At 39.3% G+C, this 60,948-nt stretch overlaps 3 protein-coding genes across 3 annotated transcripts; all 3 read left to right on the top strand.

Annotated features, from left to right (window-relative positions):
- Nucleotides 1-4,928: 4,928 nt before the first annotated feature.
- LOC140243396 (galanin receptor 2a-like) lies at nt 4,929-6,038 on the top strand. Its single transcript, XM_072323077.1, has one exon. It carries the CDS (start codon nt 4,929-4,931, stop codon nt 6,036-6,038), a length of 1,110 nt encoding a protein of 369 aa, XP_072179178.1.
- Nucleotides 6,039-18,137: 12,099 nt separating this feature from the next.
- On the top strand, nt 18,138-19,208 carry LOC140243397 (galanin receptor 2b-like). The gene has a single exon (XM_072323078.1). It carries the CDS (start codon nt 18,138-18,140, stop codon nt 19,206-19,208), a length of 1,071 nt encoding a protein of 356 aa, XP_072179179.1.
- Nucleotides 19,209-23,142: 3,934 nt separating this feature from the next.
- Nucleotides 23,143-53,965, top strand: LOC140243848 (nuclease EXOG, mitochondrial-like). Its single transcript, XM_072323519.1, has 5 exons — nt 23,143-23,352; nt 39,687-39,845; nt 41,682-41,821; nt 51,161-51,352; nt 53,528-53,965. The coding sequence occupies exons 1-5, from the start codon at nt 23,181-23,183 to the stop codon at nt 53,963-53,965; spliced, it is 1,101 nt and encodes a 366-aa protein (XP_072179620.1). The 5' UTR covers nt 23,143-23,180.
- The last annotated feature ends 6,983 nt before the right edge of the window (nt 53,966-60,948 follow it).

Here is a 60,948-nt window from a genome sequence, read left to right on the forward strand (position 1 = left end):
TAGTAGCCCCCCCCCCCCCTCCAAAAAAAAGAAACAAAAAGAAAAACAAAAATAAACATGCAGACAATAAATGTGGTTTCTTTATGTTAAAAGCTTGTTCAGAGAGTGAAGGAGATGATGATATGGTCTCCATTCGCGACGTTTACTTTGAGGCTATACACAACTTCCCCATCACGTCTCAAAAACTGCATATATTAGCAGTTTTTGTGTTATATTTTTTTAATAGGAATTATCACTTTTCATATAACATTACTCATGCTTCACTAGTTATTTAGGTATTTGGCTGATACCCCTTTTCGGATTGAAACGCCTTTGAATAAACGCCAATAATGAGAATCAGCAAACCTCAGAACATGACTGATTTCGTGTCATTTTATTGGAAATTACCGATATACGCTCGCTGCGTCTCATGAACCCTGCCTAATAGTAAGACAGACACATGTTTGTTTGTTTTCTCCTTACTATCAGTTTTTACTCCGAAAGATGTGCGGAAAAGGTGGAAATGAGAATACAAATCATAATTAATTACCTAAAACTTATATACCTTTCTCGTTAAAAGTACCTGCATTTCGCTAATGAACATGTCTGAGCGGTGATATAAGACTGATATCAGAAGATCAAAACAAGGAAGAATGTTTACAATGCTTTTTTAACACATTTGACATAGACCACAAGCATCAATAAAATGAAATGATGAATGTCCATGTGTAGTAAAGTACAAGGTCATGATAGACCGTGTCTGTAATTTATTCAATTTATGGCTGTTTCTTTTCCTATAGCCCAGTAGCCAAACATTTCATTTACCTGCTCCTTTCCATGAAGTTCCATGTGTAAGAAGTTGGCTAATTGTAGCTTTAGGTATATAGGGTAAACCTCCGGCAGTTTTGTGGTTGTTCCAAGGGTAACTGTCATGAACAAAGCATTGCATAAAATCTGAATACTTTACAGAACCTGTATACCGTTTGCAACAACGTCTACGTGTGTCTCTAAAGGTGTTTGAAATGGCTGTTTAACGTATAGCTGTATTACCACCTGAGACGACGCTGTTACTACAAAATCCATCAATTTTCCTGTTATTACTTCCTGAAATACTGTATGAGCTATCTTGAAAGAACTCTGAACAGTCTCAACTCACTTCCTTCTAATGCAATCATTAGGCTGCGTTCACATAGAAGTATTCGGTATTCGCTATTCGCTATTCGCTATTCGGGCACCGAGTACACCATCACCCGCACCGTCAACTCACCATCCATGCAGTGAGGATTTCTTCCTCCTACATCCCAGCAAATCTTATTAACAATTTCTAAACTGCATCAGAATGTCAGTCTACATGCTTATTTTGCTAAAGGGCAAATCCAGACCAAAATTGTCATTATTTCATAAACGAGAGACGGTATACGCTGCAAGAAAATCGAACAAGCTCGATTCCCACTTTGCTATACTATTCGCAGCTATTCGGTACTTTCGAGTAGTGCCCTCTTATGTGAACCGGTGTGAGGAAATCCTATCGTTCGATTCAAGCTATTCGCGTGCCCTCGAAAACGAGCCCCGAATACCCGAATAGTATACTTCTATGTGAACGCAGCCTTAGGCGTGTTTTGCTCACTCTGAACGTTTATACTAGTTGTTACAAAAAAAAAAAAAAAAATCCCATTTTTATCCTTAATTTCCTATACATCAGCTAAAACTGTCATTGATAAGAGTAATAGCTAAATAGTGTACGATTTAGTTGGAGGTGATTTGAATATGAAAGCCATATTAGTTTCATGAAATCAATGATTTATTTAAATGTTAGGTTCCAGATTTTGAGCAAATTTTAACCCTTTGTACAAAAATAGAGGAATCAATGATGTGTATGTGAGTGTGTGTTTACAATGACCCTGAACAATGGACATGGCTACCACCTGTTCAGAACTCTGCTGGAAGGCACATGAATGCTTTATTAATCATCTTAAATTCATGTGGATTGCCCTGAGCACTGCTAGTCTGATTCATGACATAGGGTGAAATGCATGCACATGAAAAAAGTGAGCACATGTTTCCATGTGCTTGCATACACCTCATTACAGAATGAATAAAGACTAGCTGTGATAGTGGAATTCCTCATAAATGTGTAATAGAGCATTCCAATCCTGGCCGTTGTCCAGGACCATGACCATTGTCTGGTTATCAACAATACACTCCTATACACACCAATACCCCCCTGTGCAAAGTTGATGTTTGTACAGATGGTTGAAAATAGAGCAAAATCTGCAACCTAACTGAAAATTAATGTTGAATTTAACTAAACTGAATCATGCTTTCATTTTCAAATTACCTCCAACAGAATTGTGCACTATTAAGCTATTGCTTATATCAATGTTAGTGTTATCTGATATATAGTTTTTGATTTATAAAGGAACAAAAGTAGGAAATGTTTTTGTTACACCTTGTACAATATCAAACCCTAAAAACAGTTAAGTCATTCTGTATAAACCTATAGGGCCTACAGTCTGAATATCTTTTGATATATTCTGCATAATCACCAACCATGCATGGCATTGCAAAACATGTTCCTCTTGATTTACACGATTTGATATTTATCGACCGCGGAATTATTACTCTCGAATCGATGCCTGTTCTACTAATGCCAGTACATTTAAATCTTAATGTGGGTGGTATTCAACATGGGTCATCATGTTGACGATTGCAGCATGTCATTCCGAAGGTTCGTTAATCCGAAACCGATGTAAGGTTCGTAAATGCGAATAAGGTTCGTTCAAGGGAAGGTATTACATTTTCGGATTGACGATTCTTATGACATTTAGAATTAACAACCTTCCGAATAACAAATCTTCGGAATGATAATGATAACGATAATAATAATAATGATAATAGTGGCTACTGGAATAGCTAAGCAAAAAAAAAAAAAAACATTAATTAATCTATATAGGTATACGGATTTAGTGTGTTTCGAAATAATGAACGTTATTTTATTTGCGAATAAATAGATCCCTCAGAAATAACGAATATCACTCGTGTTCACATACTATAATAAAATTGTAAGTTTATGGTCATCAAGGTGATAAGTATAGAGCGTGTACTACGTCACTTTTCAGCTGCAGTTTATGCAAGCTAAGTAAACATTCCGCTTTTTCAGGAAAAAATAATAACAGAAGTTTCGATGCATTATTTTCCATCGTTTCCTGATTCAGAGCTACAACCGATCAAAGCAATAACACGCAAAGGAACGACGAAACCAGGAAAGAATCAAAGCAGGGAAATTCGGAAATTTTGTGGCTTAGGAAAGAACCACTCGAGGTCAAGCATGGGTTTTGGTTGTGGACATCGGATTCAAACAATTTTTTTTTTTTTTGTGGTAAAGATTCTTTAGAATTAACTCAAAGCATAAAAGTTATGAAACTTACAAAGTTTACATGCTTATTTGATGCAACAGTATCGATTACTTTCAATGTGTGAATCGGAAGAGAATAAAATGATAGTGAGATCAATAATATTCTGGATATATCTCTCACTTTGGTCAGTACATCCACACACACACACACACTCACACACACACACAAACACACACACTCATACATATATATATATATATATATATATATATATATGTATATATATATGATATATATACATGACAATGCACATATAAATCATTTGCATAATTCAAATCGCTTTTGTCTATGATTTAGGGCAACGCTTCTCAACTTTTCTTTATCAGCATGACCAGAGGCCCATTTTGGCTCCTACAAAGTTGCTGTTGTTGTCGTTGTTTTAGGTCCAGCCAATAGACAGTTACATGTGTAGATCGAATACAATTTTTTAAGACATGGCGACCCACCTGCGAGAGCTAAACAGCATACTGGTTGAGAAACACTGATTTGGATAATTCTATAGCCCCTGTTATCAAGAAAAAAAAATGTCGTTGCGAAGCTAACGCGAATCTATTATTACACTAATTTATTATTATTTTTTTTTACAAACTTTAGTGGAGATGTGGTTTCTGGTGAAAGAGGAACTTTCAGGGCAAAGATCATTAGCACCATATCTTGGCATATCTGATTGTGGCCAAATGCTAGTTAACTTCATTTTTGTTAATTTGAGATATTTGCGATCGTGAAACGACTAAAACAAAAAACAAAAAAAAATAGTCAACATAATGAGAAAATATGGGATATGTATGGGATATATTTTAAAATCATAACTTCAAGAATATTCCTTCTTATGTAACCAGTAAGAAGGGCTCATTGGAATGCTATCATTTTGCTCTATCTGAAGAGGGACTTACTTCAAAAGGTTTAATATGGCACTTACGCTGTTTTTTTGACGCTCAAACTCTTCACTTTCTTACCTAATGCCAATTTTTACGAGGTGAACGTGGAGTGACATTTCACTTTGTGTTAAGAGGAAATCCTACTACCCACTACTTCCCACAAATGATGACGATACTGTTTAACCCGAAAACAAACAGATCTAGATTTTGGTAGCCAAGGTCTGACACACCACAGGTGCTTAAAAGAAGAAGCTGACTTCTCGCTTCTGTAAACTTTCCTACGTATCAGATCAGACAGTGTGTGTTCTACGCTCGTTCCTCTGAATGATGATAAAAACAATGGACTCCAGCTTTAATCTTAAGGTGTGCATAAGGAAAATCTGAGTGTGATTTCGTTTAAGCTGAGCAGGCTGAACTGAACAAAACTGAACACCAACGGTGTAAGTCATAAAATTTTTATATATCATAAATATTATCGTCATCTATCAAGATTATATGTCGGTATCCATTTCTAATATTTCTAATATATGTCTCGTTTTTGTGTTTTGTTTCTTTCAGGTCTATAGCAGTCATATCCCAAGGATCAGGGACCAACTAAAGTTGATCACTTCACACTAAGATACAATCAGCTGAAAGCAATCTTCTATTGTTAGGAATGTCTTCTGCCGATCTCTCCACCTTCGCACCGGTCCAAACCACGACCAGCGGCGTTCACGAAGCCATGAATGGTTCCGACAACGATTGGGTGCGGACCCCCATGAATTGGCAGTGGTGGCGGATCATCACGCTTCTACTCTCATTGGTCGGGATAGTGGGAAACCTTCTAGTGATGCTGGTTCTCTTTCGTCCAAGACGCTCTCGCTCTTCCACAGATACCCTGATCGCCGGGCTGGCCGTCGCTGACTTCTTCACATCCATCTTCATCTTCCCGCTACCAGAATTCGAGAGGGTACCGAGTACGTTCGGCGCCCAGTTCTACTGTCGCATCATCTTCTCCCATGTCTTCATGTGGACTTCCATCTGCGCTTCCATATTCACCCTCACGACCATCTCTGTCGAAAGGCTGCTGGCAGTGCGCTTTCCCTTCACCTTCAAACGCCTCTTTACGGACCAGCGCACCAAACTGACCCTTGTCCTTATCTGGCTCTTCGCAGCACTCATCAACACTCAGAGCACCTACGTCACTTTCATCCGTGACAACAAATGCGTTGTGGAACCTCCGACGCCGCAATTTCAGCAGTTCATCGGCGTCTTCTTCTTCTTGGTTGAGTACCTACTCCCAGTAGTGGCCATGATAACCGCGCACGTTCTCACCATACGCAGCCTGAACAACCGCGCGCAGGCATTGACTACGACCAAAAATCGCAGGAAGCCAGATCTCAAGCTACTCGAGGCGCGTCGCCGCGTGGTGGAAATGCTATTCCTCGTGCTCGTCACGTTCATCATCTGCTGGACTCCCGACCAATTTGGCTTCCTTGCCTTAAGTGTGGGCATCGTAGACTTTTCTCATCTTAACAGTCCCCTCTATCGCACGTTAGTGGTGCTGGCCTTCGTCAATTCCTGCGCGAATCCGGTTATTTACGCGGCGAGGAATATGAACTTCCGGACTGCGCTCAAGGAGCTCTTTAGATTATCAGGTCAAGACGGGATCAAATCCAAAGCAGTGTTTGCCGTGCCTGATGACAGCAGCAAAGCATCTACTGACATGTTAGACAAGTCGGACACTGGAGCCAGCAGCCTGGATGAGCTGGATGACCCCGCTTAATTATCAAAGAAGATCAGTTCACTTTGGTCCAGAACACGTCCGTGAAACAGTGACAAATCATGTTCAGAGATGCTCCGAACAATTTTGAATCTCGAAAAGAAGATTATAATAGATATCAGGCAGCGCAGATGGTGCGCGCACCTATACGAATAGCGTGGAATACAAAATGGTGTAAAATGCGATTTCCCTGACAACCGAAATAAAGATTCACCTATTTGTATAAAAACTACAAATTTGCAAAGTGTTGCAAAGTTGATTACAAGAATAGTGTAGATGAAATGTTTGCCTTGATTTCGTATACAATATTTAGAATATTTTGAAAATAATGTAATATACTGAATCAACTTTTTGATATTTCATTTAGCTTGATTTCGTGTACATAATACAAGTAATATCTATTAAAACTATGTTAATGTAATAAACTGATTCAAGAGATTTTTTCACAATACTGCATATATATACAAAAATCAAATTGATCCGACTTTACCTCCACAGTAGGCCTATATAGGCATTCTCGCATCATTATGTGCCTAATTATTACGTATACATACATGCACGTGTTTGTAAATGTTTCACAGGATATCTTTTCAGCGAGTCATATAGATTACACTGTTCATGTATATGAATAACATAAATGGATAAATAAATGAATATGTAGGTATGAAAATAAACACAGCACATATTGTACAGTTTTCTTGTGATTCATCGTTTGTTTTTGTTTTTTAATGTAGCTATTAACCTCCTTTCAATATAACTAAAACATATGAACGACAGTAATAGTGCAGTGTTTTGAAAGCGTGTGATTTGCTTATGAATTTGGCTACTGTATTGCGTGCCTGTTACTTTGAACAAACTATCATAATTATTTTCTGTCGAAGCCCCTCTCGACGAGAATGTGTGTATTGTGCTCGTAAATGCTGGTACTTTCTATAGGATGTGATCCTTACTGTTGGAATCTTATCCCCCCCCCCCCCCCAAAAAAAAAAAAAAAAAAATAAATAAATAAATAAATAAATAAATAAAATAAAATAAAATAAAATTAAAAAAATTAAAAAAATAAAAAAATTAGGAGGATCCGGTACACGGGAGAAGGGTATATTTGTATACGGGTAGTGAAATTATTTCCATCGACCATGTAAATTCAGTGATCAGGAGTTCAACCCTGGGTTACATGCAGCAACATGTGGTATGTAGGCCTACTGGCTGGTTTCATTTGCTTCTTGAATCATCACTTCTGCTGGACCACTAATGCCAACACATTTGAGAGGGGATCAGAACCAGCTTGTAACATACACCAACACCTAATCACGTTGTTTGTTACGTTTTGGGTATCCAATCTGATCTATAGGTACGTGCTTACGCTATGTGTGGTACATGGTATACATGTCATAATGAATTTTGTTTGGTCTAGGGCAATTACTCCCTTGGCAATTATTACCCCGGACCCTTCCCCTGGTCCTAATCCTAATCCTAATCCTGAATCTAATCCTAACCCTAACCCAAACTCCTAACCCTCAACCTAACCCTAATCCTAATCTTTACTCTAACCTTACCACTAACCAGTATTTAGCCAAGGAGTAATTGCCCCCTGGAGGTAACTGCCCGGATACGCATTTTGTTAAAGAATACGAATAAATTGAATCCATGGATGTTAAAAAAGCAGACGTTATCATAATAACTGTGAAGAATCCATAACATTAGTCAGATCACTGCTCCAAATGTTAAATAGAGCCTTTACCAAGCAGATCCCTGAAAACGTTTATTGTTGTTGTTGTTGTTGTTGTTGTTGTTGTTGTTGTTGTTGTTGTTGTTGCTGTTTTTGTTTTTACAGGGGTGCTGAACCCCTGAGCCACTCGACAGGTTGCCGGACAATAAGCGGCGTGTCACAATAAGAGGATTATTTCAACAAATTCCGACGTTCTCACCGTTAACGCTGATATTTAGCACTAGCACTCTCAAGCAGAATGAATGTTTGAATAAAATAGGAGAGTTGCTAAATAGATACAAAAACCCAATGAATCAAGCAATGTGCCTTTAAAGGACAAGTTCACATTCATAGACACGTGGAATGAGTGAAAACAGCAATATTAGTAGTGCACATCAGTGAGAGTTTTAGGGAAATCGGACAATATCTGTTCAAAAATTATGAATCTTTCAAGTTTCTGCTCAGTCACTGCTGGATGAGAAGACTATACAGCCTGTGATATCACATGTGTACAACGATATTAAACAAAATATAAAGAAAATTCAACATATTTTCACTTTCACACATGATAAAAAACACTTAATTGACTCACCGCTTTCAGAAGACGGGGGGGGGGGGGCAATATTACCCGGTAATATATACGTCAGTGACAAGTCAAGGAAATGTGCACTTTTTTCAAAAAGTAAAATTTTGTAAAATTCTCTTATATATTCCTTATATATTTCTTATATTTTCCTTATATCGTTCTAAGCATATAACATCACTTACCATAGTATAGTCTTCTCATTCAACAGTGACTGTGCAAACAGCTGGCAAATTCTTTAAAAATTGATAACTTTTGAACAGGGTGGTGGGGAAGGCTGTACCCGACGGTTCAACAGCCCTTGCAGACACACCTCAACACACACACGCAGTTTTAGTTACTCCCAGCACAAAAACTGACGAGATTCGACTTTGATGAATATTGCATTTCTGCATTATTATGAGAGAAATGGTCGTCATGTTCAATATCATCTTGATTTTTTTTTTTTTTTTTTTTGATGTCTCAAAAGCGAACTGTGTCTCTGTTCATCAAAGCGATGCACCAGTCAGCATTATGCGCGCGGTAAACACATGCGCTTATTATAACCACAGAGATTTAGTATGCGATCTCTTTGGGTTATAACCCAAAGATACAATGCATCTGCAGATACGTCTTTCTGCTATACCCATTACACAGCATAAGTCTGGAAACTTGACTTTGATGAATTATATTTCTGTCATACTAGAATGACAGTCGTCATGTTTGGTATCCATCTAAAGCTTGAACAATTCTTAAAATAGGAATGATCCTTAAAGGAAAAGCTCGACCTAGATTGATTATGTTTCTGTAATATGAGAATAACAGTCGTCATGGCTGGTATCATATTAACGGTTGACACGGTTGAACGGATGGTATATATGGAAACTCAATCATTATTCTGTAATATTAGAATACTATTCGTCATGTATGATATATTGTCATCTTAAAGTTTGAACAATGCTCATTATGTAAGGTAGAGAACACTCGACTTCAATCAATCAGGCCTATATTTCTGTAATATTAGAACAACAGTCGTCATGTTTGGTATCATCCTCAAGATTACTGACTCCACTACCGTTATATGGTACGAGCTATTTATATGCACATCGTGTCTCCGTGACGTCATTGTGTTCTTGCAAGCATTGTTACATTCATACTCGTTGTTCCTTCAACTCTCAAGAAAATTACTCGTACGTTTTCCCAGTCAATTTCGTCAGATTTGCATTTGAATCAATAAAAAGGCGTTCAAATTCAAGCGATTTTGGTCACTGCTCTATTATCACGGTTCATTTTGATTCTTTGAGCATTCAATTTCGTTTCATGTCATTGTTTTTTAATTTCTATTTTATTCAATTTAGAGAGAAGTTCATTTGATTTAACGACTCAAGTTGACAGTCAATTTCGCGCCAGCTGGATAGACGTTCAATTCCGTCCCGAATACCAATTTCAATTTCAGTTATAGGAAAACAACTTTGCACTTTGAACATTCGAATTCAATCAACATAAGAAAGTTCCCACGATTTTTACGTGTCTTTTTTCACTGTGATATTCTTGGATTGTATAATTTCATTTTCATTTCAAAGTTTCATTAATTCAATTCAGTCTATTTGTATAGTGTGCACTCTTGCCTGTAGACCTTTACATTTTTTCATTCTACATCAAGTCATAAGTTGCCACAAGCGGCTCAGCTGTAGACCAGTTTAACCCAAGGGTATTGCCAATGACATTGTCTTGCTGGTTTTCAATTCTTCGCCCACCAATTCTATCAGTAGGGCCTATCCGAGATATTAATGTGTACTATTCTCTAGCTGCCTTAAAGTCGTGTATGAAGAAATGTACATGCATAATGTGTTTTAAAGTGGAGTTATACGAGCTAGATTAGCTATCATAAGGCAGAAGTCTCATTTCACCTTACATAATCTTATTTATCCGTCAGGAACGCACCCTTGAGAATAATTTCAATTGATTTTGTGCTATGTAAATACTTTTTGTATAATTATACTGAACTTATACTTACGTGTCACTTTACATTGTCATTGATGGATGTTGTAAACACAACACTGTATGATTTTTGTGGAAACCTGATAAATGAAAAGAAATGAAATGAAATTAGCTTTGCATATTGTTCAAATAGTTGAGTAATTGTAAAGAATACATCAATTAAAAAAACAACGAAAAACGCTGTCCATATGTTATGCTTGCCTTATTGTGAATTTGAATTCCTTAATGTTCTTCACGGCAATGCTGATGTGAATTTGAACTCGCTGAGCGTGCATTTTTAATTTGAACGCCCCTTTTCCACGTTTATTTGAGAAACTTATGAAAACGCATGCTGATGAATGAATGAACTAGTTACCATTATGATACTCATTATCACAATATTATCACAAGCTAGCTTACTGTAAGTACGTTCCATTAGCATTCACGTTTAGATTCAAACTTTCATAGATTGACCACCATGTTCTATCTTTGTGTTAGCAACATTTTCTTGTGCATCCTAGATGGATATCATGTATTATTTCATTTTGTTATATATTTGATGTATTTTTTCACTGGGAAATATGAAAATGAATTGAAACTGACATTAGCAAAGAAATTGAACGTCGCAACTGAAATACAAAGTGAAATCTCCCTGTATCAGGCATAATAATAGTAACTCTCAGTGATACTAGTGAGATTGTCCTGGACGAGGTAAACAACGTCTGTCGGGCATTTCGAAGAAACAACAGAAGCTCTGCCAAGAGATACAACAGCCAACAATGAAAGTGATGATCTGGCACAGAGATACGACACCCAACAATGGAAGTGATTTGTTTTTCTGTTTTTTTCTGTGAAGGGACGACACTTTTCGTAGCAGTTCAATAGTATTCGGCAGTGGTATTCGGAAGTGCAGAGCCGGGGTGCGAAAGTGAAAGTGAGATGTTTTTTCCACAACTATACCCCACCATAAATATAAATCATGATCGCTATAGCTGTTTGCAGAGTCTGTTTAGAAGTATGATAATGTTATGTCATATAATATATGTGGTGCACTTTCAAGATGCAATTTAGACGCCCGATTAAAGCTCTTCATAAGGCGATGAGATGGAAAAAGGAGAATGATCCAGCCTATTCAGTTACAGGACACTTGCAAGTAACTATACACAGCCCTGTCGCTGTACACAAGTGTAAGTCGCGACAGGGCTGTACGGTGTGGACACTCCGTAATCTTTGTATTCCGGGGCGCCGACGCGATTTTGAATTTACTGCACCATATTTGTTACTAAGGCTACATAAGGTGAAAACTTTATCTATTTAGCTACCGTTTTCAGCTATTGATATTGATATACTCATTTTATAACTTACCAAAAATTGCACCTTTTTTAATCCTGTATGCCGCAGAAATCGTAGAAATTGCAGAAATGATTCGAAATGTCGGCGCAGCACTGGGCAAAGAGGGCGCTGTCGACTTCGCGGGCGTACAAACTCTAGCAGCGCAATTTGCATTGTTTGCATCGTTCAAAGCTGGGAAAGGTTTATTTTGAATGGCCCCACGATGATCACAGCATTCCGGGTTAAGATTGGACTTTTGCTCAGTGTATGTTGCGTGAGGGCTCACTATGGACTGAAATACCATGCTCATAGTCCAAGTATCTCAATTCACGTGAGTGATTCGTAAAATTTGTGAAAAGAATGTAGAAATTTTCAATAGTTTTGTTGTTGTGTGGCCTTGTTCGAGGGGTTTAGTAGATATGTGTATAAAGTTCCGTAGATATGTGTATCACACACCGTCAGACCCCGTGCTAGCTTAGCGCACGGGGTCTGGTCGGGCTAACTTGCAAGTAGATATTATACCGTCTAGTATGTTATACCGGCCGTGCATTGTTTTCTGTGTGGTTTCTTCTGTCATATCCTCTTTACTTTTTTTTTTTTTTTTACTTCCCTCGTCAGGTTTCCTTCTTCCGCAAGCCTTAAAATATTATGCTGGTCTATCGCATCTTGTCTAAAAATTTGCTTTATTACGATACCACACGCGATTCACACTACAATGATAAACTCATCCAAAAAATTTGGGTGCACGTCACAAGACCGACACTCACGAGTCATACAGCCCATTAGTTCAACACTAATAAGCTAACAAGGCCCACGAGACCGACACATTAAGCCCCGTGTTTAACAAGTCTTTTATCGGGTGCTGTTCGTTATTTCGAAGATTCGTTATTCCGAAGGTTCGTTAGTCCGAAAATGAAATAGGGTTCGCTATTCCGAGGGCTCGAGCTTTGTGTCATTTTCGGATTAACGAACCTTCGGAATAACGAATCTTATTTCATTTTCGAATTAATGAACCTTCGGAATAACAAACCTTTCACGTCCCATGTAATTGCTGTCGATTTTTGTTATAATTTTACCCTGCTGAATTGTACCGTAATTGCAGTCCACATTAATGTTTATATCCCTGGGAATGCAGGAATGATTCCCCAATGAATTCACCTATAGTATAGTCACTTGATCTTCATACTACGATTTTTTTCTTCTTTTTATTCTGAAATGATTACGTTTCGTCACCTTTTTTGTTCCTTTCGTATATGTCATTGCTATTCCCTCCTACAGGGAAGCTCTAGTCTGCAACTTTTTTGCGGTCAACCATCACTTCAAACGGAAATTCAAGTGACTCATATCATACACCAGGATCTCAGCCATGCCGGTGCCAGTCCGACGAGTGGTTGAAGCAATGCCAGAACTATTAAAGTGAGCTGCATCGCCATGTTCTTGATAATTTTATTGAAATTCACATAGGCCTACACACATTATACACAATATCACAAATAAATAAATAAATAGATAAATGAATGAATAAATCAATCAATCAATCAATCAATAAATCAATCAATCAATCAATCAATCAATCAATCAATCAATAAATGAATGCATACATATATATATATATATATATATATATAGATAGATAGATTGTAGTTGCTCCGCGTATTGGCAGTACTAGAAATAACAATAATAATGTCACAACACAGGAATGCATTAAATGCCAATCTTGATTTTAATTAAAGATCCGAATTTTCGGGGGTCCTCCCCCTTCGTCAGGGATGACAGTGCGAAACTGTTTCAGTTCAAAGGCAAACATCCGACCTTTTTTGGTGGCCCGATCAAGCCACCAAATTCTACATTCTGAAATTTTGGTGGCCCGACGTGCGTTTTTGGTGGCCCCGGGCCATCGGACCACCGTTAGTGTCGAGCCCTGATATATATATATATATATATATATATATATATATATATATATATATATATATATATATATATATATATATATATATATATATAGAACAGAACTCAAGCTCATGCTGTCATTGCCAACAGTTTATTTTTTGACACACAAAGTTTCTGACTCCTCGCTCTTTATCAAGTGTTCTTAATTCTTGATAAAGGGCGAGGAGACCGAAAATTTGTCTGTCCAAAAATAAATTGCTGGTATTGACAGCATGAGCTTGAGTTTTGTTTTATTTTTGATATTATTGTACCGACACGTGGACTACAGTATATATATATATATATATATATATATATATATATATATATATATATATATATATATATATATACATATATATATATATATATATATATATATATATATATATATATATATATATATATTGAGTAGGTTGTCCACGTGCACGATAATGTCATCAAAAACAAAACTGAAACAAAGCTAAAGGACAAGTCCACCTTCATAAGGATTGAGAGAATGCAGCAATATTAGTAGAACACATCAGTGAAAGTTTGAGGAAAATCAGACAATCCGTTCAAAAGTTATGAATTTTTGAAGTATCTGCGCAGTCTGCTGGATGAGAAGATTACTACAGCGTATCAGGGCAGTTACCCCGGGAGGACAATTACCCCCCGGCTAAATACTGCTTAGTGGTAAGATTAGAGTAAAGATTAGGGTTAGGTTTAGGTTTAGAGTTTAGAGTTTGGGTTAGGGTTAGGATTAGGTTTAGGTTTAGGATTAGGGTTAGGGTCCGGGGAAGGGTGTGGGGTAATTGCCCAGGGGGTAATTGCCCTAGACCCTACTACAGTGTATGATGTCACATGCGTACAACGATATAAGGAAAATAAAAAGAGAAGTTCACAAAACTTTACTTTCTGAATAAAGTGCACATTTCTTCGACTTGTTACTGACGTATATTAAGGGTATTATTCCCCCTGCCTTCTGAAAGAGAGAAGTTGATTGTTCTTTCGTTATGCGAGAAAAATGGAAATATGTTGAATTTTCTTTATTCTTTCTTTATATCGTTGTACTCATGTGACATCACGAGCCATAGTAGTTTTCTCATCCAGTCGTGACTAAGCAGAAACTTCAAAAATTCATAACTTTTGAACGAATTGTCCGATTTTCCTCAAACTCTCACCGATGTATTCTACTAATATTGCTGCATTCACTAAACCCACATGTCTATGAAGGTGAACTTGTCCTTTAATGCTGTATTCACCAACAGTTTATTTCGGCACACACATTTTCGAGCGATTCGCTCTTTCTCAAGTGTTGAGTATGATGATACACACACACACACACACACACACACACACACACACACACACACACACACACAAACACACACACACACACACACACGCACACATGTATACATATATATTTGTTTGTTTAATAGATACTTTATTTTCTGCAAATCAACAAATCAATCAGCAAATCAATATACATAAGGCACATGATCATGAACATGTGGGAAATATACAAAATAAATTCAAAACAGAGTCGTTTGACTTGCGTAAACAAAGATATAAAAGGTAATTAATGATACAATATACAGTATGCATGTCTATGCAGCGGGGATCCAATTCAATTCAATTCAATTCAATAGTTTACAACAATTATAATTATGGACCGATAATGCAGAGGGCCGCCATTGTAAGCATAGCTTGAAAAGATGGCCGGCCAGAGGAAAAAGTAGGGACGTATACTAGTTTCGTAATAATACAATACAATACAATACAAATTCTGCTGCGAAGATAGCAGGGGAAAATAAACGTGATGGTGGTGGATGTGCGTGCAAGTGCTAGAAAGTGCAGAAGGGCAGATATGCTGGAATGTAGAATAATCGAATTGGTTTGCTGGAAGAGGGAACGATATGCGATGTTGCTATTTGGGAGACCAACATTAATCATATGAATTATTTGTTTTTAATTTGTATTTGAAGTATACTGTAATAAAATGTGCTTCTTTAAGTTTGCTTTAAATGAAAACAAGGGGGCACACTGTTTCAACTCCTCAGGAAGAGTGTTCCATGTATCCGGACCGTGATGTCTAATCGATTTTTGAGCAAGTAAAAACTTTGGATTACAGTACTTAAATGAAAATCATGGGAACGACGGGTTGGGTATGAATGAATATGGTCATTGGTTACTAAGGCATTATGAAAAAATGGTAATAAATTTCGAGTGTGTTTATACATAAATATAGCAGTTAGATATATATGTATGTCATGGGCTTTTAAAGTTTTTAGGCGATATATATATATATATATATATATATATATATATATATATATATATCAAAGACACACTCACCGAAAAGAATATCTTTGATATAGGTCTTCAAGACCTATATCAAAGATATTCTTTACGGTGTGTGTGTCTTTGATAAAGGTTTTTGACCGACAACTGACCGATACGTCAGTCTAAATTTTTGGCTCCTGATGTATTCCCTTAACTCCTTCTCCGATATCTATTTATTACGTACCGATGCATAATATTCAATCTTTGTTCAACATGTTTACTATATATATGATATATATCGTGCATATGCGAAACTTTTTTTGTAGAAATCACTTTTAAGTGTCATTTACAAGAAAGAGCAGCTAGCAGAGACGAGAGTAGGAGTTCTTATAGATATTAAGGTATTTGCTGTCGTTGGGGGCGCACTAATGAACATCGTAAATCGGTGATACATTAATGCTCAAAGGACTTTGGGGGTTACGGTTATGGAGTTGTGACAGGGTTTTACGTTTAGCTTGATGTGAGGATTAGGATTAGGGTTAGGGTAATGTTTGTGGGTGTGAGAATCTATGTTTGGCTTAGCGTGCGGATAATTCATAGGGAGGAGCAAATGGCACGGAACCTTGTAAATCACAAGTGACGTAATTTCAATAAGCAAAGTCAGTTAAAGGGAGAATGGGGGAAAGGGAACGTTCCTTTTGTGACAACTTGAGTGGGTAATGTAACTGTAACCAATCTTATCCTATTTCTTTCAACCATGTTTCAATAAGATGAAGACTTAGTTTTAACAAACATGGTTGTGCATGTGGAATCAGCGACTGTAAAGAGAATAGTGAAACGCATCTGTTTGAAGAAAATCGGAAAAAGTTCATTAAAATTTTTTGACTTAATACAGTTTTAGTTACCCTAAGCTCCACCAGAATCAGAATCGTGCAACCGGTTGCTATGTCGCAATGTGTGATCTTAAAGGCATTGTTTGCCATTTGCAGATGAAACAAAATCCCAGCTTTAGTACTTCAAAATAGTTCTCAAATGTGAATAAGGAATAGAAACAACCCGTGTAAAAAACAGGTTAATCATCAATAATCAGAGTTAAGTTTTGTTAGATTTACCAAATGTGAACAACAATTATTATAAAATTATTTTTCGACTAAACTGTCTACAGTTATGGTAGGATGGTAGGATGGATGGTAGGATGTTTTGTGATACAACTGACCTACAAATAAGCATCAAATGTGATAACTCGAACATTTTTTAAATCATTGCTCCCAATGGTAAATAATACCTTTAAGAATATGAAGACATTTTTTTTTTTCGTTTGAAAGAAGAAAAAAAGATGCATTGCCTCTACTTGTACATGAGATATTTATGTTAATTCTATTTTTATCCATGTCTGCTGAAGGAGCCAAAAAGAGAGCTCTCTTTCGATGTTACTGAAGGCTGGAATTTTTTTTTCCTCTTCCCTCTTTAACGAGAGGAAATCAATGTAATGTTCCGTTTATCACCTATAGGTTAGGTCTTTGGAAGGAAGTGCAACTAGGAGACACACAAAAGGGGAGAAAATATGAAACTCCAGTTTCATCTTGTTTTGCTTCCATCACAAGGCGATATGAGGTGAGTAACTTTTTTTTTCTTTTTCTTTTTTATTGGGAAGGACGCCGTGAGAAAGGAAGCCAATTGTCTGGCTTGGAAGTTTGAAACTCGGCAGTCCACTTCTATGATGCCTTCAGTTTTGGTTTTATAGCTTGGCTGCTGTGACATTTTGTCTTTTTTTTTTAGATTGAATAAGAAGTATAAGAAGGAAAGTGATTGAAGTGCTCATTGGTAGGCGTAACATTCAAGTGTATGTCTACTATAAAATCTCATGCATCTGACTCCACGCCCACACAGACGTCGCATATCCGTTGTGTCTCCTGCACGGGCATGGTGTACATGCGGGTGTCATTGGATAGGATATAAAATCATGAGCAGCAGGCATCAGATATTCCGTTGTGTGATTGGTGCTTCGACTCTGTCCTTTTTGACTGTCATTCGGAGCTCAAACAATTGGATGATTTTTCTACAGATGGACGATATCATCATTTTAATGGCGGGAAATACCCAGGAGAGGTACTCACCGCTGTCGCATAATGAACTCGAACTTTAGAGGAGCGTGCCAAGAGGAAATCCGAACATAGTCACATATACTCCAACATGAGTTGTATAAATAAAAAATAGCACGATTAAAAGCCTTTGCATGCCGATGTACACGACAGTGTGAGAGACTTAGCAGTGCCGAAGAGAACTCATCTACGCTTGGAGTCCAATCTGAGTCCCTAAAATGTTGGCGGAGGGTAACGTCAGCTTGTCTGCGTCTTGGACGTGGTCACCGGTATCTTGGAACTGGGCGAATGTGTTTCAGCTGATTCTGTCCGTGGTGGGCATTGCGGGGAACTTCATCGTCATGCTGGTCTTGCTGCGGCCGAAGCGCCAGCGCTGCTCGACCGACACCTTGATCGCTGCCTTGGCCGTGGCCGATTTTCTCACGTCGATCTTCTTAATCCCTCATGCCAGGGTCAATACTCTGCCGGACTCGATCGGCTCTCAACTCTTCTGTCGGATCGTCCATTCGTCTCTTTTCATGTGGATATCTATTTGCTCGTCCATCTTCACGCTGACCACGCTTTCTCTGGAGAAATTCGTGGCTGTGAAGTATCCCTACGCCTTCCAGAGGATATTCTCCCCCGAGAAAAGTGTGAGATACGTAATCTGCATCTGGGTTACATCTGTCATCATCAATGCGCCGGTTCCATTTGTCGTTTTCTTCCGCGACAACAAGTGTGTCTTCGGTTATCCAAACATGGGTATCCAGATACTGGTGGGAACTCTGGTGTTTTTGCTTGAGTACGTCATACCGGTCGTTGTGATGACATTTGCTCACATCACCACCATCATAGCCCTCAACCGGCTCCAGAAGTGCGTCCAGCCCGGCGTGGCGAAGCATCATTGCCCAACCGCTTCGCAGCCGACTCAGGCCCAACTGCGCCGTGCGAGGTCTCGCCGAAAGCTCATCAACATGTTCGCCATAGTCGTGATCACCTTCGTCGTGTGCTGGACGCCCGATCAGATCTGCTACTTCGCGCTCAACGTCGGCTGGATAGCTCCTTCATTCCTCTACAGTCCGCTCTATCGGTCTTTCGTTCTCCTCGCCTTCGTGAACTCGTGCGCGAACCCATTCATCTACGCGGCCAGGAATGCGAACTTCAGGAAAGCTGTGCGGGAAATGTTCGCGTCGATCCCGAGGCGCAGTCTCAGGACCGTATTCGACTCCGTATCAGACACCCCCGGTGGCACTCAACCCACGAATCAGACTCCTCTTGAGTCCATGGAGACACCCTCCTCAACTGTTTAATCCTAGACCTTCCCATACTAAGGTGACCGTGACAAATAGTCCATGGACTCAGTGGTTACACTGCATGTGCCAAAATGTTTCTGCTTCAGTTATTGCAGCAGATTGCAAGAACTGTGCTGTTGTTTTTATTCTCGTGTTTCTTTACCAGTGTGCTTTCTCTCTAATTTTATTTGAATATTTCCATTCATTTGTTCACTTGGGTGGAAATAATTGATATGTTCTTTTCTCTATATTCAGGCCTAATTTGTTTCGTTACAATTTTGTGATTCTATACACCCCACCTGTTCTCTGTCATAAATTCATTTACCGGGTTTATGATATTGTGTTTCATTATCGTAAGATATAATTCTCATTGTGATTTGTTTGAAAGTTTGCATGGTGGTGTAAATGAGGAAGAGCGATTTGTGATAACACCATAGTTGTTGTATGAATAGATAAGTGTACAGTGTTACCGCATCCTCTCTACCTTAGATTTTGGTTGTTGTCGTTCCAACATTTTTGCTAAGGAAATATTGCATAGAACAAACAGGAGCACTCTGAGAGAGCAGACCTCCGCCGGGCAGCCATGATTAAAATATCTCCATTGCATCTTCAACACAAACATAGAGGTATAGGGACATCTACACAACACGTGTAATTGGTGAATATAATGATCATTCATTGTTGAGTTATCTGAAGAGTAAGTTATGTCTATTATGACCCTATGATCTTCGATCTCTGACCTCATGACCTCAAATTTAACTGTCTCGTTCTCACTCCACTATGAACACATTCTGCAAGTTTGGTGAAAATCCGACCGTCCGTTCTTGAGTTATTGAGAGATTACGCATATTTTATATCCTTTATGACCCCTATGACCTCTGACCTTTGACTTCCTGACGCCCAAATTTAATCCTTTCTTTTTTAACATATCCTGCAAGTTTGGTGAAACAGTGAATCCGATTGTCCGTTCTTTTATTGGGAGATTACGCTTATTCTATATCCTTTCTGACCCTCAGACCCCCAAATCAAATCTCTTCTTTCTTACTTCATTGTTAACACACCCTGCAAATTGTGTAAAGATTCGTTCATCCCTCCTGGAGTTATATTGTACAGAAACAGACAGAGAGACAGACAGACAGACAGACAGAAGAAAAGACAGACAGGCAGACAAACAAACATATATCATTGTATATGGAGCCGAAAACGTAACTCCGCTGGTCGTGGGTTTCACCTGCTGGCGGAGATGAATAGCATAGAAATAGATACAAGGAAAACGTTACAATCACAAGGTTGCTAGAAATTCAGATGAAGGAGAAAGATCAGGTACAGGTAGTCATTATGTTGTTATTTATTATTATTTCGGTTTTATTTCCACACGTGTTTTCTTTGTTGACACGTCTTGGTTGAATTCAACATGATCATATTCAACGCCTTCACAACTGCGTAATTATGCTCTGAATAATCAGAATATACCTTCAATATTATTCACGCTTGCTTCCGCAATTCTTTCGATATGACAGTTTCGCATATTCATAGGTAATCAATTCAACATAGCATTAAGATTACCCCATTATTGTAATATGATATAGGCCGTGACAATAGTTGATGATATGAACATACTAACGAAAGCACTTGTTGCCACAAAACCGATGTTTATATCATTAAGTTTTGTAGCAAGATCTACGTGTGGAATGATCTCAACGGAGAAACCAAGAGTTCGATTGATAGACTATCGCAAGCTTAATGAACCGGAGGGATGATCCTTGCTTCGGAGAAATTGCACTTCCGCTATATACGTGATTAAGACATGTATTTTCGAAGGCCGAAGTTGAAAGGATTCCGAGAGTTTCTTCCCCATGCAGCTCTGCTCCGGACGCATGACACGCACGTAGTGTCCTTAACTCTCTCCGTGCCATCATGACTGTGACACGCCATATAGACCCTGCATGCGTTCAGATTATCGATAGCAATAAGAAGTGCTGCATGATTAATTTTATGCAGATTTTGTCTGTGTTGTGGTCATACTGTCATCTATATAAACCCGTCAATGAGTAAAGTCATTTTTTTTCCTTCACAATAAATCTAGAATAGGCATGTTGAGAGAAGCCTTTTTGGTGAATATTCTACACACCCATTTGACGCGATTATATCGGCTTTCCACCAGTGTAACCATGATAACCATGACAATGTATAATAATGCACAGTATATAGCTCAATAAACTGCAACAGGAAAAACACACCTCAATGTGTTTTATCACTTCTCGATACGAAACCAAAAATGTATTTCATTTCGTCTTTCAAAAAGTTATCAAAAAGTGAAATCATATTGAGAATGAAGAGGATGATGAATGTGATGTACGATTGTCAATTTTGGTTGAAATGGATACATTCCGATGACTGACGGTGAGAATCGATAATCATGAAGATAATAACAAACATCGCGCATGATTTTATATTAAGAAGGACGGGAAAAAAATTGCACAATACGAGTGATGGATCAAACGAGATCAGCGTCGATGTCTTCGTTTTTAGTGTTCTCATTCTATCTTGTTCCAAAGCTTACATTGTCATCTTTTATCTCATTCGCTCTGATTTTAGATCTATTTCAGAGTCAACCACAAAAGTATAAAAAAAGGAAAATTACGGACCAGTGTGCATGCAAGTGGCGGAGGAACTGAAAGAGAAACCAAAGTTGAATTGAGAGAAAAGAAGTAAAGAATGCAAAAAGGAATAAATTATATTGCAACACGCAGTCACACATTAATTTGATGAAACACTGTATGATGTCGCAAATCTGAACGTGTATTATGCTCTCTCAGCATGATTATTGAAAACATGTACTAATCTTAAAGAACAATACACGGGTAAACAGAAAAAAAAAAATCTATAACAACAGTCACAAGAGGACAGAAAAAAAAAACACACACACACACAAACACACACACACACACACACACAAACACACACACACACACACACAAACACACACACACACACACACATACACACACATAAGCAGAGATGCCAAGTTTCTCAAATAGTGGGAGTGAGCAGATATACTGGGGGGGGGGGGGGTTATCCCTTCTCAAGGTGGGAAGCGTTTTCATTTTGGGATATTAAAGAAATTGCGGAGTTTGGTGCATACCTACAATACAAAGTTACTTACATGATTCTTATCTTCTTGTTATGGCTGATGGTCTTAAAAAGATATATCATTCTAAGCCAGCTTTTGCCCAAATTTTGAACAAGATGCTTAGTCTAGAATTGTATGACTGACATGACATTGTAGTTGGCACGATTTTTAAAGACCTTTTTGGGTTATTTCTTTCGAATAGTAAATAGTTGTCATTTGTGAGATCATAACCATGTAGGTATACTAGCGGGGGAAAAAAGAGAATAAGAAGTATTTAACCTCACTCAGTTCAGCATCAGCTTGCTTTCCATCCGATGTTCAAAAGTGTTGTTTTGCTTTGTTTTGTGGTTATGTTTTGGTTTTGGTTTTTTCCTGGGAGGCGTGAGAAAATCATTGCTGGGCGAGTGGGCTTGAGATTGGTCGCTAGGGAGTGAGACTCACGCGGTAGGCGTGATACTTGGTAGGTCTACCTCCCTGGTCGAACAGTTGATCACAGTGCCCATTGATCATAATATGGTAGTTCCACATTAATTGGTCAGCACGATCTTTGGTGTCGTGGGGCGGTATCGATAGGCAGGGCCAGGGAAGGGGAATCCCCAGCCATACACGTGACTGCCTGTGAAAACCCCCTCAACGGACATTCTGACACAGTGTGTACACCTTCAACATAGGATCAGGACACGGCATGTTTCCCCGTGCGGACAGACAGCTAGCCCCAAAATATTTATGACGTAGGCCTAGTAGGGGGTAAAGTCTATTCATTTAATCATTTCTAGAGCCAACCAAATGAACACCTGCGACAAGATGATGTATTCATTTGTCTTCCCGACAAGCTGACAAGCCGTGCAGCCTATAACATGAACACGTTTACCAGAGGTTTTGCTAGTGGCGCTGCTGCTTCTGTTGCTGTGTACGCACTGTACGCAGCCCTGATCAACCACAATCAGGGGCATGCTGTCTTCAAACGCTCCCTGACCCTGACGTCGCAGCCCGCGCCCGAGGGCGAGGCCGAGGTTCATGAAGATGCTGGTAAGGCCAGATAAGGGTCAAAATTGTCTGTCGTTTGTCTCAGGATAATCTAAGAAAAAAAAAGAAGAAAAGGTGGAATGCCAAAGGTTTATTGCCACTTGGTTTAATATCAGATTGTCTACTTCCCTGTTCGTCTATTTATGGCTAAAAACTCAATTAGACCCTATTTTGATCTTGTTACTAAGATCAAGCGTTCAAACCGTCTGGTCTAGAAAATCTAGAAACTTTACCAGTCTACTGGATAGTATTAACTATTAATGTAATAATATGGCGTATTAATTTAGCACAACTAGGTCTAGGCCTACTATCAATTTCTTTAATGCCCGTTTAGGAGGCGTTTGTTTGGTCTAATCCTCACTTGGTTTAATCAATGTCCAGTTTCACTAATCATTTCGTCTAATCATGACCAGATGTGGTCTAATTTTGATTTTTTTGACTCCTAGGATTTTTTTTTTCCAGTTTGTCAAATAAACTGGGTATTAGACAAAATGGGCATAGCCCATGTGGAAATTCGACCAACTTGCAATGAGGCTAAGTCACAAGTGGCAATTGGACTAAGTAAAAAAATGGTCGTTTAATAGACGAACTACAGTCAAACCTGTCTATAGCGGCCACCCAAGGGAAACGAAAAAAGTGGCCGTTATAGACAGGTGGCCGCTATAGACGGGTTATCCAACTATATGTGTGAATTGCCTATGTAATAATACATGTACACGTATACATGTATCATCGTTGTATACATCTGTAGGTACTTAGTGTACATGTACATATGCGTACGTATGCACACGTTTGTTTCATGCATTAATGCCCGTGTTTATGAAATTGTTGCACAGTAGCATGTTGTACAGTCGTGAAGAAAGCTTAACAATAGCGTATTATTATGACTGAATAAGTGATGAATGCAGCGGTGGCGATCACTTAACGTTGCCCATGAATGACTGGCACGGCCACAAATCAGAAAAACACGCCAAATTACCAGCTCTGTGGCCGCTATAGACAGGTTAAAATCTACCGCGGGAAACAAAATTTGTGGCCGCTGGCCGCGTTAGACAGGTGGCCGCTATACACAGGGTCTTTAACAGGGCTTTTCTCTCGGGGGGATTTTTCAGTGGCCGCTATAGACAGGTGGCCGCTATAGACAGGTGGCCGCTAAGGCAGGTTTGACTGTAGTTGTAGCCAGACAGAACGGGATTAGACCATGTGGGTTGAAACTAAATGGCAGCTATTGTGCACTTTGCGGCCCTATATTATCGGTACCTCATTCATCGTACGCCAAGGTGATATCCCATGAACCACTGGGCACTGAGCAGCTGGCAAGCTTCTCTTGCTGTATGGAACACCGTTTGACAAGTAATGTCACTAAAAGCCCGCCTCACCCACTCACTGCACTTCTCGTAGCTGCATAGCTGACGACACATCGAACACTGTATGATTGCGACACAGCGTGCCTTTGCTCTCCACTGCAGGATTATTGAGCTTTACACTTATAATGTTACATCACAGAAAATTGCCATGATCATGGCACAAAATGTGAGAAAGTTGGCAGCAAGTCTGTGATGCAGTAGCTAGTAGCTTCCATTTCTGAACGCGAAATCTCACACACATGCGCTCAGCACAGTACAGAAAGACATGCTGTCGAATCCACAATGCCTGATAGGTACTCAATTTCGCACGCACTGCTCGATTAGGGTAAAATCTCGCACCGATAATATAGGGCCGTAAAGTGCACAATTGCCTAAATGGCCATAAGACGAAGAGGGAGTAGACCAAGTGATAGCTCACCAACTTGAGGCGGTGTTGGATGCAGACTGTAGTGTAGCGGAGGTTTTTTTTTGTCTTTGTATGTTTTATTGATTTTCTTGATTACAAACAATACAGATTACGCAATAATTATGAACATCTGGAACAAAAAAAAATATAGTGTAGCGGAGTTAGGGATGCAGGATGTATTTAGGCTGTGAGTGAGTTTGGCGGCATCATCACCTTTTTGCCAATTTGTGGGAGATGTCCAGACCTACAACTTCTGTAGAACTACAATTGTAACAGCTGATTCTGAAAGAGATGGTCAAAACGTGAGGATCTCAAACTGTTTTGGGGAAAGACTTGCTTATTTCCACCCCCACTATAAATTTTCCATGCCATCCTATACTACTACTAGCCTATGGTACCTTTGCTTGCTAGTTAAATATGCACAGATGCACGCATTTACACCCCCCCCCCCCCACACACACACACACACATTTGGCAAGCAAGTGATGGGGTATCAGTAGGGTGGACATTAAGGAAGTTTTCCCCATTTTTGTCTTTGATCTACAAAGTAGTGCCATGACTGGCACTGGAAGGAGTCATCAAGATAATTAACCCGTTCCGTACGGGAACCTGGTATACCAGGTACCCAAAATGCAGCCAGGAGTGCCTGCATTTGTCGCCTAAATCTATGTTGATTTGTGTTATGCTGCCCACAAAAAAATTGTTTTAATAGAAGGGTTAGAGTTTCTTCTATCAATATCTGTTTTCTTTCTGTATGAAAATTGTGTCCATCACAGCATTATTTGCATTTTGTCCAGTGAAGCGTGTGCTTCTTTCGCTGTAAAACTCATATAAAGATGTACATAGCAGTCAAGGATAAGCCCAGTAGATATTTGACTTCGCTGACCCCATTTAGGTGCGTCTTTTGCGTATAACAATAGAGTTACTGCGCACATCAGCGCACGCTCTATTGTACCTTGGGCCCGATCAATATATAATTCTATTGTTCGATGGTACATGTAGTTGACCATGGAAAGGGGGTACATGTACCGCACGCTTGACTGCTTTCGCAGAGGTGGATTACCAACCTGTCCGTTCTCTGTTGCCCAGAAAAAAAGAATCTCGTTTTAGGGCATTGAAGGCGCTCGGAAAATTGCAGGAGGAACGGGTTAAGAGTATACAGACCCAATTATTATCAGGCTTTACTTTCACCAGCATGTACATGTATCAAGCTGAAGCAGCATGGTCTACCAACTTTTTATGATACTACACACATATCATATTCATTTCATCTGTCGTGAAACATTTTGATTTACTGTGACTCCTTTTTCGTGAACATGGGTTGAGATGAAACCACTCATATATGTGAGACACAATTGACATTAACCCGTTGAGGATGAGTCCCAAGTACACTCAGGCAGGGGTCTATGGGAAATGCGTTTTGTAGCAAAATCAGTCCGTCCTCAATGGGTTAAAGACCCAGTAGTGTTGGGATTCATTGAGTGGAGAGGCTGGGCAGGCTCGGGTTTATAAAATATTCGAGAATCCCAGTAACAAATTGTGTTAGAACTTTGTCACCGATTCCTATACATAGATTGTCAATACATCTCAAGGATAGCCAAAGAATCTTAAATGGAATCGACCATTACTGATAGCATATATGCTTCAATGTGCATATTCACTGATGGGAGCTATTCAAACTGTAACTACAAGTATATATGATGACATAAATGGTACCCTGGGGTACCAGAAAAAAATCGGCCATTTTGTTGAATTATTATTTTTTTTTTTAGGGCTGTACCCTGGGTTACCAAAAAGTGGGAAATTAATTTTTTTGTGTGTGATTAATTCTTCAACATTCAATTATGGCCATTGTTCTTGTAAAAAAAAACCCTCTTCATCCTGTAGTTTTCTCAATTAATCCCTGAGCCAGCAGGGTCATAATAATGCCAATAATTATATCATATATATATATTTTTTTTTTAATTCACTCTGTTTATGCAACCAATAAAGTCAATTCAATTGGACCACCCATATTTCCCCATGCAAAAGGATTCTGAAAAGGTTGCAGACATTGTGTAGGCGCTACTCGTAAAGTTTTAGTCATACAGTGAATATAAAGATGACAGTGGCTTCACTGACAAAATTACCCTTATTCAGTAGTTCTGGAAGGCAACAAAGGTCACTACTGTACAGCTGTAGTGTTCTGTGTCCCACACTGCTCTACACAGTCATTGTTCTCTCTCTCCCTCTTCCAAACTACAGTATGTAAATGATCTTCCTGAGAAAGCTTCATCACTTTTAGAAATTAAAAATGATTTTGTCATATAATTTCCAAACTTTTGATACTGGTTATACCCCCATTCCACAGAGATTTTCTTCTTCTCATTGGTCACTGGTCGGAAGCAGACTTTGCTGCTTCCGGCCACCCACCAAAGTGTATCGGGTTGCAGCCTGATGAATCCGATTTGTGTTGGTCTGCTATCAGGTAAGTGTCAGACATTACGCACATGATTCTCATCGGACGATCTTGCCTGATTGAATCATCGCCCGACAATCGTGACATGCCTGAGACTGAGCTGATAGTTGACCAACACAAGTCGGATTCATCAGTTCTATCTTTCATGATTGAGTGATTGAGTATCTCTCCCTCACAGTCTTGGGTGGAAAAAATGGTTACAATCATCACAATACCTCTTACAGCATTATGAATCTAGTGATATTTTAACGTCGCTATCTTTTCAAATGTTCTCAAGTGGTCTTTATACAATGCTGCACACTGGCACTGGACTGACAGTCCCTGACCAGTAAAAATCACTGTTGGACCGGTAACTTTTCCAGAAATAGACCAGTAAAACATGGAAAAACTGGGTACCTACTGGTCTGACAGACAGGTCGGACCAGTAGAAAAAAAATGGGTTAGTGTGCAGCCCTGCATTATATCTAAAAGATTGTCAGGAATGTCGTAAACCAAGAGCTTCTAAATATAGGCCCAACATAGTACATGTATGAAATATGAAGTGTACCCATGTCTTTAAAGGACAAGTTCACCTTCACTAACATAAGGATTGAGAGAATGCAGCAATATTAGTAGAACACATCATTGAAAGTTTGAGGAAAATCGGACAATCCGTTCAAAAGTTATGAATTTTTGAAGTTTTTGTGCAGTCACCGCTGGATGAGAAGACTACTGCAGTGTATGATGTCACATGCATACAACAATATAAGGAAAATATAAAGAGAATTTCACAAAATTTCATCTTTTGAAAAAAGTACACATTCCCTTGACTCGTTACTGACATGTGTTATGGGTAATATTATTGTCCCCGCCGAACGAGTTCAAGCAGGGGACTATGAAACGGGCTCCGTACGTGTGTGTGTCCGTGTGTCCGTCCGTCTGTCTGTCCGTCCGTCTGTCTGTCTGTCTGTGCGTCCGTGTGTGATCAAAATGTTCAATTTGCTACTTCTCTGTCATTTATGAGCCAATTTTGATTCTGTTTGCTTTATATGATAGCACTACGTGGGAGCTTTGAAACTTCTACACAGAATTTCAGGGGGTGTTTCATGAAGGAACTTGTCGGATAAAATGTCCGACAAGTCAATTATATCCGACAAGTTCAGAGAAATCAGCCAATCAGACTAAAGAATTTCTCAAAACTTGTCGGATATAATTGACTTGTCAGATATTTTATCCGACAAGTTCTTTCATGAAATGCCCCCCTGTTGTGAACTTGGACCTTGACCTTTGACCTATATTGTACATTTTGCTTCAAAATGCTACTCCTTCGCCATTTCTAACCCGATTTCGATTCCGTTTGCTTTATGTGATGGCACTAGGTGAGGGCTTCAAAACTTCTACACAGAATTTTGACCTTTGACTTCTTTGACCTTTGACCTTGATTTTTGACCTATATTGTACATTGGCTACAAAATGCTACTCCTTCGCCATTTCTAACCCGATTTCGATTCCGTTTGCTTTATGTGATGGCACTAGGTGAGGGCTTCAAAACTTCTACACAGAATTTTGACCTTTGACTTATTTGACCTTTGACCTTGATTTTTGACCTATATTGTACATTTTGCTACAAAATGCTACTCCTTCGCCATTTCTAACCCGATTTCGATTCCGTGTGCTTGATGTGATGTTTCTAGGTGAGGGCTTCAAAACTTCTACACAGAATTTTGACCTTTGACTTCTTTGACCTTTGACCTTGATTTTTGACCTGCCTTGTACATTTTGCTACAAAATGCTACTCCTTTGCCATTTCTAACCCAAATTAGAAATGGCACTACAGTCTGTAGGTGAGGGCTTCAAAACTTCTACACAGAATTTTGACCCTGGACTTCTTTGACCTTTGACCTCGATTTTTGACCTATATTGTACATTGGCTACAAAATGCTCCTCCTTTGCCATTTCTAACCCGATTTCGATTCCGTTTTCTTTATGTGATGGCACTAGATGAGGGCTTCAAAACTTCTACACAGAATTTTGACCTTTGACTTCTTTGACCTTTGACCTTGATTTTTGACCTATATTGTACATTGGCTACAAAATGCTACTCCTTCGCCATTTCTAACCCGATTTCGATTCCGTTTGCTTTATGTGATGGCACTAGGTGAGGGCTTCAAAACTTCTACACAGAATTTTGACCTTTGACTTATTTGACCTTTGACCTTGATTTTTGACCTACATTGTACATTTTGCTACAAAATGCTACTCCTTCGCCATTTCTAACCCGATTTCGATTCCGTGTGCTTGATGTGATGTTTCTAGGTGAGGGCTTCAAAACTTCTACACAGAATTTTGACCTTTGACTTCTTTGACCTTTGACCTTGATTTTTGACCTGCCTTGTACATTTTGCTACAAAATGCTACTCCTTTGCCATTTCTAACCCAAATTAGAAATGGCACTACAGTCTGTAGGTGAGGGCTTCAAAACTTCTACACAGAATTTTGACCCTGGACTTCTTTGACCTTTGACCTCGATTTTTGACCTATATTGTACATTGGCTACAAAATGCTCCTCCTTTGCCATTTCTAACCCGATTTCGATTCCGTTTTCTTTATGTGATGGCACTAGGTGAGGGCTTCAAAACTTCTACACAAAATTTTGGCCTTTGACTTCTTTGACCTTTGACCTTGATTTTTGACCTATATTGTAAATTGGCTACAAAATGCTACTCCTTCGCCATTTCTATCAAAACCCGATTTCGATTCCGTTTGCTTTTTGTGATGGCACTAGGTGAGGGCTTCAAAACTTCTACACAGAATTATTGACCTTTGACTTCTTTGACCTTGATTTTTTACCGATATTGTACATTTTGCTACTAAATGCTACTTCCGGCGGGGACATATTTTACGCACCGCGTAATTTCTACTTTTCCTTGTTCCCATTGCCTTTAGAAAGAGGCAAGTCAAGTGCTCTTTTGTTATGCGAAAAAAAGTGAAAATATGTTGAATTTTCTTTACATTTTCTGTACATGTATACTGTTGTACTCATATGACATCACGAGCCTTAGTAGTCTCCTCATCCAGCGGTTCCAACACAAAAAATTTTAAAAATTCATAACTTTTGCATCGATTGTCTAATTTTCCTCAAACTTTCACTGATGTGTTCTACTAATATTGCTGCATTCTCACAATCCTTATGTTTATGATGGTGAACTTGTCCTTAAAGGGAAGTGGCTGAAATAGTTTCTTGGTATACCTCCATCTCAAATACTTCTCTCTAATGCATAGGGACCCTTACACTAATTACCTTGATTATACCCAGAAATTGGAATGGATACAGTGCCCAGCTTCCCTTTGTACATTGTTGATCTCTTCTCACTACTGAAAATCAAGTACATTTGTACATGTAATGTGGTTGAGATGGTTAAAGGAAACCAAAACCCACAAATAATTTGTTTGAAAGTATCAGCAATATTAGTAGAAGACATCAGTGAAAGTTTGAGGAAAATTGGAGAATTGATATAAAAGTTATGAATTTGTAAAATTTGGTGCCATTGTTGCTGCCTAAGGAAACTGCTACGCTTCATGGTGTCATTGTGGACAACAGTATAAAGAAATAGAAAAACAATTCAACTGATTTCCACTACTCCACCATACTTCAAGAGTACTTGATTTACCTCTTTGAGAAAGCAAGGGGAATAATATCACCCTCAGCATATGGATGTCAGGAAACAAGTGTATGGAATGTGTACTTTTCATGAAAAATAAAACTTTGTGGAATTCCCCATAATTTTTGTATTGTTGTCCGTAGTGACACTGTGAAGTGTAGTAGTCTCCTCATCCAGTGATGGTGTCACTGAAACTTAACAAATTCATAACATTGAATCGATTGTCTATTTTTTTTTCTCTCAAACTTTCACTGATATTTTACAACCAGTACTAATATTGCTGCTTTCACTCAAACCACATTTATAGTATTTGGGCGTTGGTGTCCTGTAATCGCCCTGTCTGACCATGGAGCTACCACGGTCTGACCAAGCCAATCTCAGAAGGCGTGTTTTCATCAGCCCGAAGTTCAAACTAGCGGGACATTTTGCGGTCTTAGAAAATAGCCCGATAGAGCGAAATGTGCGTCTTCATCAGCCCGAACAGCCTACTTCAGGAAATTAGTCCGAAAATTGATGCATGCGCACTTTGCATCATTACTCTGCCTAGCTCGCTGTTCGAAAGTGGATTTCCCGCTCAAAATCTACAACACCGTATGTACGATACTACAACCAGGGAGGTGAGCAGTACAGCAAATTCTCTCCAAAGGGATATTAATAACGCTACTCTTCTGTCCAGTGACACATCTTATATGAAATGAACGAATTGCAATGTTTAAACAAATCCAAAATACACACAATCTGCAAGAATCTTTAGCTAAGGTAGAGTGGACCAGAAGAAGAAGTTTACAAAAAACAGCTAGCTTGCACGGAATCACCTCCCTGGTTTTAAAGATGACGATTGTCAACAACAGTAGGCCTAGTACACACATGTGATCCTTGAATACGCTGTGAGTGTATGCACTATACACAATCACTAGCTTGTACATGCACTTTCAATAGCCAGCTGGCTAACCAGAAGCGTGGAGGGATCAAGAAAATTTCGGGCTGATGGAGTTGCACCCGAAATAGTGCGCTATTTCACGAATTAGCGTTCTAGTTCACGAACTAGACCAAGATTTCGGGGAAAATTTTCCCGATCAAATAGCGCGCTATTTGCGTCTTCACTACACAGATAGCGCGCTATCTTGACATCGGACTAGTTTGGTAACCGCAAGATAGCGCGCTATTTTGAAACTTTGGGCTGATGAAGACACGCCTAGAGACATACAGTGTACTCAAGGTAGACTACAAGTAACAGTGGTATGCAAAATGTCTGACAGGTCTCACAGAATAGATTCTTCAAACTTTTTTGTTAACCAAACATGTAAGAAATCCTGGCATTGACATTATGACCACAGCTGCAAACATATCAACCAAAAAGCAATTACAGGTTGTATGTCTATCATGTCTATGTATCTATGTTACAACTCATACGTGTGTTTTGTATATATATGTAACCGGATATGCATGCAAACAAAACAAATTTCCAGAAACGGACAATAAAATTGAATTGAATTGAATTGAATTGAATTATAAAAGACTTTTATCACTTTGCACAACAGTTTATTGCTGTGTGAAATCACCAACCTGACTCTTCCATGCTGTCAAGTTCCCTGGATAAATTTCGACTTGTAGAATTTGTATGACCACTTTGATATTTACGGGCTGAATAATTCAGCAATCTTTTGATTTTATTTCTTGTTTCATGTTTCATTTAGCACATAGACCAAAGTTCATCTTTGAAATAAGAAATACATGGCTTTTTCAACCACTTTGAAAGAGGAAGTACACTATAGTTCATGATAATTTGTAGATAATACAATGACATCTTTTTTTTTAATGATGAACTGCAAGAGCATTAACTGTTCTTAGTTCAGATATCACAATTGCAGACTAAACTTTGAAAAAAAAGTGTGAAAATGAAAGAATTAACAGAAAAACTCACTGTTAATGGCTATAGGAAAAATGGTGGGTTTTTTTTTTCATGATTTTAAGAAGGATTTGTAGAATCTGTGACACCTACTGTACAAAATATATAGAGAGAAACCTGTATTGTCATGCAACTGATTTATTTCTTCCTTTAGTATGCATGAAGGTAAGGATTGAGGAAATTACATGTAATACATGATGTATGTTTACATTGTAGTATACAAAATGAGTTTAGCCGTAGTGGTGTTACACAAACTGGGAAGTAGACCATCTGATAGTAGACCAAGTGGCAGTAAACCAAAGGAATGAATAAAGATGTGTACGATACTGAAACATAATTAAGATATTTTGTCCCAACAAAAAGTATCCTACCACATTTTTACATAAATAACAGGGAGTAGCTGACAATAGCCATGTTCAGACGTGTTTCTAGTCGGAGTAAAATTTTATGGCACTGCAATTAAAATTCCACTTGATACTTATAGTGTATCTTACCATGACCCTGTGTCCACATGACGGTTGTGGGAAGAAATTCCGACCAATTTACCACAGCCTTCGCGGGGATCACCGTGGAGGGTCGGTGTAACTTTCGGAAGTGATAGCACCGGGCACGTCGACCATACAATTTTTTTTTTTTTTTTTTTAACCAGCGGCATTTGTCTTCTCCATTCTTGTTGATGAGAATTTCTGAGCACTATGCTTCCATAGCTTCTTTGTTGTGATCGGCTAGGTTACAGAATTGCACTGCACGCGCGCATTTACTCGCAAAATGTCAACATTGCGATTTGACCCGGAAGTTTTACCTAGGTCGTAAGGTATGTAAGGTCATAGATACTCTGAGGGCTTGTCCGCATCATGGGCAATTTACTCTGACCGGCTAGTCGTGGTAGCGAGATACTCCTGAGAAAACTCAGGAGTATATTGGTCGTATCTTGTGATTCTGGCAGAATCATGGTCGTATCTTGGTCGTATCTTGTGATTCTGGCAGAATCATGATTCAAAACGCCCTTTTTTTTCCACGTTTCAGATCGGCGTTTTGAAACGCGTTTAAATGGAAAAATCGCATGAACGCAACGCAACTAAACACGTTTAGCGACTAAACGCGTCCAAGTCACGGAGACCATTATCCGCGACTGCTGTGATGTCTCCGCGACTGTTTGTGTGTGTGTGTGCGTGTGTGTGTGTGTGTGTGCGTGCGTGTGTGTGTGCCTGTGTTTGTATGTGTGGGTTGGTGCGTGTGTGTGTGTGTGTGGGGGGGGGTCTGTGTGCATTTTATAGAACTTGCCTGGTATGATTCAGTTTTTACTAATCCACTCAAAGATGCATGCTGGGGGCTTTATTCGGGTGCACGTCACGAGACCGACACCCACGAGTCATACAGCCCACAAGTCATACAGCTCACAAGTCATACAGCCCACGAGTCATACAGCTCACAAGTCATACAGCCCACCAGTTATACAGCCCACGAGTTCGACACTGAGTAAATAAAGCCCACGAGTTCGACATCAAGTAGAATAAGCCCAGGAGTTATACGGCTCACGAGACCGACACTACACACAAAAGGCTCATGAGACCGACAGTAAGCAAACAAAGCCCACGAGACCGACACTACACTTTAAAGGTCCACGAGACCGACGCTACGCATGCAAGGCTCACGAGACCGACATTACGCAAAAGAGGTTCACGAGACCGACACTAAGCATAGAAGGCCCACGAGACCGACAGGATGAACAGCGCCACCTATAGACCAATAAATTGTTTAGGGTGTCCTGATAATAGCATAGGAAGATATGAAAGATGGAAAAGAAGAGTTGCCATCTCCGGCAGGGTGTTACCCCATCAGTTGCCCCCCCCCCCCCCCCCCTGAAATGATCAGGATCTTTAATTGTGTTTGCATGGGTGTGTGTTTGTGACCAAAAAAAAAAAAATGAACAAAATACAGTAAAAGTGTGTAACAGATCTTTCCACAATAAACCTCCGAGGGTGTTGATTTAGTATTAATAAAAAATAAAAAATAACGGAATCATCTATTAAGGTAGCCTTAAGGATTTGGAAAAAAAACCCAGATGCATCCATGAAAACAGCTATTACGTATTTCACAATAAAATGTACTGTTCGGAGGAGAATAACACAAGCCACAAAATTGAGGTGAATCCCTGCGATATGAAACGTTTTAATCAGTAGAATTACATTATAGTTACAGAGAAAATTACAAATAGATCTTACTGCAAAACGTCAAAGCAGGAGGGTAGAATATCTAAATTAGAATAAGTAACTAGTGAATCGGGAAAGAGAAGAGGTAAAATTTATATCTTGTCCATCTTCTACATTAAAACCGAGAAAGCCTATTAAAAATAGCATGATGGCATTATCAAAGCTCTAAAATTAATCCATACATCGTTATTGTCCTCTTTTAAATTCATTTGTGTTTTTGTCTCTTTTTGGGGGCATGAAGAATACAATTCAATTGTTCTACTTGATAACAATGTCGCTCCCTGACACACTTGTCCCCCCCCCCCTCCCCAGAAGTATGTAGAAATACATATTTGATGTCGTTCATAATTATGTAGATGGTCACCATCTTTTAATTGATAGCGTTACAAAATTACACCCGCCAGTATGTTATTTTTCCGTTCATGGAACACCCTGTACAGGTGATAGACATGTAGATGGCGCTGTTTATCTTGTCGGTCTCGTGGGTCTTCTTTGCCTACTGTCGGTCTCGTGGGCTTTCTTTGCTTAGTGTCGGTCTCGTGAGCCTTTTTAGCTTAGTGTCGGTCTCGTGGGCCTTTTTTGCCTACTGTCAGTCTCATGGGCTTTCTTTGCTTAGTGTCGGTCTTATGAGCCTTTTGTGCGTAGTGTCGAACTCATGGGCTGTATGACTCCTGAGCCGTATAACTCGTAGGCTGTATGACTCATGGACCTATTATTGATGTCGGTCTCGTGGACCGTATGACTCGTGGGTGTCGGTCTCGTGGGATGCCCCCCTTTATTCCTAAACCACTCATGAACTCGCGTCACTGCCAATCATGCCTTTGAATAAACCTCGCTATTTTCCAGCAAAATTTAGCATCTCAATTAGCCCAACAGGTCATCTCATTCACAATGATAACGGACAATGACAATCACACCGTCCGCCCCTCCCACTCTCTCTTCCATTCACAGTAAAGAGCTGTTGTCCACATGTGAACGCTACTGGTTCTATGGCAAGCCAAATCCTCCCTGGTTTCGATATCTCTGAGAGTGCAAAATGATTACATTTTGAAAATTGCAAGAGTTATCACAAAAATGGTCCTAAAATCATAACGCATTAACCAAAATTAAAGAACTTGGTATCATTCTATTGGAAAAAAGAATGGCCTTTCCAATAGTATGCAAAATAATGACATATTTGCAACAATCTTGCTGGAATTAAAGATCGTAGGTATTCCTTTCTTTTTGGGCCACCCTGTATAGCAGAGGCCATGTCACCCAAATGATCTAGGCAAGAAAGGAGGGAGGGATGTCCCCTCCCCCCACCTCCATGGATAAGGAGCTTTGACATTTTCAAGCTGTCGATCGGTCAGTTGTATTCAATCAGTCACTTACTAAATGTCATTTTTTCGATTATAATTCTGAAAAAAAAAGGTCTAAAAATGGGGCTTTTTTGGTGGTTGGAAATCCATGGTTTGTTTATGTGTGTGTGTGTGTGTGTGTGTATGTATGTTTTGAGGGTTATTGTGTGAGGCTTAAGAAAAAACTTTTCAGGTGTGTAAGCGTGAGAAAGACCCCTGAGGCGTGAGTCTCCCACCTTATATGCAGGAGACCTGTCGCGTTTGTCAGGTACAGTACCTGTAGGCTGTGCAAAGTGCAGGTTTGCGATAGTGTCGTGTTCGTACAACTGTACTTTGTTCTTGGAATTCAAAGAAAGAAGTCTATTTGTCCTTCAAAATAACCGAAGGACGAAACTACAGACACAGTGTACTTAGGTGTGGAAAACCCATCAAGGTCATTGCACAATACTACATTATATAAAGTGGTCCAGTGTATACTGTAAGTCATCAAGATATCTTTATTGTAATTGAAAACTGTAGTTGATACAGAAATTGTGCAAGCTGTACAGTATAGCTGCAGAACTACATGTATGTAATGTGACAACCCCCAACTGTGCTACAAAACACTTTTTTTTTTTTTGCTTGAGGTTTCTAAAGAGCTCAGGGCTACATTGTCTATTCATATGGTCATTTTGATACCAAAAATTTGGTGGTGCAACTACAATGGAACTCTCCCCTTCTTCTCCTTCTCCTTCTTCTTCTTCTTCTTCTTCTTCTTCTTCTTTATCTTTGTCTTTAAACCATATTTTTGTTGTTGTTGGGGACAATGTGAAAATCTATAGTCGTGCTTCTTCCTGAATTTATATTGTTTTCATTTTCATGGAGGAATTGAGACGCATTTGCTGAGTTTCACACTCATTGAAATTAGGTCAGGACATGGATATTCCAGTTCCGGTGTTAAAAACAAAAGATGTCGAAGAAAAAGAAAAATTATTAATGTAGTGACAAGATCAATACATTCAGTCGTCAGTGAGGGACTGCATGATGTGAATAATCCACTGCTCTTGAGAATTTCCGGCCATTATTTTAGGGGGAAGTTTGGCAAGGACGATGAGGAATTGCACGCAACCCACAAGTCATAGCCCAACCCATGCACACACCGTAACATGAAGGTTCCTCTTTCAGAATAACAATTTGTTCTTAACCCACGCAAGAGCGTGAATGGCTCGTAGACTGTGGACAACCCGCACCTGTCTCTCTTGGTAGGGTAAAGGGTTAATGAGATTTTCTTTTTTTTGTCATGTCCCTGTACTAACCAGAGTATATCGTATACAAAATGTGTCCATGTAGGAAGGAAGGAAGCCACAAGGGATGTGGTATTGAGACAGAATTGATGCTATGGTTCAGTCAGTCATTTTTTTTTTCTAATCCCAATAATCAATTGATGTAATTTTCTCCTCTGTTGTTATTGGTTGTCATTCTTATTTTCTCCTGCAAGTATAGAATTGATAAATTTAAAAGCATGCCATGAACAATTCAAAATTTGATGTTCATTTTTTTTTTAAAGAGAGAGAGAGATCAAATTCATAATGGCAGAGATTTTGTTAGAGAAATGCCAGGTATGTGGATTTGCAGTGCAGTGTTTGAATATTTTTTTTTATTGTTTTTTCTAATCCAAATAATCAATTGATGTAATTTTCTCCTCTGTTGTTATTGGTTGTCATTCTTATTTTCTCCTGCAAGTATAAAATTGATAAATTTAAAAGCATGCCATGAACAATTTAAAATGTGATGTTCATTTTTTTTTTTAAAGAAAAGAGAGAGAGAGATCAAATTCATAATGGCAGAGATTTTGTTACAGAAATGCCAGGTATGTGGATTTGCAGTGCAGTGTTTTTGAATATTTGAAATATTCATGCAATAATCCTACTGTCAATGTTGCCTGCAATTTTCACTCTGTCATTGATAGTTCCATTGAAAGTTTTTTCCCATTTGAGCAAGAGTTCTGTATATCATAAGGAACTGAATCATAGTGATATGAGGGTACTGATTGATTTCTGATCAAATATTGGTCTTGCATAAAGTTTTTATATGATCTCAACATACATAATGTATAGACATATATTCTACATTGTAAATGTAAATTTATTCCTTCAATAGAGTATTTTTTTTTTTCCTGTTCATATGTCTGGTGCATATATTACTTTCTGTTCCCTCCATGTCAATTGATTCTGCAATAGATTTAAACATGAATAATTGAATTATTTATCATACATATCATTCAAATGCTAAATAGCTTTTGCAAGACTGACAGACTGTGTGTTTCATATTCATCCTGCATCCCACTACCCAATTAAAGGTGCATGGTCCCGGTGTTTTAGTCAAATACGTACGCGGGCGCACGGCGCAAGTTTCCTATAGAGACCTACGCTATTGACTCCTCTTAAGCGCTTACGCTTTGGCCCACTTTCCCCGAGTCCGAAGAAGTCCGATTCACTGTAGCCAGTGGTCGGATCACAGTTCGGCTCATGATTCGGCTGATGGGGATGACAGCTTTAGCAAACTGCTTTTGTGATGTCATAATAACAAGCACATATGCACGCACCCTGGCATTACTACAGACTGCGCGATGCGCAAAGAAGACAACAAAGGCAACGTTACTTAGCAACACCTACTATGTACGCACTTTACTCTTGATGACAGCTCAACTTCGGTAATCTTCGTATCAATGCTAACGGTGATCGGCAGTATCATCAACAGCGCCATCTACACTACCGGGACTATGCCCCTTTAAGCAAATTAGAGATACAAGAGAGAGAAAAAAAAAATTAGTGTACTGGGATAGATATAGGGCCTGCACAGTTTAAATCTTGTGCATAGAGAATGAAATTAAATACACTGATTGTAGAAGAACCAAAAGCCTCCATCCGAATGACATATGATGGCAGAGTCTAAGTGCATGTTGAACTCTTCCAGTTGCTCCTTTCACATATAATATACCTTCCTCTCCTTTTGTGTGGAAAGTTAGGAGCCATCTTATTGAGGGATCCAACATCTTCAAGTACGGCATTCCCGATGATGGAAGCCAGCCACGCTACTACCTCAACCACGCCCTCAGCTATGACCAGACCAGCAAGATACCCAAGTGGGTGGCGGAACACATCACTGCTCAAGATTTGCAAGGTAACTATATTAATTTTGTGTCGTGAACGATTCATCTGTACAACTAGGCCCGAATTCACGAAGGTGGTACAATTGAAACCATGGTTTAAACCATGGACAATTTGCATGGAGCACCAAGTGTCGCATGGCCTATTTTGTCACGAAATCAGTCATTTCGTCGACGAAATGTTCTGTTGTCATTTCAATAACGAAATGATCATTTGTCAACGAAATGACTGATTTCGTAACGAAATGGGGCATGCGACACTTGGTGCTCCATACAAATTGTCCATGGTTTAAAGCGTGGTTTCAATTGTACCACCTTCGTGAAATCGGGGCCCTAGGGTCTGTGTCGGGGGACCCAGTCTGATGAACCATGAGACCAGGGATGTGTCACCGTGCCAGGTCTGTTTCATGGAACGCAGTCCTTATCTTTATAGGACCTGGGGGGCATTTCATGAAGGAACTTGTCAGATAAAATGTCCGACAAGTCAATTATATCCGACAAGTTCAGAGAAATCAGCCAATCAGTCTAAAGAATTTCCCAAAACTTGTCGGATATACATGTAATTGACTTGTCAGATATTTTATCCGACAAGTTCCTTCATGAAATGCCCTCCTGGTCTGTGTAAAAGGGACTCAACTTTGTCTCGGCACCTGTTACCACATCATGGAACCTTGTCTAAATCACTGGACCATCTCCATGGTTTGTACCCAGGTCCATGCTGCTATTATTCTAAAAGAGGGCAGGTACTACTATTAGGGGTCATTTGTTTCATTGATGTCTTGGGACCAGGGCCCTGTTTTATGAAGAGTTGAAATTATAGTTGATTTCTATGATGTCTATGGCAGCCTTTGTAGTAAGGAAATTTAAAATCGATTATATCTTTTGATAAAACAGGGCCCTGGTCTTAACATTGTCATGTGACCAACTCAAATACATGACAACACACAATTTCTGTGCCTGATTGAATTTTCATCATTTTGTATACTTGAGAAAAAAAAAATAGGAGGGAACAGATCAGGAAGGGAAAAAAAAATTATGAAAATATAAAATGAGATTTGATCAATGATGTTAGAATGCAAAATTTGTTTTTTATGAGCCTCTGTGTTTTCCTGGTGAGATTGAATATGTAGATGGATAATTTGTATGATGTCAAAGGGCTTAGAAGCTATTGCTGAAGAGGAGCCCTTTAACAATCTCTTGTTGACCTTTTCCAGTCTGCCAATTTTTCTGGAACTTGCACTGCTTTGTTTTTTTTGTTGTTGTTTTTTTCATCCGTTCCAGCCTCCAACAATTTTCTATGTAAACTTCCATGCAGGTGTAACATTGAGTCAGTGAACCCACTGCTGATCAAGATAATGACACTGACGGAAAAAGACCACAAAACCATAAAACAACCACCCCCTTAGTGTACAGCAGATTCTAGCTTCTTTTCAGACCATGGCTACATTATAATTGCTGGCTTTGATGTGCACAGTGACATTGAGATACAACAATGACGAGTCGGCGACTCTCTTTCATTTTTTTCGGGGTACCGGTATCAAACCAGATCCTTACTGAAATGAGGTATTTTAAGACAGTAAAAATTCACACTCATATCAAGATCATGTATGTTAATGCAAGATTAATTGAGGCAATGTTGAGATCCATTTTTTACCTTGTGTAAAAAATAAAGCACTGTGCCATTTTCCAGCCTACCATACCTATAAGACATCATCGGCACCCTTGTAAAAGACTTTCACGGTGTGTGTCTCACCAGTAATTGTCTGCGGTGTTCCTATCACTCTCATATCAAGTACTTCCTGTAAAAGAGCCTTAATTGTATTTGCTTGTTAATTACGCGTTTCGATCAGGTGATGCAAACCGCAAGAACAGCAACTTCAAGATGGACCCAAACCTGAACTCGATGTATTCATCCATGAACAGTGACTACAAGAGAAGCGGATGGTCAAGGGGTCACATGGCTCCGGCTGCTGATTGCAAGTACAGTCAGGTAAAAGAGGAAAGCCCCACCCCCCCGCCAAAAAACAACAACAACAACAACAACAAACAAACAAAAACAAAACAAAACAACTAAGGAATAGGAATATGTTTCTTGGTTTCATTCAGAGTGCACTTTAGCTCATCTTGGTATTAATTACAAACACATAGAGAGAACAATTTGTCACCCAAAACAAAATGACCAATTAAATGAAAACACAATGGAGTGAATCACTGAAGGAGCATCGTGGATCATGAGGAAGAATGGAAAAACTTTGCAATAATTCTGGGGATAGAAAGCCATAACATTCACAAATGATTACAATTCCGAATACCAAAAAGACAAAACCCAAAACAAAAACAGAAACAAAACAAAACAGGTGTATTCATCTCATTGCACAAAGAGGTATACATGAGGAGGGCAAACCTGATTTCAAGAACGTCTGCCATGATCGTGCTAATGCAGCTTTGTTTTTTGTTTTTTTGAGCTTGTGTGATTGCACATTCGTATTTTGTTTCAAGCACATAGAGACCTTGTCAAATGTACGGGATATGCTAGAACAATCTTATTATTACATGGAAACTTTGTTAAAATGAGGACCTAAAAACCATGACAATTACCTCATTATATCAGGTTTCTTACTATACCAGGGTGCAAAAACAAAGAAATATGAAGAGTTGGGTTATGAGGCCTGCAAAATCACCTTGGTAAAGAGGGCTGTGTTTCGTCTGACATTTTCATATTGAGGTTCTACTGTATTATTATAGTGAGTAGTAGTACAGTACTCTCTGCTTAATCGGGTACTGCTTAATCGGGTTCTCCGCTTAATCGACATAAAAGATGAAAAACGGTTCCCAATATGTGTCATATTTACCGGTTAACCGGGTAGGCATTTCGGAATAGGGTAGGACTTTTCCAGATTAACCCGATCCATTTCCACAGTTTCCTGCAGAAAGCCTTTAAAATTAGTGTAAATATAAATTATGAAGAAACTGAGAGGTGCTGAAAGTCGACAGAGAACTTGGTTTGACATTTTACCATGTTGAATGTGCAGTGTACAACCGATTCGCAGTATCACTGGTATCAGGTAGACGCATTTACTGTACGAGCTGAAATTTTCGCGTACAGATATTTTCGCGAATTGCTACTTGGCGGACATTTTCGCGTGTTGTTAATTTCGCGGTTGCGAGGGTCTAACTGAACTCTGCTATTTGCGCGTTGTTATTTTCGCGTGTTGTTATTTTCGCGATTCAAAGGCGATTCGCGAAATTCGCGAAAATAAAACCACCGCGAAAATTTCAGCTCGTACAGTATGCATGCCGTGTAAGAATCTTGCACCAGCACCACACACACTACCAACATACACACACACAGTGACACACTAATCACTATACATGTGTCGATGAGCTGTGGCTAGCTCTCAAGAAAAGTGAAGAATAAACTGCAGCTTTAACTCCATTGAAACTCTAACCTTTCTTCAGGCCGTTAATTGAAAACAAACTTACGGTCGCCATGACACACACAGGGATACTGCAGAATTCGTTGCTGCATTTGGCTGCATATGTGTATAGGAATATCGTTTCAAATGACAGATGTTTACAAGCGTGCATATCCTATAGCTTGGTGAGGACTCGGGGCTGATATGCAGATTGTTTGCAAAATTACGCTGCAGATACTAACTAAGGCTGCTGTGTAGAGCTGTCGCTGTATAGTGACATACTGTGCTTGTGTGTGGATAATGCAGAGAGGTGTGTGATTAGTATATGTGGTACATCCCTGCGTTGGGAATGGGTACAATGTATAAACAAGTTTTTCGGCTAATCGGGTACTCCGCTTAATCGGATAAGAAATGCTGTGCCAGACACTACCCGATTAAGCGGAGAGTACTGTATAAATACTATGTGGTGGTAGTGATAGTATTAGTGGTAGTAGTAGTAGTAGTAGTAGCAGCAGCAGCAGCAACAGCAGTAGTAGTAGTAGCAGTAGTAGAAGTAGTTGTAGTAGTAGTGGTGGTAGTGGTAGCAGCAGTAGTAGTTACGTAGTAGCAGTAGTGGAAATAGTAGTAGCAGTAGTAGAAATAGTAGTACATGTAGTAGAAGACGGAGTAGTAGTATATATTTAGTTGTAGTAGAGTGCTTTTGGAAAGGACATCACTATTTTGCAAAAGTGTGAAACTTTTTAGCGATACATCTGTCATTTGTTTGCATTATTTCACTCTAAAATAGGGGAATCAGCAAACACTGGGGGCCTGTTACTTGCAAGAAGTTTTGAACATTTGGAATGAATGCCCACTAGATCTAGATAAGGGATGATGCTACTGCTGCCAGTGTTGTGGTGGAACCACTTTACTTGCATTCACAATGAGAAATGAACACACAAGCAAAAGCATGTTCCACTGTTCAGAGTAGATAGCTTTCCGAGATTTAGATGTTCATATCACTCCCTAAGGCATGTCCCCTTTCCCTCCCCCCCCCCCCCCCACAATCCCTCATACACACAGTCCCATTGGAAATGAGCTCCTCTCACTCACCTTATGCAGGGTTCAACATTAGCAGTGGCCCAGGGCCCGGGGCCACTGGAAATTGATGTCGGGCCACCAAATTTACAAAAAAAAAGTTTATCTTTTGGTGTCCTGATCATGCAGCTAAAATTCAAATTGAAATTCTACATTTGTATATTTCCTGTTATTTCAGGCCACCAAAATATCAAATTCAAAGAATTTTTAGTGGTCTGCAGAGAAAAATGTTAGTGTTGAGAAAAATTCAGCACTAGCCTGTTTGAAAGGGTCTCATGCATTTGTTTTAGCACTGGTGATTGCAAGGGAACCCAAGCCTTGTCAGTGCAAGGGCTTTTTTTTTTTTAATCTGTAAAAATCACACTCATTCATGAGCTAGGAGTGGCCTATCTAACTTACTACTCCCACTCGATAGCTGTGGTATGATTATTTCAGTTCATAGTCACTTCACAACCAGTGGAATTGGTACATTTCCCCATCAGCTGCCAGTGCACAGTGTATGTATTCAAGCTTCCTGGACTCCTACCTCTTTTGGTTAGGTGTAGTTTTTTGTTTTTGTTTGTTTGTTTGATTTTTTTTTTCCTCTTTTTTTTTTCAATGTGTTCTGTGCTTGCTTTAATTATTTATGTATTTGTTTTTATGCTACTAGACACTGGTAATGAAGTTTGGTTATTCAAAGACATAAATTCCAAAATTCAGATTTTTAATAGTCTGCAAATACCCTCTCACTGTTGCTTGGATCTCACTAGTGTTGTGGGTCTATCCTGCTTGACTACCCTCTGCTCACGTCTCTTCCAGGAATCGCATAGTGAAAAAGAAGTGCAGTTATTATAAGCAGATGTTCGACTTTAAGTTGGTTCCGTAACATAACCACAGTGCAAGAGAGAGAGAGACAAAAAATATGTGACCCGCTACAAAAAAAGGATCCTAAAGTCCGCTGACGGCTGAGCCGAGAAAATCAAGTTTTGAAGTCACATCATCAAAATTGGTCAAAACATTGCGGAGGTCGCTAGGAGCATACCTTCTATTGTCAAACGGTGAAAACTAGCTGTCTCGCCTTCCCTTGATCATGATGGCGTCGGAAGGAAAACTTTGAAGGCGTTTTTCTCAAAACTCTGATTTCCACAACCACTTGACATGCCCTAATAAAATCATCGATATCTCCGCAACCGATTACTTTAATGAGTTGTGCTACATATGAAATTAAAGTAGAAGAGTACAGGAATAATGTCATGCCATTTTCAGAAAATTGTCCTCCCCCGACTTTCGGATCCTTTTGTTGTAGCTGGTCACATATGGTCATTAGGAATTCAGGATTTCTGAAGTTTAATGTCTAAAGGGACACTCCCAAAACCATTAAAACCTCCCCAGCCCCATATCCTTTAATTGTACCTTACAATGACAGCATTTTAGTCACAGCACAACAAATCCTGTGTTTCAACCAGGTTTTGAGGGTAGAATGTTGGTAAGATGATATCAGCATATGGGAACATAAAGCACACATATAGAGTATTGTATTCTATCAGAGCAGGATGCATCAAGCGGACAATATATCTTCTTGCTGGTCATTGGGGGTAGAGAAATGGATCTGGTAAGGAAGAAAGAATCCCCCACCAGGTGAGGGTATTACCTGTCAGGAAATGCTACTTATGTATTGTTCCAAGAAAGACTACACACTACAAGAGTGGGGAAATACACTGAACACTTGTACATGCATCTGTTATCGATATTGGTATGTAAAGTATTTGTTTTCACCTTAGGTTTTGCCAGCAATTTTTTTTTTTTTTTTCCTGTTGGTTATACTGTACGAGTTGAAATTTTCGCGGTGGTTTTATTTTTGCAAATTTCGCGAATTGCCTTTGAACCGCGAAAATAACAACACGCGAAAATAACAACGCACGAATAACTAAGTTCAGTTAGACCCTCGCAACCGCGAAATTAACACGCGAAAATGTCCTTCAAGTAGCAATTCGTGAAACTATCTGTACGCGAAAATTGTACAGTATTGTTTGGTGAGCCTTTTCAATGGAAATGAAATATTTTTCCTGATTTGGTATAATGCAAGTATCGGTTTTGCAGAGTGGCTAAATTTATGCCAAAAAACAAACAGGAACGTCATATATAGATGGTCAAATCTTAGAGCTTGTGATGCACCAAGTGTACCCAAAGAAAATGACATTATAGTGTAGACTTCTTGGAACTTGATTTTACAATGTGTATTATATCTGTACATGATGTAAAATAGATTGTATCTAACTGCAACAATGCTTAAATACATGTGACCTAGACATACATTGCACTGCAGGCTCTTTGATATTCAAGTGAGGACATGGATTACCTGGTAAAAGCTGAAATGATGTAACATATGCACAGCAAAGTGTCTGTAACCTGGTAGGCTTTTAAAAGTATGACAAGTTTCTTACAAGCAACACATAAGTTTCTTACACTTCTCCATGTGCGTGGTGCTTTGTAAATTGAACTTGATTCCACAGAGCTACCTGTTTGCAAGAAAACACAAAGTCAGAAAGACTATAGATAAGCATCACCCATTGCACAAGCTATACCATAAGTAATGCAAGGTGGCAAGGTCTAGTGGATGTCCACTGTGTTTTCGATGAGAAGGTCTCAGGTTCAAGCTCCGCTATGGCACTGGCGTTCCCTTGCTAGATCCTCTGTCCACAGTGATCCTCTTCACCCTGACGTATGAATGGGTGTCCAGTGGGGAGCTGAACATTAAAGGAAAATTGCGTTCTGTTACTATCTTGCTGTGTATGAAAACAGGAGCATCAGTGAACTAGATCAGTGAAAATTTGTGGAAAAAAATCAGACACACACAAAAAGTTATGAATTGTAAGAGTTTAGGGAGTATGACTAATTGGCAATGCTGTGTGATCTAGGTGTTAACACGTTGAGGACGGACTGATTTTGCTACAACACGCATTTCCCATAGACACTTGCCCGAGTATAGTCGGGACTCGTCCTCAATGGGTTAAGCAACACTCACTTTTAAGATATATTGGCCAAAAATTTCACTGATTTAATTTTTCTCAAATTTTGGGGCACAAACAAAACATGTCTTCTGAGGAGGACACACAAACATGTATTACTGTAGTCATAAACCAAGAACAGGTCCAAAGAATTTTTTTCCACACAAATTTTCGTTTTTCTAGCATAAAGAAAGACCACCTGACTTTTACCTCTTTCAGTGAGCAGGAGAGGTGATATTAGTCTAAGCATAATAATGTGTACGTCAGTAACAAGTTCAGGGATTGTGTGCTAAGTCATTAAAAAATGACATTTTGTGGAATTCTTTTTATATTTTCTTTATGTCAGTGTCCTCCAGTGACATCAGGAGCTGTTGTAATGTTCTCATCCAGCAAAAAGCCTGTAACCTTATTAAGAGCTGGAAAAAAAAAAATGTAGCTGTAATATTTACATGCATTCAGGAAACTTGAAAGATTAGCTGTTAAAAAATAATAGCTATGGCTGCAAATGAAAAACCCATTTAGTAGCTTGTTTCATAGCAACTGACAAACTTCTAAATCCCATAGCCTTGTTGAACTACATGTATGATCTCTGCACAGGAATTATGAAAATTGGAATTATGACAATTTGCAAAAATGTGCAGTGCCAACCACAGAAATGTGGGTTTAGGGGACTAAATGTGTTCCCCTTGACACATCTCCAACAGGAACTCATGGTGGTTTCATCATCGAAAACAAACTGATTGCATATTCTGAGTGAAACTAAACTGAAGCAAGTCCCCATAAATCACCTCAGAGTTTAATTAGTCAATTGCATAATGATATACACTGCTTATACATGAATGTATATTAGTCTCTTGAGGAAGATACATGCCACTAATAACAACAGTGTCTGGGACTATGTCGATAGAGTGCCTAATATTCATCATCGTCTCTCTATAAAGTGATTTATGACTGCTGATCAATGCTCATAGATTGATAATCTTACAAATGACGTAGCATGGTTACAAGGAAAATCATACTTTTGGAAGATGGCATGTCCATAAAGGGGACTGAAACCCAAACATACATGTGCATGTGGATTGAGTGAATGTAGCAATACGTAATTAATAGAACACACGAGTGAAAGTTTGAGGGAAATCGGGATGTCCGTTCAAAAGTTGTGAATTTTTAAAGTTTTGTTGTGGCCATTGCTCGATGAGAAGACTCATACAGTTTGTAATTTTACATGTATAATTATTGAGAACGATATAAAGCAAATATAAAGAAAATTCAACATGTGTGTTCACTTTTCCAGCATGATGAAAGAGCACTTGAGCTCTTTCAGAAAGCAGGGGGAATAATATTACCCTAATATAATCATGTCAGCAGCAAGTCGAGATGTGTGCTAATAACAAAGTAAACTTTTATAGGCAAACATTACGAAAGAGCACTTGACTTTAAAGGGATCGTATAGGTTTGGTTTAGACCTAATTTCAGGTTTTATAACATTTTTTGGTGAGATAATGAGAAACCTCTTATGAAATATGAAAGAGCATGCAATGCTATGAGGAATTCAACGTTTATTTGATGAAAATTGGTTTTTTAAATGGATGAGATATCCAAAACAGAGCGATTCTAATAAAGTGTGGGACCCACACTTTATTACGATTGCTTTGTTTTACTTTGTTATTGAATGTTTCAGTCATTCCAAACCCGATTTTCATCAAATAAACTTTGAATTCCTCTTAAAATGGTATGTTCTGTACTATATCATAAGTGTTTTCTTGATATCTCGCAAAAAGTTAAAAGCCCAATTCTCATCTCCACCAATACTGTACCACCCCTTTAATACCTCTTTCAGGAAGCAGGGGGTATATACAATACCCTTTATAATAGCATATGTCAGTAACAAGTCAAGAAAATATGTACTTATGAAGAAAGTGAAATCTTCGTTATTTTTTTATATTGTTCTTTATACATGCTGCATTCACTCAATCCACATGAGTTTCATTTCCCTTTCAGTGTCTAAATCAGTATCAAGCTGTTAGTATCTTTGTGAGAAATATCAAAAAGGAAACCATTTTCTATGGTGAGTTGTGTCAAGTTACAAGTTGCTAAGACCCCGTTTACAGTGCGAGGCTCGGCCGCGGCTCGGCCGCAGCCGTGCCCAGCCCCGCTTCAGTGTAAACACGCAAAAGGCCAAATGCGAGGCCAAAATTGGCCTCGCATTTGGCCTCGCTCTGGAGGTGGTCTCGGCCGCGGCCAAGCCGCGGCCGAGCCCGGCCTTTTCTTGGTGTAAACGCAAACTGGGCCAAATGCGCGGCCAATTGCGCAGCCAATTTTAGTCTGGCTACCAAACCCTCTGCCTGTATCTTTCGCTATTCAGGATATTAACCCCCTCAACGTTGAAAACTAGTATAGTTTAAGGTGGTTTTGTCCTGCAAAGGATTCTTTCCTTCGGCAAAGGCCTTTGCCCGAACGGCGACTTTGTCGCCACGGAATTCATTTGGCAAAGGGTCTGAAAACCAGACAATACCAAATTGCATTTGTTTACAAGCAGAGCGCCACTACGACAAAATATTGAAAGGTTTGAATCAAAAGCGCGGCCGAGCCCGGCAGTGTAAACGGACAAAATTGCGGGGCCCGGCCTCGCAATTGAGGCTGGGCTCGGCCGTGGCCGAGCCTGGCCCCGCATTGTAAACGGGGTCCATTTCCACAGATGTCAAGTTGGAGATTTCAGTAAAATATCTTGTATGGGAAACATACCACATTTTTAGCTCTTATCATTCTTGTTGTGCTTGGGGTTTCTCTTGCCATCTGTGAAACACTTCTCACATTTTATAGGTATTTAGTTTAGCCCAAATCTTTTGTATTATGATCATTTGCTGGTTAGCGTTTACACTCTAATATTTTAGATGTAGAGCTACCAAGTGTTTCTGATCCTGCAGAAGTCGCTGTTAATCAAAAAATATTAAATATCTTGACAAAGGAATGCCAAAGCCACCTGATTTAGGGATTCGTTTTGACCTCTTGAAATGTATTAAAACTGACAGGTATCTCCCTGATTGCCCCATGAAATATCCTAGATTTGTGAAATTTGGTCTGAATGTTAGCAGCCCAGCTTTAGCTGTATTCCAGTGAATGTTACAGCAGGAAATATTGTCCCCTCTCCTAATTGCCCCCCTCTTGTATATGGAGAAGGTCCATTCCATGTTTGTATCAGTGTAAATGATTAGTCAAATTCAAACAGACATAATGGTGTAGGTCTTTATTGCAATCACGCATGGAACATGGCGAATGTTTTGGGAATTTTCATGTTCCAATATATCTTTTTTAATGTCCCCACTTATCTAGCTGCTGCACAAACCTTCTCACCCCTTAATAAAAGATCATTATAACCAGGTTATTACACTACTGTGGAAATTTAATAAGAAAGATGCAACTTTCTACCACTACATCTTGACAAATGCATTCGAGATTGAGTGCACAATGCCTTGCCAAATATCCTTCTCCATCATCAGTGTTTGCACATCAGCTAAATCATGCCCAAAAGTACATCTCGTGCAATGCAGTCAATATAGTTGAGAGGTCATCTTCCTCTGAATGGGCAAAGTAATCTCAAGTTTCAAGACTTGGGATACAACTTCACTATTTTTAGTTTGATTGCAAAGAGGAAATGTAATGGAGATATGTGTATACAGGTCAGTGATATTCCCTTACAGTTGTATCTTCAACTTATTTGAATGTTTTTGACGCTTCTTATTGAAACTTGTTCTATTTTTCGAAAAACTAATTTTCACTAAAGTGGAGTGATATTGCAGATGAACTTTTCTAGGCTTATTGTCCCTGTTCCTTGTCATCTGCTTACAGGATGCAATGGACGAGACATTCTATCTGACAAACATCCTCCCCCAGGACATTGACAACAACATGAACTTCTGGAATTTGATGGAGATCTACTGCCGCGACCTGACGACGACCTTCAGCGAGGTGCGCGTCATCAGCGGACCCCTGATGGTGCCAAACGTCACCGAAGACGGCAAGAAATATGTGAAGTATGAGGTGAGCAGCGAGAGCTTGTGTTTGTTCTATGGGCACACAATCTTTCTCTGTCTGGGCACACAATCTTTCTCTGTCTTGGTACACAAAAGCCTTGAATGATACGATTTTTATCGATGATCATGCATGTACAACTGCACTCTTTGTTGAAATTAATCTGTAAGATGAGTTTGGAAACCAGTCTGGGATTTTGATAAATAACTACATAATCTTTGCATCTTTCAAATGGGGAGCATCTCCCAGTTACTGTATCCAGTACTTGAAAAGCCCTCAGCACTGACTTAATCAATCTCGTATACATATCATGTACATGTAGGACGCCCCCATGTGGCAGATCCAAGACACAGTGCTGCCAGACACGTAAAAATTATAAAGCATCTCCCCATTAGACCTGGATATGTGCTAGATCCACTGAGGTGCACTCATAGTGGTTTCTCCTTTACTCACCTGTATCTTTACTATTTGTACTTACTTTTTACTTGTGTACATTTTGTTATTGATATTTATACTCTTCATCCCCAACATGTTCACATCATATTTTCTGCGTCATTTCGTTCTTTGAGGGTGAATTCCAAGTTCACAAAATTTAAATGTATTTATGCAGGTGTATTGAGGGAGGCATGATAGAAGAAAAGTTGAGTAGGTCTTACATTCAAGGCAAAATTAGCAGAAGCCTTACCTGAAAAGGTCACACAAGATTTATGGTCTGTTTCCTGCCGTAAAGGTACTTTTTTTTTTACAGTATTTCTCATGTGAAAGTTTTGAACTTCATGGTCCTACATGCCACTGGAAACTCTGATATCATGTCAATCTCAAACTGGAAAAACAATATGGTTGAAAATGAAAACATAGTGTTTCAAAAGAATAAAAATAAAGCTGTGAGTGACCAGATTTACTATAATACTCAATTTTTCCCATAGACTGCAGTGTTAAAGTGAACCATTCAGTAAACGGTCTGTAGCATGGTGATATTCGTTTGTAGATCACTTGCTAATGATCACATAATTCTCAAAATTGTGTCTCTAACTTAGAGTGATTTTTCTGGTATTATTTTTACATCATCATACCACTCAGTCAGCAAAGACCAACAATTTTAACCTGAAAAAAAGCCACTTGCAATATTAAACAATGCTTGTAATATGTGAATATGATTTCAGTTGCCAGTATTCCCTGGACAAGTAATTTGAGCTGAAAACAAATTCTACTCTGCTAGTTGCACTTCCTGTACAGCTTAATTGACAGTATAGGTAAAGTACACTGTTATGTTGATGCCTTAGGAGAATACAACACTTGTGAAAGACTAACAAGCCCAGATATCATAATACTCGAAAACAGGAAGGGAAAATAGAAAGTTCTGCATGTTTAAGCTAAAATGAAAGCAAAATTAATTTACCACATGTTTAAATAAAGTCTTTATATATGTGACCTGCTACAACAAAAGGATCCGAAAGTCAGAGGAGGACAATTTTCAGAAAATGGCATGACATTATTCCCGTACTCTTCTACTTTAATTTCATATATAGCACAACTCATAAAAGTACTCAGTTGCGTAAATATCTATGATTTTATTAGTGCATGTCAAATGGTTGAGGAAATCAGAGTTCCGAGAAAAATGCCTTCAAAGTTTTCCTTCCGACGCTATCATGATCAAGGGGAGGCGAGACAGTTTTCACTGCTTGACAATAGAAGGCATTCTCCTAGCAACCTCTGCGATGTTCATTCATTCATTCTTTATACAGAGACTCGAACCCCAAGCATTGATGCCCAAACAATCAGGAGACTCTGATCTCGAGAACACATCCATGATTTTGATGTGTACACAGTGCAAAACACGACTAGTTTTAAGGGCCCTGCCAGCTCTAGGGTTGTAGATGCTCTTTGGTGCTGTCCGCAGTCTTATTTTTGAACATGCTTTTATATGACAAAACTAATGTTTGATGGAGAAAAAGCAACAGTTTGGGAAAATACTAAAAAGAATGCATCTTTAATGGGAGACACACAGCCAGAGCGGGAGAAATTGAATTAAGCAGGAGACTGGGAGATTTTGAGAAAATGACCTCAAAGCGGAAGAGCTCCTACTGAAAGCAGGAAAGTTGGAATCTCTGTTTACAAGGTTTGTATAAACACATGTCTATGGTCACTAATGGCTGCCTTATGTTTTTGTTTGTTGCATTCCAGGTCATCGGGAACAATCTGGTGGCTGTGCCCACACATCTCTACAAGGTCATCGCCGTGGAGCCAGGCAACGGCTCAGAGACCATTGGCTTGGGTGCGTTCATCGTCCCCAACGAGGCGATCGACTCCAAGCAGCGTGGACTCAAAGAGTTCCAGGTCTCGTTGGAGGCCCTGGAGAAGGCCGCGGGGATCACGTTCCTGCCGAACCTGACGCGGAGCGCCGCCGTCGTGGACTTGTGCTCACTGGACTCGTGCCGGCTGAAGAGCAAGGACGAGCTGGACCGGTTCTTCATCGGGAAGCGCATCGCCAATGCCACCACGCTGGACCGGCTGGAGAAGTCATGGGCGGAGCTCGGGAAGAGGCGCCTGGAGCCCACGGAAAATTTGCGAAACCTGTACGCCGAGAAGAAACGAGCCCTCGAAATGGAGGACAAAAAGTAGTGCCGCGGCAAGAGGATAAAGCCGTGAATTATTTGATATGTTAAACCTCATTACCTTCGGCTACCTATAGTTGTTCAATACAACATCCATGTACTAATGATATTTTAGAAACTACTATAGCACTAGAAAAAGCAATAGGAGATTCAGGTTCTACCAACCTTTAGGGATATGCTGGCTAGCTCTTTCTTCCACTCCTGTGGACTTCTTCAGGCCAAGTGATTGCAACGTTTCTCTAGCACTGCCTGCTTGTTTCTTGATCACTGGACTGAAGATTGGTGATAAATTGTATCCAGAATCCCTATTGAGTGCAGGGGGGTGTTTCATAAAGCTGTTCGTAAACTTACGAACAACTTACGAGTGACTGGTGATCAGTTCTGATGTGCTATACTTATCAGAATTTCCATAATTCAGCACAAGATCTGATCACCAGTCTATCGGAAGTTGTTAATAAAGTTTACGAAAAGCTTTATGAAACACCCCCCAGGTTTGATTTTTAATAAAGGGTTGATGCTCAAGTTTGTTTTCTCCCTTTCAAGACACAAGGCATCTACAGTAAATACTTCATAATTATTTCCTTTTATATCCCTCACAAATTATTTTTTGTCCTTTGATTGGTCGAGGCCATTGAAAGTGACGAAACATATTGCCACTGTGCAAAATCCCGTCAGAGTCCAATTATTTCTCAAGGGAAATAGTGAAAAAAGGTTATATATCCTACTGGTGATATGGTAAATGTACCACTGATATGTCAGAGGTGCGTATTTTAGTTTATGAGATGATATCACATCCCACTCATTGTATTGACGTGATTGCAGTACAGGTTTTCCGCCAAAACAGCGTCTTTGCTTTGTGAGAAAGCAGGCTAGGTTTTCACGTAAAAATGAATGGGTATTGCACATTGCAGACCATGCATATAGTGTACATGTAATTTTGTGCATAGAAGATCTGAACAGTAAACAGGGGGTGGGGGAATGGGTTTAATATTATATCAACTGATGTGACTGTTGCATGGTTGCTCATGTTGGCACTGTGATCAAAATCATGCATGATAAGTTGTAGAATCTTTAGAGGTACGACGGTGAACTTTCACCAGATTTTTGAGACTCTCACCTTCACATCAGACCTTTTGCAATGGTCATTTGCTGAAAGATGTCAAACAAGCTTGACTTGATGTCCAGTGTCAAGATGAGTTTTTGTCTAACTTCAACAATTGAGCATTTAACCCCAGTCTATTTAGGTAAGAGGTTAAGAAATGACTGAGATCCCTATTCACACAACAATTTTGTCCTACATATATACAGACTGTATGCCAGGAGTGAATTCTAGTGGTAGTAATTCCAGTAAGGTTCATCTTTTGTGGTAGAAGTATACCAGTGATCGTAGCAAACTAATGGGTTATATGACCATGCACATTGTAATGTTGTAAATTTTTAGCTAAATTATAGTTTGTGATAAGAATGGAAAATACACAGATCAATCTTGCAATTCACCTTTTCACCACAATGCCAAATCTTTTCTGAATGTGGTCACAGAATTTGGACCTCAATATGATCTTCACCTAAACGCACGGACTTGCACCGATTCCCGGTGTCATTTCCACTTCAGGGTACAACTGGAAACTTAACAAGTAACTGGCAACTGTTTTTGGATTTCAGGCATCCACAGAACAAACTGCACCTTCCTCACAGACAAGGTATCTGTACAGAAGTCATATTTTCTGCCCGTTTTTTCATCTTGTGTCACATTGTTTTTAGAGATTGATCTATGGTTTAAGTTAAAAACATGTTGGCCTACCAGGTATGTTCAAAAACTCAAAAAGAGCCATTGTGCTGACAGCAGTATAAGATGTTGTAGCATACCTGGTCATGAGAAATCAAAGTTAACTATGGTTGGATTCAAAATCAGTGGATGACCTAGCCTTTCGCCAAGGCCCTCTCGCTGTTTGGTGGTGAGCGAATGGGGGGCAAATAAAGCGAACTCAGCTGAGTGGACAGTGCGAGAGCCTTTTAAGATCTGATTCACATCCTTATGTAATAGCCCTTTGAATAACCAACTTTTGCTCCCTGAATTGGGGAGCAAAAATTGACCAATGTGCGGGTCAATGATGCATACGAACAGGCCGAACAATGCCAAGACGGAGGATGTGGGGAGCGTGCCATTCCATTGGTTGACCGGAACCTGTTAATATGACTATTCAGTAGGGTCATGTGTCATGAATAATAATATGTGAAGCAGATCTCAAAAGGCCCTCGCACTATTGCGCTCGGCTCAGCTGGCTTCGCTCGCCCGTTACAACCATCGTATAGTAAGAGGGCCTTGACAAAAGGCTATATATAACCACACCTGTGATGGAAGAGACTCTGCTCTTGTGGGATAACAAGCCCATGGAAGGCATTGTACTCAAAGGGTTAATGACCCTGAGAAGTATGTTAAGAGATGCTTTCATCACAAGTTGTTGCTAGAAGATCTCTTATGATGGTCATCCTGTATAATGATGCTCTTTTCAAACTGAGAATACCCCTCACAACAACAAATCATTAAATGATGCAGCTAAATGATTTGTCAAATGATTCCCAGCTACGTAAGCTGTGCCTTCCCAACAGTAGTACGTCTACCTCACCCTTGGCTCAGGATAATGGAAATTACATATCCCAACATCATATTTTGACTGAACAGGAGAAGTTGAGATATTCTAGATCAAATGCCATGAAGGCCCTCCAGAGGCAGATGCTGCCGCTTAGTTTTCTGCAAAAGAGGCTCTTTTGCTTCCAGTGTATCCCACTTTCCTCCAATAGGAAACCTTATATCCACTGCTTTGTACACCACCAGTGGCTTAGTGGTGGTAGGCATTTTCTCTTATATGTAGTTGTCAATAAGACCAGCTCAGGAATACATGTATTTATCTTTGTATTTTGACTGGGCTATAGCTACTGTATATTTGGCATATTTCTTGAATGGCAGTAGCTGTAAAACTCTCGTTGTGTACCCGGTAACATCTGTGTTCATAATTTAAGAGGTTCATTCAATTCATTCAAGCTTAAAAGCACAAAGCGCCTGGTTGATACGGTTTGCTGACTATTGCTAGACCCCGTTTACAGTGCTGGGCTGGGCCGAGCCGCGGCCGAGCCCCGCACGAGCCCCACAATTTTGTCCGTTTACACTGCTGGGCTAACTTAATATTTTGTTGTAGTGGGGCTCTGCTTGTAAACAAACGCAATTTGGTATAGTCTGGTTTTCAGACCCTTTGCCAACTAGATTCCGTGGCGACGAAGTCGCCGTTCGGGCAAAGGCCTTTGCCGAAGGAAAAATTCTTTGCAGGACAAATTAACCACCTTAAACTATACTAGTTTTCGACGTTAATATCCTGAACAGGGTTCGAAATTGGCGATGGTCCGCTGGCCATTGGCCACCCAAAATCATGTCGGACTAGCTAAAAATCATAAGATTCTGAAGTAACTAGTCCGTCTGGCTAGCCAAAATATTGCTTCAGTGTCAAAATTGATTCTAAGTAGTCCGCCTGGCTAGTTAAAAAAAAAGTTAAGTGCGACCCCTGCTGAATAGCGAAATAGTACGGGCAGAGGGTTTGGGAGCCAGACTAAAATTGGCCGCGCATTTGGCCCAGTTTGCGTTTACACTGAGAACAGGCCGGGCTCGGCCGCGGCCAAGCCGCGGCCGAGAGAGACCACCTCCAGAGCGTGGCCAAATGCATGGCCAATTTTGGCCCCGCATTTGGCCTTTTGCGCGTTTACACTGAAATGAAGGCGGGCTCGGCTGTGGCCGAGCCACAGCTGAGCCTCGCACTGTAAACGGGGTCCTAGTCACCTGGGGCAAACCACAAGGGGTCGCCATCATTTGCCCATTTTCTTGTGTGGGCGAAACTGACATATCACATTCAAGAGGTGAATGTCAGTTTAAAAAAAAAAAGAATGCTCAGAACTGTTGTGACTTTTAAAATATTACATACATTATAAGCAATAAGATATTGTCACTTTGACAGGAATTTTTTTTTAGGGTAAGGTACAGTAGAATGATAAGAAAAACAGAAAAAGTGTGATTTTGATATGATTATATGCTGTACATTGTATATGCAATATATTTCATGAAATTCTATTTTGAAGAATTTCACGAGTCCAGTGCTATTCATGATTTTAACGATGCGCAGAAATATCTGCTCTGATCCTGACAGGAATTCAATATGCTCATACAGCCTTGTATACATTTTCTGCGTTCATCACTGTATTCCACAATCGCAAAGTTTACCACTCATGAATATTGTCAGGAAGTCCCGATTTGCAGAAAATTAAGACTCGCTAAATGAATGAAAAATAATTGTGAATGCATTATAGCTTGAAAGACATGGTGTTCATTGTGGAAAGATTTGTGTCAGAAGGGCAGTGACATACACAGACCAAAGTTTTGGGCAAAACATGCAATTTTTAGAGTGTCATCTGCTTTTAAATATGTGCGGGTTATTTTAAATCCATGTACTGTGCAGTTACTCAGGTATTCACCGTACTGTTGTCCTTTTTTTTTTGGTGTGGCAATTTTATGGTGTATGTAACATTTTTAGTAAAAATCTTTAGCATGCAAGAGTTCAAATGAACATTAAAGCTCTATGCCACCAAAGAGATGATTTTCTTTACTGCAATGCCTTGGTTCAGATATGATAGAAAGCTTACCTCTGATATGTGTCCTGGCAATGTTCAATGTATGATCATTCTCATCTGAAATTCGTAGAAAGCTTGATATTCTGTTGACATAAGGCAATATGTCAGTTTGTGTCAGATATCTTGGCATCCTGCAATCATTTTCCTGCTGTATGTTGACTACAGGTGTGTGATTAGCCAGTAATATTCATTGAAGTTAGAGTTTAATGTGGTACAAAATCTGCAACACTGCTTTTCTGTCAATTGAATATTTATCATATTCCCTAGTGTGTGGATAATCATTAAAAATGATAATTGTGTTGATACTGGAACACAACTTTCATGTGTCAGTCTTGCTTCCATCGTGGTGTATGAGATTGCCTGTACAGATTTTGACAATTGGATTTGCTGTTCATGTCATTTATAACCTTTTGCATGCTTTAAAGGGACTATACAGTTCTGGTTGAGGTGAGGATTTAGCTTTTAACGTTTTGCGAGATATTGAAAAACCACTCTATGAGATGTCAAAGAGCATGCAATTCTACGGGGTATCAAAAGTTTATTTGATGAAAATCGGTTTTGAAATAGCTGAAATATCCAAAAACAAGGTGAAACAAAGAGATCCAAATAAAAGGCGTGGCATGTCGCCTTTTATTATTATAACTTTTTTGAATATCTCAGCCATTTGAAAACCGATTTTCATCAAATAAATGTTGAATCCTTCTTAAAATTTTCATTTTTCATATGAGGTTTCTCATTATCTCACTTAGGAATGTTATAAACCTGAATCCCCACCTCAGCCAGTACTGTACAGTCCCTTTAACACTAAAGCCATAACCTTCCAGAGCAGGAATTCCAAACCAGTTAAACATTAGTTAGTTAGACTAAACGTTAGTCTGATGAGAAAGAGTAAAATTTGATTGGCAAACAGTGAAAATTTGATCAAAATGGGATAAGAATGATTTAAGGAAGCTATGAAATTGTGAAGTTTTACTTTAATTTTCACTAAACACTTCTTCAGCAGTCAATATGAATACATACAAATGAATGAATTGACGATGGCATCACCTCACAATTTGCAATATAGTATGTACACAAAATCTTGACATTACAGTGTGTGGGTCCCCCCCCCCTTTTCTTTTAAAATGCAATTATGCCCCAGTCTCAAATTCTAATGTATTTGCCTGATCATTATTTTGAAATTATTCAGCCAGTAATAACATTATATGTCTTACACATTTAAAGCTGAAAATAAATTTTCATCAGACTTTTTTGTTTTGTACACAATCAATAGAAAATTGTGAGGTGATGACATCATCAACTCATTCATTTGCATATTCATATCAACTGGTCTAGACATGTCTTTGCGAAATTGAGAGAAACTATTCAATTTCATAACTTTCCTGATTTTTATCCGACTTTGATCAAATTTTCATTTGGGCTTATAAGCACTACTGGCACACCTTTATCATGACTGGCTTTCCGCGCCTGTTGGCAGAGATCAAGTTATTGTCAATTAACTAACCTGTCAAGAAACAATGATAGCCTAGTCCCCCCCCCCCCCCCCCTCCCCTGAATCCTTCCAGTATCACCCTTGTTTGGTCTCAGAGGGGGGCACGCATCATTGTTGAACGAGATTAGATCGTCTGATTTTGAACAAAGATCAAAGTTCGAGGGCATGGAGGCTGGGATAACCAAATACCGCACTAATGAATAGCCTTTTTGGGAGTTGTTACAACTGAATGCATCCTCGTCCCCGCGTGAAAGGTCATTGTCACTCAAGCTTGACCGTGCATTGAAAGGCAACCTCGCACCCGGGCGATAAAGGAGAGACAGCCACACCCTAAGTCTCTGCAATTGAGCTGCAAATCATTTAGGATTTAGAGCATTAGCTCACAATCAGTCATTAGCTTGTGTGGTTGTTAAAGAGAAGTGGATTAACATGCTGATCCGATTTTTAATGCACATGAAGGATTATACACCAGGGAAAACGTTCTTGCTTTCAATAGGAAGCCAAACCCAATTACTGGTGGCCACTCTTGTCGGATACGTCTTTTATAGACCCCCCCCCCCCCCCTCTTCGTGGATTTCAATCAAGACTTTTGGTTTCTTTTTTACTTATTTGTTTTGTTTTCTTTGTACCCGTGATGTCCTTCTCGACCCACGAGTTAAGGCCCAACAATGCTAGGGTAATAATAAGTGAGTGTTGGCTTCTTCAGTGTTAACACTGTTCTTCCTAGGGACCCTGCAGGGCCCCTAGGAAGAACAATACTAACACTGAAGAAATACACTGAATTGATAAAACCGTAGGCAGGGATGCCAAGTTCAAAAACATTT

This window comes from Diadema setosum, chromosome 20 (genome assembly GCF_964275005.1).
Source record: "Diadema setosum chromosome 20, eeDiaSeto1, whole genome shotgun sequence".
NCBI classification, from domain to species: Eukaryota; Metazoa; Echinodermata; class Echinoidea; order Diadematoida; family Diadematidae; genus Diadema; species Diadema setosum.

Excerpts from the sequence above, each read along its gene's own strand:
- LOC140243396 (XM_072323077.1), top strand. The coding sequence starts at position 4,929 with ATGTCTTCTGCCGATCTCTCCACCTTCGCACCGGTCCAAACCACGACC.
- LOC140243397 (XM_072323078.1), top strand. The coding sequence starts at position 18,138 with ATGTTGGCGGAGGGTAACGTCAGCTTGTCTGCGTCTTGGACGTGGTCA.
- LOC140243848 (XM_072323519.1), top strand. The coding sequence starts at position 23,181 with ATGAACACGTTTACCAGAGGTTTTGCTAGTGGCGCTGCTGCTTCTGTT. Across the intron at positions 39,846-41,681 it reads CACTGCTCAAGATTTGCAAG|GTGATGCAAACCGCAAGAAC; the intron begins GTAACTATATTA and ends CGTTTCGATCAG. Across the intron at positions 51,353-53,527 it reads AGAAATATGTGAAGTATGAG|GTCATCGGGAACAATCTGGT; the intron begins GTGAGCAGCGAG and ends GTTGCATTCCAG.